The 72089-nt window shown below is 39.5% G+C and overlaps 2 protein-coding genes across 7 annotated transcripts; both read right to left on the reverse strand.

The window, feature by feature from the left end:
- Window positions 1–20822: 20822 nt before the first annotated feature.
- On the reverse strand, window positions 20823–50869 carry INSIG2 (insulin induced gene 2; the record flags this gene model as incomplete). Of its 6 annotated transcripts, XM_082840622.1 has the most annotated exons (6): window positions 33841–34324; window positions 27444–27568; window positions 24146–24312; window positions 23870–23969; window positions 22732–22819; window positions 20823–22121 (listed from the first exon to the last, which is right to left on the reverse strand). In XM_082840622.1, the coding sequence occupies exons 1-5, from the start codon at window positions 34082–34084 to the stop codon at window positions 22778–22780; spliced, it is 678 nt and encodes a 225-aa protein (XP_082696748.1). In that variant the 5' UTR covers window positions 34085–34324. The 6 variants fall into 6 exon arrangements, with proteins under 6 accessions (XP_082696748.1, XP_082696747.1, XP_082696743.1 ...); XM_082840621.1 differs by having other exon boundaries at window positions 20823–22819; XM_082840617.1 differs by lacking the exons at window positions 20823–22121; window positions 22732–22819 and adding an exon at window positions 50837–50869 and having other exon boundaries at window positions 23825–23969; window positions 33841–34233.
- On the reverse strand, window positions 36668–38844 carry LOC309963454 (ras-related C3 botulinum toxin substrate 1). The gene has a single exon (XM_082841841.1). It carries the CDS (start codon window positions 38647–38649, stop codon window positions 38071–38073), a length of 579 nt encoding a protein of 192 aa, XP_082697967.1. The 5' UTR covers window positions 38650–38844; the 3' UTR covers window positions 36668–38070.
- Window positions 50870–72089: the final 21220 nt, after the last annotated feature.

Consider the following 72089-nt stretch of genomic DNA (forward strand, 5'->3'; position numbering starts at 1 on the left):
CATTTAATCTGATGATTATGTATGGTTTTCTAACTACTTCATACATAGATTTTGCTTACCAAACCAAGTTGGAAAATCCAGTTCTCCTGTTATAGTTCCATGGTGGGTAGGACAAGGCCTTTTCATGACTTGGAGAGATTTTAGATGGTGATGTTACTAATAATAACATTTGAGCACTGAGTATGGGCCAAAGTCTCTTCTAGATACTTTGTATGTCTTAGGTTATTTACTCCTCACATTAACTCATAATATCCCATTTTACAAATTAGAAAACAACAACAACAAGACAAGTGTAGGTATAGTAACTTGTCCAAGTTCAAACTACTAGTGAGTAGCAGAGCCAGGACCCTAACCTTAGTCACTATGCTCTGTTGCCTCTTTTAGAGACCAGCTCTTCCAGGGCCTTCATTTTATAGGTGAAAGACTAGACCTAAAGTTGTTGAGTCAGCCAGTAAGCTCCTAGTGGAGCTAAAACTAGACCCCTAATATTTGGACCTTCATCCAGAACCTTCCCACTATACTGCATTGCCTCTCACTATGCATAGAAGTAATGTTTTGCAATAGAAAGAAGTTGTAATTTGCTGGATGACATAGGCTAATCATTTATGGCAACCCCTGCCTGTCTCACCTCACAGGGCCATAGGGTAACACCATAGTAGATGGAAAGATGTTTTAGTCTATGGGCTACCTAAATACTTTCCAGTTCCTGAACAGATTGGTCAGTTATGGAATAAATTCACTTTTAATATGATTAAGATACACAAAGTTACAAAAAACTAAAATTCTATGAGAGAGAAATTCTTCTAGATGGGAATGTATTTTCAATAGGCATCTCCTGTATTCTCCAATTCCCATGCACATGACCTTCATTCTTTGTTTATTTATTGTGGGTGTCAGGCTTAAAAACAGGCACTTCATCTGGACAAGTTGGAACAAAAGATAGCTAATCGAAAAGAATATTAATCAATCCTCAGGGGAGAGGGTAATCATTAAAAACAGCACATAAAGGGGTAAGTTTCTTGTATTTCTTGTATCCAAGTCCAGCTCTCATAGCCTTTCTCTCTTGCCAAAAGTGATCTAACATCTCCCTACATAGCTTGGCTTCAGATGGCAGGATTTTTTCTTTTCCATTCCATACTTATTCCAAAAATTATGAAAAGAGAATGGAGTTTATGACATTTGGGAAGAAACGGTCCACTGTATATACTTTACTAAGAAAGAACATAATGGTTTTGGCAAGATAAGAGAATTTCATTCTGAAATTGTAACAATATCTTGCCCCAGTGGAATTATTTGGCTTACCAAAAATCAGAGTTGTTAAGCTAGCCAGGACAGGGCCCTAAGCCAAATGACTAGAGGTGATATCGTGTATAACTCCACACACAGAGGCTTTCAAAAGCTCAGGTTAAGGAACCTGCTTCTGTGGCTGGGGCTGGTGGTGTTCCAGTTGGATTCATTCGTAATCAGGCAGCAAGATAGGGTCAAATACAAGCCCTGGAAGCCTGTCCGCTAGTAGTACCAAATCTCTATGAAGTATGAGAATGGAAACTAAGCACTTTCTTAAATCACGACATCATGAAAAGATCTGTCCAAAGCTGGCCCCTCTGGGCACTGCAGCAGAAACTGAATAAAATGTGTTCCCATCGTCTTAAAGAGCAAATCCATCTTCCAAACCTTCTAACCTAGCTTTTGGTGAATGTCAAATGAAGGTGAGAGCGCTTAAAGATTTGGGTGGATTTCTTAGAGAGGTTCTAGACTCTCCTAGTTTTCATTTCAAACAAGAACTGAAATGATTTAGTTGTGGCCTAGCTCAGATTTGAGGGAATTGCTTCAATGATATCTCCAGCCCCATTGACCAAAATGTTCTTATTTATAAAAGATTTTATTTAAAAGAAAGTATGGCCACCTCATGCTTAACCACATAGATTGTCAGGAGCCCCTTCCATGACACCAGGTGAGGTAGGTGAGCAGGGAACTTGCACATGTGGTTAAAATTTAAGTTATAAATGAAAATGTATCTGGCAAAAGTGGGAAAAGAGTTAAAAAAAAAGTTGTTTTTCATGAAACTGAGTGTTGGTATTTTCAGAGAACGAGGTAACCTCTGAAACTCGTTTCATGGCCACTTCCAAGATCATTTAATTCAAGCCACGCATCTAATTGCTCCAAATAATCTTTGGATGATCTGTTTGGTGGGCAGGCTTCTCTTCCCATTGAGGGACACACATTATCTATAGGGTGTGTATAACTTACATATGAACCAGAATATTAATCAGTAAAGGGAACACCAGCACATTATTTTAGTCATGGTTGGACAGGTACAAAGAACAGAAAACCACTCAATTTAAATCCTTTCTTAAAGAGTTAATTTGAAGGAAAGTATAGGTTTCATGGGAAGTAGAAAGACATGAGATGGTTTTTCTCTCTCCCTTCTTTATCTCCATCACCTACTGTCTGTTTCCGTCTACAGTTAGCAACTTTGTCTTGCATTAGCAACTTCCAGTTCATTATGACTTTTGGGCTCTGATACACGACACTTGTCTTTTTAGTTACCCTTTTTTTTTGTCATCATATTGATACAGGCTGGGACCTGGGACCTGGGATCCTTTGCTGCAGTGCTGCAATGCTTGCACCTGGAAACATGTCTACTCAGGCAACAACAAAAACAAACAAACAACAAAACTATAAAGGACTAAAAATAACTGTGCATGCGTAGTAGGGGCAAATTCTGGACAAGACACAAAAAGACCAAAAAAGTCCAACTGCCACTTCTAAAGAGCCAGGAGCAAAAACCAGGGTGTTGGGAGAAAAAGCAGGGTACTGCGCATGCCCCCTGCACTCACCACCACCAAAGGGGTGGACAGACCACCTAAGCCACCCCTCCACCTGACTTCTGGACACACCCCTACCTTCACCCCATATAAGGAACCAGCTCACTGCCCCTCAGGGAACCCCAATAAAGCCTTGCCTCAATTTCTTTTCTGGCCTCTTATTAATTTCTATGGATTGACAAAGGCCAAGAACCCTTGGCGATATGAATATCGCTTTGTGTCTGTGCAGAACCAATCCATGGGGATTGGTGTGGCAAGGGACACCTGACCTGACCAGAGCCAGTAAGCTTCTATGAGACTTTAGCAGAGGTTCCTGAGAGACAAGACATGCAAGGGGAAGGACTTGAGGTTGGAGCTGCCAACACCATCCAGCCTCGTAAAGCCCCAGCCTATGGCCAACACAGCAGATACAGAGAAGGATGGAAAGAAGTTGAGCCCTGATGGCAGTTTTTGAAACCTAAATTCTGGCTACACATGAAGCCAGTCCTGCCTGTTACTTTTAATAACTTGCTTTCTTGCTTACATCATTTTGAACCAGGTATTCTGCCATGCATATCCCCAAAGGTCCCAACTGCTGTAGCCATCAGCCCCAGATTCCACTGAGCCAACCCCATTCCTGACCTGACCTTATGGCTCTAGTTTCCTGATTGGACTCACTAGGAAGGGCGGGGGCATGCTCAGGAAGGAGTGGAGTTTACTGTGGTGTGTGGGACAACCCTTTTCAGAGCTAATGGTGAGACAAAGGGAGAGGATTATGAACCTCTTGCATTTAGATTTATTAATTAAGGGCCTTGATCTCATAATTAACCTAATCTTATTTTTCTTCCCTATCTTCATTAAAGTCATGAATGTCAAAACATAAGGGATAGATGGAAAAAATACCAGACTCAGAGGCACTCCCATGTTGCCTTCGATTTAACAGCATTCCAGAGACCTTCAAGATGGTGGAGGAGTAAGACGTGGAGATCACCTTCCTCCCCATAAATACATCAGAAATACATCTACATGTGGAAGAAAACAACTCCTAAAAACACCTACTGAACGCTGGCAGAAAGCCTCTGACCTCCCAAAAGGCAAGAAACTCAACACATACCAGCGTAGGGCAAAAGAAAAACAGAGACAAAAGAATAGGGATGGGACCTGCACCCCTGGGAGGGAGCTGTGAAAGAGGAAAGGTTTCCACACACTAGGAAGCCCCTTCGTGGGCGGAGACTGCGGGTGGCGGAGGGGGAAGCTTCAGAGCCGCGGAGGAGAGCACAACAACAGGGGTGCGGAGGGCAAAGCGGAGAGATTCTGCACAGAGGATCAGTGCCGACCGGAACTCACCAGCTCCAGCAGCTTGTCTGCTCACCCACCGGGGCGGGCGGGGCTGGGAGCTGAGGCTTGGGCTTCGGAGGTCAGATCCCAGGGAGAGGACTGGGGTTGGCGGTGTGAACACAGACTGAAGGGGGCTAGTGCGCCACAGCTATCCGGGAAGGAGTCCAGGGAAAAGCCTGGACCTGCCTAAGAGGTAAGAGGCCATTGTTTCAGGGTGCACGAGGAAAGGGTATTCAGAGCACCGCCTAAACGAGCTCCAGAGACGGGCGCGAGCCGAGGCTATCAGCGCGGACCCCAGAGACGGGCATGAGACGCTAAGGCTGCTGCTGCTGCCACCAAGAAGCCTGTGTGCCAGCACAGGTCACTGTCCACACCTCCCATCCCAGGAGCCTGTGCAGCCCATCACTGCCAGGGCCCTATGATACAGGGACAACTTCCACGGGAGAACACACAGTGCACCTCAGGCTGGTGCAACGTCATGCCGGCCTGCCGCCACAGACTCGCACCGCATTCCATGCCCCTCCCTCCCCCCACCACCACCCCGGCCTGAGTGAGCCAGAGCCCCCTAATCAGCTGCTCCTTTAACCCCGTCCTTTCTGAGCGAAGAACAGACGCCCTCAGGTGACCTACATGCAGAGAGGCAGGGCCAAATCCAAAGCTGAACCCCAGGATCTGCAAACAAAGAAGAGAAAGGGAAATCTCTCTCAGCAGCCTCAGGAGGAGCAGATTAAAGCTCCACAATCAACTTGATGTACCTGGATATGTGGAATGCCTGAATAGACAATGAATCATCCCAAAATTGAGGCAGTGGACTTTGGGAACAACTGTAGACTTGGGGTTTGCTTTCCACATTTAATTTATTCCTAGCTGTATGTTTACCTTAGTTTAGTATTTAGAGTTTATTTTCATGAGTAGATTTGTTTTTTAGTTTGGTTTCTCCTTTCTTTCTTTTTTTATTACTTTTTAATTTTTTATTTGTAATCATTATTTTCTATTTCTTATTTTAATAACTTGTTTCTTTTCCTTTCTTTCTTTCTTTCTTTTTTAGTCCCTTATCTTCTGAGCTGTGTGGCTGACAGGGTCTGGTGCTCCAGCTGGGTGTCAGGCCTGTACCTCTGAGGTGGGAGAGCCAACTTCAGGACATTGGTCCACAAGAGACCTCCCAACTCCATGTAATATCAAATGGCAAAAGCTCTCCCAGAGATCTCCATCTCAATGCTAAAACCCAGATCCACTCAACGACCAGAAAGCTATAGTGCTGGACACCCTATGCCAAGCAACTAGCAAGACAGGAACAAAACACCACCTATTAGCACAGAGGCAGCCTAAAATCATAAGTCCACAGACACCCCAAAACACACCACTGGATGCAGTCCTGCCCACAAGAAAGACAAAATCCAGCCTCATCCACCAGAACACAGGAACCAGTCCTCTCCATCAGGAAGCCTAAACAACCCACTGAACAAACCTTAGCCACTGGGGGCTGTCACCAAAAACAATGGGAACTATGAACCTGCATCCTGCAAAAAGGAATCCCCAAACACAGTAGGTTAAACAAAATGAGAAGACAGAGAAACACACAGCAGATGAAGGAGCAAGGGAAAAACCCACCAGGCCAAACAAATGAAAAGGAAATAGGCAGTCTACCTGAAAAAGAATACAGAATAATGATAGTAAAGATGATCCAAAATCTTGGAAATAGAATACAAGAAACGTTTAACAAGGCCCTGAAGAACTAAAGAGCAACTAAATAAACAATGTTGAACAACACAATAAATGAAATTTAAAATTCTCTAGAGGGAATCAATAGCAGAATAACTGAGGCTGAAGAACGGATAAGTGACCTGGAAAATAAAAGAGTGGAAATAACTACTGCAGAGGAGAATAAAGAAAAAAGAATGAAAAGAATTGAGGACAGTGTTAGAGACCAGTGGGACAACATTAAATGCAACAACATTCGAATTATAAGGGTCCCAGAAGAAGAAGAGAAAAATAAAGGGACTGAGAAAATATTTGAAGAGATTATAGTAGAAAACTTCCCTAATATGGGAAAGGAAATAGTCAGTCAAGTCCAGGAAGCACAGAGTCCCATACAGGATAAATCCAAGGGGAAACACACCAAGATACATATTAATCAAGCTATCAAAAATTAAATACAAAGAAAAAATATTGAAAGCAGCAAGGGAAAAACAACAAATAACATACAAGGGAATCCCCATAAATTTAACAGCTGATCTTTCAGCAGAAACTCTGCAAGCCAGAAGGGAGTGGCAGGACATATTTAAAGTGATCCAAGGAAAAAACCTACAACAAAGATTGCTCTACCCAACAAGGATCTCATTCAGATTTGACAGAGAAATTAAAACTTTTACAGACAAGCAAAAGCTAAGAGAATTCAGCAACACCAAACCAGCTTTACAACAAATGGTAAAGGAACTCCTCTAGGCAGGAAACACAAGAGAAGGAAAAGACCTACAATAACAAACCCAAAACAATTAAGAAAATGGTAATAGAAGCATACATATCGATAATTACCTTAAATGTAAATGGATTAAATGCTCCAACCAAAAGACATAGACTGGCTGAATGGATACAAAAACAAGACCCATATATATGCTGTCTACAAGAGACCCACTTCAGACCTAGGGACACATACAGACTGAAAGTCAGCAGATGGAAAAGGATATTCATTGCAAATGGAAATCAGAAGAAAGCTGCAGTAGCAATTCTCATATCAGACAAAATAGGTTTTACAATAAAGACTATTACAAGAGACAAAGATGGACACTACATAATGATCAAGGGATTGATCCAAGAAGAAGATATAACACTGGTAATTATTTATGCACCCAACATAGGAGCACCCCAATACATAAGGCAAATGCCAACAGCCATAAAATGTGCTAACACATATATATGGAATTTAAGAAAAAAAAAATGTCATGAAGAACCTAGGGTAAGACAGGAATAAAGACACAGACCTACTAGAGAATGGACTTGAGGATATGGGGAGGGGGAAGGGTAGCTGTGACAAAGTGAGAGAGAGGCATGGACATATATACACTACCAAACGTAAGGTAGATAGCTAGTGGGAAGCAGCCGCATAGCACAGGGAGATCTGCTCGGTGCTTTGTGACCGCCTGGAGAGGTGGGATAGGGAGGGTGGGAGGGAGGGAGATGCAAGAGGGAAGAGATATGGGAACATATGTATATGTATAACTGATTCACTTTGTTATAAACCAGAAACTAACACACCATTGTAAAGCAATTATACTCCAATAAAGATGTAAAAAAAATAATAATAAAAAAAAAAGGGGGAAATTGACAGTAACAAAATCAGAGTAGGGGACTTTAACGCCCACTTTCACCAAGGGACAGATCATCCAAAATGAAAATAAATAAGGAAACACAAGCTTCAAATTACACATTAAACAAGATGGACTTAATTGATATTTATAGGACATTCCATCCAAAAACTACAGAATACAATTTCTTCTCAAGTGCTCATGGAACATTCTCCAGGATAGTTCTATCTTGGGTCACAAATCAAACCTTGGTAAATTTAAGAATATTGAAATCATATCAAATATCTTTTCTGACCACAACACTATGAGACTAGATATCAATTACAGGAAGAAATCTGTAAAAAATAAAACACATGGAGGCTAAACAATACACTATTTAATAACCAGGAGATCACTGAAGAAATCAAAGAGGAAATTAAAAAATACCTAGAAACAAATGACAATGAAAACATGACGACCCAAAACCTATGGGAAACAGCAAAAGAGGGAAGTTTATAGCAATACAATCCTAACTCAAGAAACACCTCAAATAAACAACCTAACCTTACATCTAAAGCAATTAGAGAAAGAAGAACAAAAACACCCCCAAAGTTAGCAGAAGGAAAGAAATCATAAAGATCAGATAAGAAATAAATGAAAAAGAAATGAAGGAAACAATGGCAAAGATCAATAAAACTAAAAGCTGGTTCTTTGAGAAGGTAAAAAAGATTAATAAACCATTAGCCAGACTCATCAAGAAAAAAAGGGAGAAGACTCAAATCAATAGAATTAGAAATGAAAAAGGAGAAGTAACAATTGACACTGCAGAAATACAAAGGAGCCTGAGAGATTACTACAAGCAACTATATGCCAATAAAATGGACAAACTGGAAGAAGCGGACAAATTCTTAGAAAGGCACAACCTTCTGAGATTGAACCAGGAAGAAATAGAAATTATGAACAGACCAATCACAAGCACTGAAATTGAGACTGTGATTAAAAACCTTCCAACAAATAAAAGCTCAGGACAGATGGCTTCACAGGCGGATTCTATCAAACATTTAGAGAAGAGCTAACACCTGTCCTTCTCAAACTCTTCCAAAATAAAGCAGAGGGAGGAACACTCCCAAACTCATTCTACTAGGCCACAATCACCCTGATACCAAAACCAGACAAAGATGTCACAAAGAAAGAAAACTACAGGCCAATAACACTGATGAACACAGATGCAAAAATTCTCAACAAAATACTAGCAACAGAATCCAACAGCACATTTAAAGGATCATACACCATGATCAAGTGGAGTTTATCCCAGGAATGCAAGGAGTCTTCAATACACACAAATCAGCCAATGTGATAAACCATATTTACAAATTGAAGGAGAAAAAACATATGATCCTCTCAATAGATGCAGAAAAAGCTTGTGACAAAATTCAACACCGATTTATGATAAAAATCCTCCAGAAAGTAGGCATAAAGGAAACTTAACAGAGTAAAGGCCATATATGACAAACATACAGTGAACATTGTTTCCAATGGTGAAAAACTGAAACCATTTTCTCTAAGATCAGGAACAAGACAAGGTTGTCCACTCTAACCACTATTATTCAATATAGTTTTGAAAGTTTTAGCCACAGCAATCAGAGAAGAAAAAGAAATAATAGGAATCCAAATCAGAAAAGAAGAAGTAAAGCTGCCACTGTTTGCAGCTGACATGATACTATACATAGAGAATCTTAAAGGTGCTACCAGAAAACTACTAGAGCTAATCAAAAAATTTGGTAAAGTAGCAGGATAAAAAATTAATGCACAGAAATCTTTTGCATTCTTATACACTAATGATGAAAAATCTGAAACAGAAATTAAGGAAACACTCCCAATTTAACATTGCAACAAAAAGAATAAAAAAGGAATAAATGTACCTAAGGAGACAAAAGACTTATATGCAGAAAACTATATGACAGTGATGAAAGAAATTAAAGATGATACAAACAGATGGAGAGATATACCATGTTCTTGGATTGGAAGAATTAACATTGTGAAAATGACTCTACTACCCAAAGCAATCTACAGATTCTGTGCAATCCCTATCAAACTACCAATGGCATTTTTCACAGAACTAGAACAAAATATTTCACTATTTGTATGGAAACACAAAAGACCCCAAATAGCCAAAGCAAACTTGAGAAAGAAAAACGGAGCTGGAGGTATCATCAGGCTCCCAGACTTCAGACTATAATATAAAGCTACAGTAAACAAGACAGTATGGTACTGTCACAAAAACAGAAATATAGATCGATGGAACAGGATAGAAAGCCCAGGGATAAACCGACACACATATGGTCACCTTATTTTTTGATAAAGGAGGCAAGAATAAACAATGGAGAAAAGACAGCCTCTTCAAGAAGTGTTGCTAGGAAAACTGGACAGCTACATGTAAAGGAATGAAATTAGAACACTCCCTAACACCATACACAAAAATAAACTTCAAATGCATCAAATACCTAAATGTAAGGCCAGAAACTATCAAACTCTTAGAGGAAAACATAGGCAGAACACTCTATGACATAAATCGCAGCAAGATCCTTTTTGACCCACCTCCCAGAGAAATGGAAATAAAAACAGAAGTAAATAAATGGGATCTAATGAAACTTAAAAGCTCTTTCATAGCAAAGTAAAACAGAAATATGATGAAAAGACAACCCTCAGAATGGGAAAAAATATTTGCAAATGAAGCAACTGACAAAGGATTAATCTCCAAAATGTACAAGCAGCTCATGCAGCTCCATATCAAAAAAAACAAACAACCCAATCCAAAAATGGGCAGAAGACCTAAATAGACATTTCTCCAAAGAAGATATACAGATTGCCAACAAACACTTGAAAGAATCCTCAACATCACTAATCATTAGAAAAATGCAAATCAAAACTACAATTAGGTATCACCTCACACCAGTCAGAATGGCCATCATCAAAAAATCTACAAACAACAAATGCTGGAGAGGGTGTGGAGAAAAGGGAACCCTCTTGCACTGCTGGTGGGAATGTAAATTGACATAGTCACTATGGAGAACAGTATGGAGTTTCCTTAAAAACTAAAAATAGAACTACCATATGACCCAGCAATCCCACTACTGGGCATATACTCTGAGGGAACCATAATTCAAAAAGAGTCATGTACCACAATGTTCATTGCAGTTCTATTTACAATAGCCAGGACATGGAAGCAACCTAAGTGTCCATCGACAGAAGAATGGATAAAGAAGATGTGCCACATATATACAATGGAATATTATTCACCCATAAAAAGAAATGAAATTGAGTTATTTGTAGTGAGGTGGATGGACGTAGAGTCTGTCATACAGAGTGAAGTAAGTCAGAAAGAGAAAAACAAATACCGTATGCTAACACATATACATGGAATCTAAAAAAAAATGGTTCTGAAGAACCTAGGGGTGAGACAGAAATAAAGACACAGATGTAGAGAATGGACGTGAGGACATGGGGAATGGGAAGTGTAAGCTGAGATGAAGTGAGAGAGTGGTATGGACTTATAAATACTACCAAATGTAAAATAGATAGGTAGTGGGAAGCAGCTGCATAGCACAGGGAGGTCAGCTCTGTGCTTTGTGACCACCTAGAGGGGTGGGATAGGGAGGGAGGGAGGGAGACACAAGAGGGAGGAGATATGGGGATATATGTATATGTATAGCTGATTCACTTTGTTATAAAGCAGAAACTAACACACCAGTGTAAAGCAATTATTCTCCAATAAAGATGTTTTAAAAAATAGAATAAAATAAAATTCAGCATTCCTTTTTTTAAAAAAAATATATGGGATAATCTACAGAAATCACTTCCAACTTCTTAAGTGATGCTTGTATTTTTTTTTTTCATATGCAAGTCTAATGGAAATTTTTAAAATGTCCGTTTCCTTGTTATTCTCCTATGGACATGCCAACAATATTTTAAATTTTTTCATTATTCCAACTTTAATTTTAAAATCAAAGACACTGGAGTGACTTAGAAGTTCCAATTTAAGCCATAGATGAAAATGTATCTGGTAAGACATGCTTTATATCCTATTTCTTCATTATGAGAATATTTTAACCCAATTTTTGATTTAAAAATACCTCTAATAAGTCATGATGCATATAATCTTTCCCCATACCTCTTCTTTCAAGATATCCAATTTATTTCATCACAAAATAATAAATCTCAGGCTCAGAACCCATTTCTTAGCCAAGAATGGTTCCACTGAAATTGTTCATTGCTCTGACTGAAATTTAAAGTTGTTTAGGAAGGGTAAGGGCATGACTTTCCCATATACATTTTAGTCCTACATCTAACATTTCATAGAAATAAATCAGGTTCCACATATTCCTGTGCTGACATCACAGGCAATAAAGATCTGCATCTTTCAGCCTGGGAAGAAGGAGGGCTTGGGATCTCCCCCAGCTTAGCATCTACTTGCGTAATGTTGGCAGGTTATGTGTGATCTTTGTAAGTAAGCCTTTGTTTCTTCATATTATATTATAGATAATAATATTTGCATCGTAGTTTTAATGGGGTAATTAAATGAGGTGGTATATGTAAAGCATATAATAGATCCTCAATGTTATTATGTACCAGCTCTTACTTAAGGTAACAAATAATTGTCCTTCAAATAGAAACATTCATAATTCATGAGTGTCCCCTTTCTACCAGTTGTCAGCATTGTCATAAATCTTGCAGAGTTATAAAATTAAATCTACATTTTTCATGAATTGAAATGTTAATGCCCTGTTAAAGCTACTGAAATGTCTCATTCTGCCACTAATTGGCTCTGTGACCAGGGACAAGAACTTAACCAATGTGAGTTTTGCCTTTGCGTTTGTAAAATGACAAGATTGCACTGCCTGAGATGAATTTTAGAGTCTCTTCCAGCTCTGCCATTCTTTTCTGTGAATCTTATAACTCAGTTAAGTTGCTGTGTGATATATATGAATCGTCATGAGACAATCACATCTCGATTATAACTGAATTCATATTCCTCTCAAAGAAAAAAAAATGCTGCCATCTAAAACTAGTCTCCCAAACAAATATCAGGATAAAAGGAAAGAGACAGAGAGAGAGATGACAGTTACAATAATTCATATGCTCAGATTTTGTAATTTTGGAAATCTCTAAAAGTATTTCTCAATATTTGAAGATGAATTTTGTGACACAGGTGTAGCAAAAGAAAAGCATGTAGCAGGACATGGTGGACGCTTATCCATTAGATTTACAATCTACTGTTCCACATGCAAAGCTCTAAACCCAAGATGTCTTAGTTACTGGAAATCCTAATGACTGCTGTACTTCTTTTTTTCTGAAACTGCAAAACAGACTTGTCTAATTAACCATTCCTTTGGTATTTATTTTGAAACCAACTGTGCATTTCTTGGCCCCTTCACATACAAGCGATGCCAACTCCTACACAATTCCATAGAATTCTTGCACAGTTCTTACTTGCTCTGCCCAATTTTTTTTCTTAATCTCCTATTACCTCATAAATGGTGAACATTTCAGAAATTACGATCCCATTAGAAGGAGATCTCTACACATTGCTCTATAAGACACTGGAGGAAAAATTCAAAAGATGCTGCTGCACAAAAGTGGGAAAAAGTTCCGTAAATTAAATTTCAAATGGACAGAAGAAAGTTAAGTGCTGTGTATGAAGAGCCCAGATTCTCTTTGACAGATGGCACACAGTGCTTGCTGCTCGGAGCTTACTCCACTGCCAATACAGAAACAATAAACCTGCTTACTGATTTTAAAGAGACCTGTAATTAAGTTTGACATTCGAACAGATAAAGGTTTACCAAGGCAGCGCAGCCAGGATTTAAGGGGTCTTAAAATGGGATCCTATTTAATTGATGTAAATGTCATTCCCAGGATGGCAAAACTTCAGGAACTCCAACTTGTATGTGTGTGTAGGTGTTCATGGCTGTGAGTACACGCACGTGTGCACAATGAGTTCTAAAGTTTTAAGTGGTGTGTACCCATCTGAAATTTTCTTGAGCTTAGAAAAGCAAAGGTTGCAACCCCTTACATTCAGTTGCCCTGGGCAAACAAGAAAAATATCTGTCAAGACCCAGGTCTCACTGTTAAGGCTGGAGTTGAGAAATGCCCTCCAAATGCCTTCAAGTCAACATTAGCTATGACAGAAGCAAGACTATTATTTAACGGTAGCAGCAAATGTCAAAAACAAACTGTGCCTGGCGTTTTGACAAGACACTTTTGAAAGAGAACCACTTCTTCAGCACGTGTGTAACCATGGGGGAGAACGCGACAATTAATACCCTGAGGTCTGGTAATAGGATTTCCAGGGTGCTTGGTCGTTCCTTTCTGATACACATGAAAGGCGTAGGCAAGTGGCGGACATGGGCAAAAATAACCCAAAGAGATGAAGCCTGGAGAAAAGGGCTGATAGGTTAGAAATCAGGTGCCGTGTGGCTAATTAAAATGTAACTCCTTCTATGGGAAAGTGCACTCTCACAGTGGTGACACTATAAAGTATGAGGACAGAGCCATCATCCCTAGGTAAAAATAAGATGCTGACAAAACCTATCTACTATTTCCCATACCCTTCCTTCCCTCTGGTGTCCTCATGCCATCCTGCAGCATCTCACCTGAGCTTCGCTCCCTGGATGACATCCCAGCCTAACCTGGCCAAACCTCCAGCTGAACAATTACTCAGTATAACAACGACCAGCCAGTGTTCTGTCCTGCTTCCTTAGGAACCTGCTCGCTGTTGACTAACCTGGTGAGGAAAGCTGTGGACGGTGGTCTTTGGCAGAGTAGATTCTGCTCCCTTCCATTTTGATAAAAAAATTAGGGAAGTTATCCTGATGCAGAGGGGATGCCAATGTGCTGGAACAGTACAGTACCCATACTTTGAAATGAATAGACAGGAGGGAAAGAAGAACTAATATTTCACTGGACGCCTGTTTACATATTACTGCATTTAATGGTAATGGCCCTCCAAGAAAGGTGGGAGTGTATCTCCATTTTGTAGATGAAAAACTGAAGTTTCAAGAGCTTGGGGGACTTGCCCACGGTTCCAGTCTGTAAATAACCCCTTGGGTGACACAAATCAAGCCTGAGTTTATTCAATTCCCAAGGCTCTTTCCTGACTCTGCTCAACCTCAGGATTGTGCCTTGATCAGCCACAGGATGTTCTTTTTCAGTAAAAGTCTGATGACGATGGGAATGCTCTGGGCTGTGCTAGACGGGGTAGCCTCAACACGCAGGGCTCCCACAAGTAACCCCGCGGGCAGCTGGGGGCCCTGTCTAAGCAGAACACATCCTGCTGGTAGGCTCTTTCGGAACCACTTATACCCCCAGAGTGAAGTGAAGCCACGTTTTAAGTCTGTCCTCCCACCATTTCCTCAACCTGCATGCAATCTTCACCACCTCCAGACCGGACTTTGGAGTCTTCAGAGAACATCCGCCTGTCTGTCCATGTGGTGTTCCTGTCCATCCTATGCCCAAGAGAACTGTCCTCCCCTCCTCGAGCTGGCCTGACCCGTCAGTACCTGTGCCCCTGCCTTCCAGATGCCTTTCCCGGGCCACCGTGTTAACATCCTCTTCCTACTCTAATGGAACTTACCGTCTATACAGCTCGCGTGCATGGATCCCACCAGGCCAGTACTTACGTATTGTGGGCACATCAAAAGCTAGACCAGCCAGCACAATAATTCACACAGACTTCTCTCAGACTTAACTTCTTAATAGGTCAGAAGTCAAAACCTGTTAAAAATTTTATCTCCTTTCTATGCTGTCAGATTTCCACATGGGACTGTGTCTGTGGAGGCTGAGGTAGGATGTCTGCTATCAAGAGAGCCTTCAGGTTCAAGTCCAGGCATTCCCTGAGGGCTAAAGTCGTCAGACTCTCTAAGTATGCTTATGTTAACTTCCTAGAGAAGCCGGATCCCAGAGTGAAGCAACACGTGAAACACACCTCTATGAAGTCAAGGTCGCATTCGTGTCAGAGATGCCTCTGTGCCAAGTCACTTAGTGATGGCCTTGGAAATCTGCTGGAAATGTACATGCAAAATAGTTTGCAGGGACTTTCAGGGACAGTACCATGTGGTGGTGAGAATCCTTGACTGTTGGAGCAAAGTTAGACCGGAGTTTGAAATGCTGCTCCGCCATTCAGAAAAACGTGGATGTTGGCAGCTGTAAAACGATCCTTATCTGTGTGGTAGGGACATTTGTAGGAAGCACTAAGGAAACACTTGATTCACTCCCTCCCCCTCACCCCCTCCCTTTCAGATGATAGGAAAAGACAAAAGTGGACTCCCTTCCTTCTTCCCCACCCTTCCAGGACTTGGATACAAAGTTTGTATTTTATGTATTTTAAAGGCTATAATTTTACCACCAAAAGAATTTTCATTTCCTTATAACTCTGTTCACTATGAATCACTTGTGAAGAAAAATACTCTAGTGGGAAGAGAGTGCTACAAAATGCTTTAAACCAACTGAGGTGGACATTACCAATGATCACCTATATTTGGTTCTCCTGTCAGGGGAGGGATTGCACATCCCAGCCCCCTTGCAGGTAGTTGGGGTCACAGGACCAGAACTAATCCTAACAAAGATTTAAGAATCACTAATTTACTTTTTGTGGGGAAAAAATAAAGTTGAATCTGACTCAACTTTATTATGAATTTTACATATATTCTAGAAGACTTGCTTCAACATATCCTGACCCGCCTTCTCTCTTGGACAGGCATGATATCAACCCACACTAGGTCTGAGGCATAGAAAATTCCGCAAAGATTTGTCTTTACAAACATCTTTAAACTTCATGTTCAGTTTGTCAGTGTGCAGGCTTCCCAAGTCCAGTGTGTGGAGACCAAGCACAGCAGCCTTCCTCCAGCTGATCCTAAGATGATGGGGCAGCAGTCTGTCCTCCTGTAATGTCCTGCTGCAAAATTTCAAGCTTTTGTGAAGGCAGAAGGAACTGTTTCAAAACAGAACTGTCACCGTCATAACTTGGTTGAGCAGACATTCCCAGAAGATCTAGGAGTGCCATGTGATGACTATAAAGGAAATAGAAATGACTTTCATTCAATGGCAGAAATTCCCAGGGAATGCATTTTAGAAACTTTTCTTCCAAAACAATCAGATTCAGCAGTTGGGTTCTTTCTTTCGTCTACTCAATTGCTCATCACAATGAATTGGTCCACGATCACATTCCGTACAAGTTACTCAAAACATGTTTCTAAGAGAGACAAAGTCTCACGAACTGAACAAACCCGTGGAAACACAGTAGTACTGAGTGAATTTATTAGTTTCAGAACAGTAATAAAAAAAAAGATTATTTTAAATGGAAATACGTTTCCTCAGTGCTCATTACTTTTAAAGCCCACCTTTGGGGAAGCCACAGAACTATTAGCAGTTACAAATCCTGCCATGACCAAGCAGAATAAAACACAGTTGTGCCAGCACAGAATTCTGATTTAGAATCAAAACCGTCCCTTGCTCATGAAAATCCTTACAGACACCTCAGCCAGAGCAACGGTGAAAGGGAAAAATTGCCCACATATGGCAATCAGTGTTGACACGAGGCTCATCAATAGCCCAGTCTTTCACAGGCACATCATTATCTATCTGATCTGCCAAATCTGATCCTTAACAACATTTTCTTCAGAACAGTTGACATACCCTGGAAAAGTCTGTCTTGTAAATCACAGAGAAGGATGACAGGTTTCACAGATTTCATCAGTGATAAAAAGAAGGGAGGCATAAAGGAACAGATACAAGGATATTTACACTTCCTGGCACAATGATCTCAATGAACTAAATGTATTTCGAAGGCAAAAAAAAATCTCCATATCCCAATTTTTATTGAGACCAAGCAGGAAACCACTGACTTAACCTATTTTCAGCTCCCAACTAAATTGAATTTTTGAAATGTGAAGACAAATGATCAGGCAAATGGCAAGATTTTACAGTATGAAAAATTGTGGGGAAGATTGAATCAGGGAGGCAGACTAGTCAAGCTGTAGCTTTTCCCTCCTATCCCACATCCATAGAAACAACAAAAGATTTTTAAAAGGTAAAGGAATCTACAAGTATACTGCCAGATAAGGAGAAGTCTCCTCCATGTCTTTACCACTACAAGGAAGCCCTGAAAGCAAGAAAACAATTGACAGCAGATAGGTGGAAAGAAACCACAGCTCACTCAAGGAAAGGATTTGCTAAAAGTGAAACTAGGGACATTCAAAGCTCATAGGTGGCTAATGCTTGGAGCCAGAAATACCAAGGGCAACAGACCTCATGCGTTAGAGCAGGCTCCTGCAGAAGCAGCCATCTAGCCAACCCCTCCATACTTCTACTCGCTGCTTTGGACCGGGCAGAGACAGACAGCACAGTATCTGCCCCCAGATGCAAGCAGTGTGAGCACGAAGTTCAGAGAGGCCTGGGAGTGTGCCCAAGGCAGACCAAGGAGTGCTCACATCCAGAGACAGGCTGGCGCAGGCTCATCCTGCCCTTCCCTGCCATGGATCTTTAGAAGAGTTTAGAACTTTAGAAGATTAATTAATATCCTCAGGAAATACAAGAATGACCACACACTGCCACACATACACACACACAAAAAGAGGGATCCTGGAAATTGAAATTGTCATCACTGAAATTAAAAGTTCAACGGATGGGATGAATGCTGAATGGGTACAGCTGAAGAGCAACTGGTTTAGCTGGAAGATCCAGTTAAGTAGTTCTTCTAGAATGTAGCACAACAGAGGAAAGCTAAGGGATATATAGAAAACAGGAACAAAAGGTCAAAGAGCTCCCAAATAGAGGAATTTCAGAAGAACAGAGAAGGTGAACAAAGGAATAATAACAGCAAACACAGAAAAAAAAAAATCGCCCAGGATTAAAGAGATGATGTCTCTGATTGAACAGGACTAGTAGAAGACACACTCCTAAACAGGAGGGAAGGGACTCTAATTAGAATTCCAATACAATCAAGGCATCTGGATAAGTGTTTCACTCTAATGGTCATGAGCCCACAGAGGAGACCTTCCTTTCCACCCAGCCTCTGCGACCATTCTAGTACCGTCCATACTGGTACTAACAGCTGGTCACCCAAGCCTCAGATCTCCAGCCACTTCTGTAAACCATGGAAACACAGGTGTTCAGATCATACCCTGGACCTCGAGACCTGGAAGTGAGCCATTAAATCCCTCTCTGACTACAAACCCCAAGCCGATCACCCTTCCCATCAAACAGGGTTTTGGCCTCCTTAGACATGCTGTCCTTTCACCTCACACCGTTCTCCCATGCAGTCAGGTTAGCACTGCTGATTCAACTTCCTTCCCCAATTTGCCTGGATCCCACGATAAATCTCTTGACCTTGCATTAGGAGCCTCCTTTAATTTTCCACAAAGGCTTGTGCCATGTCTACCAGCGAACTCCCCACTAGACTCAATCTGCTCCATCACAAGTGGCCTAGGCCCTGGGCTACGGAGCCCATTTAAACATGGCACCGCCACGTTAACTGACTCCACTGCAAATATCTGGTCTCCAGCCTCACCTGGGTCCTGGATGGTCTCAAAACTCTCTGAAGATTCTTTATTCACTTCTAGTCAGTTCCTGGGTCCGTTCTTCAAAGATACGGCCCCAATCTCCACTATTCTTTCAAAGTTCTCTAGCTGTCCCCAGCTCCCCTTACTAGTAATAAATGACAGTACATGATCAGGCTTTTCTCAGATATATGTTGTATGCAATGATATACTTTAAATGTTAAGATAAAATAGGTTAGAGAAAAAATGTTTCAACATAAAACAATCAGATATCATCACCTGTACTTCTAAAGTCAATTATTCCCTCCAACTGTACTTCATTCTACCAGTTACCCTCTGTCTGAAACCCCCTATTTTGGCTTCCACATCACTCTCTTGTTTTTCCTCCTACTTCTGACTATACCCCCTTTATCTCCTTCACCAGCTTCTCTGCCAACAGGCCAGTGTGCCTCAGATCTCTTCCTTTTCACTATACCATGCTCCCTAGGTGACCTCATCCACTCCCACAGCTGTATTTATTAGTGTCATATGCTGATGACTCCCTCATTACACCCAATAACCCAGGCTCAAATATCCCACTGCTTATACTCATCTTTACCAGAGGCCTCCTACATCCCTCAGCCTCAACATATCAAATCAAACTTCCATTCACCTACTTCTCTGCATTCCTTTTTCGGTTTACAGAAATACCATCCACTTAGTTTTCCAAGGGAGAAAAATTAAGTCACCTTTCACATTTCCTCTTCCTCGACCTTTATACCCAAGTCACCAAGTGCAGATGATTTAATCGAAAATGTTATCTCAGTGTGTCCCTCACTCTTCATTTCCAAGTCATTACATCTCTCTCACCTGGACCCTCCACCTTATATTACATGTATCTACACCTGTGAGAGTCAACCTGGGCTGCACATTAGAATCACCTGGGGAACTTATGAAACTCCTAATGCTCAGAGCACACCTCAGGTCAATTATATTAGAGTCTCTGCGAGTGGGATCTAGGCATCAGCATATTTTTACAAGACTCCACAGGACTCCAATATGCAGCCAGATTTTAAAATTTTCCAGACATGAGCCCACAGACTGAAAGTGCATACTGAATACTAAGCAAGAAAAATAAAAACAAATTTTAAAACCAAACAAGTAAAAGTGAAACTAACCTCAAAGATGAAGGGAAAATCATGAAAAAGCTCCTGGAGAGAAAAAAACAGATTATCTACAAAGGAAAGAAAATTCCACTAACAGCAGACTTGTTGTCTGCAACATTAGATGACAGAAGACAACAAGTTAAAAAAATCTTCAAAGTGGTGGGATTAGGGGGAAACTGTGAACCTAGAATTCTATGGCCTGCTAAATTTTTCTTCAAGAATGAAACAGACTTTTTCAGACCCACAAAGCGAAGACTCTACCATTCACAGACCATCACTGGAAGAATTACCTTACAAAGAATATATGTCATTATGCAGGTAAGTGAGCCGAAAGATTAGAGAAGTATTTAATGATATTGACCAAGTCTGGATTCCACCTAGAAAACAGATGTGTGAAGTAGAGGCACCACTGAGAGGTTCCAAAGACCTTAATGAAGGTAAAACAGTTCAGTGCAAACAAATGAAGATTATAACAAAAGTATTACCAGGGTTCTTGCTAGCTAATTTTAATTATTTGCCTGTGCTTTCATAGAATTTAAGTTTCAGTTTTCAACTATTCAATTTTTAAAACTTTAAATAATAAAAGCCAGGAAGCACTGCCAATATAGCAGTATTAAAAGATGTTTACCACTTTCACTGCAAAAAAAAAAAGATGTAATATATTTATACACTTATCAAAATATCAAAACAATTTTATTTTTGTCAGAAATATCTTTTCTTGTTTTCTAGGTGATATACAAATAAATTTAAGAACTCAAAGTGAAAATCATTCAATTCCTGTAACACTAAACTTAGTTTCCTTCATTATTTCTGAATTAATTCAACCACCCATGTTAAGTTTAGTAAATTAATGCTCAGTAATATAATTCTAAGATTAACCACAAGGATGGAAAAAAGACTCTTAACCAAGATGATAATTATATATTTAATACATCTTGCTTTAAACAGCAAATTTCAAAGTTAACACATCATAGACCTTATAACTTATTAAAGAATTATAGTGCTTACAAAGTTGATTCTAAAAATATACCTTATTTGTTCTAAATGAATAACATTATCTGGAAGATAGAATAATAAATTACAGTAGTATGTTTACCACCACTATAGTTAAGATTGTGTACATATATTCAATAGGAAATCCTCTTAGGATTTTCACACTTTCAGCCTTAAAACATAAGAGCAGATTAAAGTTTGGCATACAAGATCTCAGTCTGACAGAAATGGTTTTAAAATCAAAACTGGAAAAATATCTAGTTGACATATTAAGAGAGCATGAGCACATGCATGCACACACACACACACACACACACACACACACACTCTCTCTCTCTCTCTCCCTCACTCAGTCCTACACACATACGCATACACACCCCTCCAGAGTAAGCAGATTTCACCCTTGTGTATCAGACAATTGCCATCAATTTCAAAAATAAAAACTGGGGGAAAAGGTTAACTAAGACTATGTTTAAATCATACTCAAAAGGCTCCAGTTGTTGGAAAAATATGCACAAAACTGTTACCAGGATCCTTACCATGCACAGTATGCCATCCCAATACATTCTAAAACAACACATTCTTGAACTGTTCATTAATGGGCGCATGGATACATAAGAAATTATGTGCCCATCCACTCCTCGGATGCAATCCACTGACAATCAATCATATGAAGCAGCCCAGCTCAAAGGGTTCTCTTTACAGAACCCAACAGATTACAGAACCCAAGACAACTAGAAACTTCATTTTGACCTGTTCAGGAATTCTTATGTGTTCCATGTGCAAAAGCAGTATAATACTGTACTGCAAATGACAGTTAATATCACTTAACACTCTGTGGCACTCCAGAAGGTCATTTTGTATTTGTAAAACATATTTACTCTAGTTAAATTTTTCAATGGTCCTTACTTTTAATTGTATGTATTCTTCCAGATTTAGACTCAAAACAATTTGATGCTGATAAACTCTCCTGCTGATCACTTTCACCTCCAGCAAAATCTGTTAAAACAAAAATTACTCTTTGGACTCTCTCCAGTAATGCAGGTATGAAAATGTTCCCTGGAAGTTCTTTTTCATCATATATTAAAACACCCAAAGCTCTCTGAGACAACATTAAAATAGAAACTAACCACACATTAGGGCACCCATAACTCGTACTGCTATATATTAGAAAAATAAAAAGGCACAACAGTAAGCAAAAGAGAATATACCACTTTCCATTTGCTTTTTTTTTTTTTTTTTTGGCTTTCCTCATATTTTATTTCAGTAAGTCTATAAATTGTTCAAAGCATTCTTATACTCTGCATGACGATAACTGAATATTTTGGCACATCAACATTGTGATACAATATATGGTATGTCTAAAAAATTAAAAATTTCATCTATTAATCAACATGTTTTTTAATGTAGTGCATATATATTTTACAGTTATTTAAGTCAAATACATAAAGGTTTGTACTTGATTTACAGATGAAGCAATCACAGATTGCAGTAACATATGTATGTGTGTATATGTGTGTATATGTATACACACACCAATTAAGGGAAAAACTGCATCCTGGCAATTTTATAGTCCGAAGTATTGTTGGTATAGCTATCATTTACATGCCCTTTTCGTCTTGTTTTTCTGTACAAAAGATATGTTTTTGCCTTCTTCATTCTTGATGAGATTTTTCTGCGATAACTTTACATTCATACTGTAAAAATTAAAAGGTTAAAAGGTTAACAGATTAATGTTTATTTTGAATAGCAATTTCCATATAAACTAAAAAGGTCTAAACTTAATAGTTTATTAACATATGCCCACTTTATTCCTCAAAGAATCTGAGAGTTATACAACTATTAGGATTAAATGACAATTATGAAAGGAAAAAAGAAATTCGCATTCTAGAACTGAAAGGGGCATAGCCAAAAGCAGGGAAAAAATGATATTTCTACATTACAAGCAAATGATAACAGTATATGATTTAGATCAATCCTAGAATATGAAAGGAAGCAAAATAAATTTCTTTGTGTGCTCCCTAAGGCATATTAGCAAAGGAAAGGTCATGAACTTAAGGACAGGACTAATATTGTGAATTCAGATAATATTTTTTCAAATAACTTTAAAATTGAAAGGAAAAAATCTACTATATTAGCAAAAGCTTCTGGTTAAAACAATATTTTGAAAGGACAGCTATTAAAATGTCTACCCATAATTCAAAATAAAGTAAACCAATGGATTTAGGATAACTGGGTGGCTAGACTACCAAAAAGACAGCAATGTAAACCACTCAATTCTCTCAGCTGGCTAAAATGGTAAAAGTGACAGCACCTATTCATGAAACTGCTGTGGCATCTGAATGCCAGTCCCTGACCTTTGCCCTCTCTGACTGGGCTTATCAACAATGTCCTTTTCCTTCTTAACTAAAATGATCAAACATCTTGATTTGCTGGAGATAGTCCTAATTTATATTTATTGTAGCAACATAGTTATAAGCAGCGCTTCTTCTCACTTTTAAAACTGTCCCTTTTTCATGGAGTAGAAACGTATAGATTAATAAAATAAATTAATTAATTAATAAAAATTGGAGGATAGATCGTATCACCCTATCCATAACACATTTTAGCTTTTCTATCCAGTGGTTTTTTCCATTTTTAATACACTTGTGATTAAATTCTTCCAAATGACTTATTCTATTGCTGTATGGAGAAAACTTGTCTTACATCTCAATAACAGAAAGGTAAGTAAATGAGCATGAGCTTACCATTGCCAGTTGTCGACCGATGTTTCCCATTGTTATGCCTCCAGCAAAAAATATACATGGTAACCAAGAGCGAACATAGAGAAAATCTGGAGATGTGTATCTAGAATAATAGAAATATTTTTAACAACTCACAAAGGAAGTACAATGACACTTATTAAGATAATTACAATGGAAATAAGTTACAAAATAAGTTACTCTGTAGATTAAACTGGCTAATGCAATTTTAAAATCTCAATTCTGAGATTTTAGGAAACAAGCACCAAAAAGAATACTTACTGATAAACACCATTATAGACTAGCAGTTGAGTGACCAAAGTTGCCAAGAAAGCAATTCCTATTCCAAGGCCAAAACCACTTCTAGATCTATCAAAAGTCCACCACAGTCCAATGGATAGTGCAGCCAGTGTGAGAGACAACTGTATGTTGTTATCAAAATCCACTTTCTGAGATCAGTGTTAAAGAGTCATCTTTAAATTTGTAACCAAATAATATCACCTGTTCATTTTTCTAAAATAAAAGATGTTAATGTTGAGAAGGGAATAGACTGCATAGTCTAGAGTGCATTCAGGTTTTTAATACAGTGTACAAGACTAGGGAGGCTTAAAACTATCTCCGATATGTACTAAAGACGCACAGAGGGCATGATACTTCACTAATAGATCTCACTGACGTGTTAATCTCTCCAAAAAAATGGCACAGTATATACATTGCCGATTATCAGATCAGATCCATTATTTAAGAAATGCTTTCCTTGCAAAAAAATGTAACTAGAAGCCTCGAAACACAAGTATTGCTAAAGGAACACACTTTTGCCAAAAAGGAAACCGATATTACTTCTCAAACAGGCTTAGAATTACTTGAGAATCATACAGGAACTTGCAAATAGAAGAGTTGACAGCTATTTAACAGGGTACCACATTCTCTATGTGATTTACTGACAGACACATTTTATAATAATGCAGTCCAGAAACAAGAGTACCAAGGACACACTATCCCTTTCTATTATGTCAACTGTTCTAGTTTTAATTTGTTGAGGATAAAGCCCTGAAGTGAACATTATCTTGCAACCTGCCAAGCTATTTTGGTGCCTGAGACTTTCTGGTATAGGACAGTTTGCTCAAATGATGTTTTATTTCCGTCACCTACTTAAGCACCTATTCACAAATGTACAGCCCTTTTCTACTTCAGAATCTCCTGGTAAAACGAAGCTTTATAAATTCAATTTTCTCATTTCTTTGCTAGAGGATTACACTAAAGGAATTAATTTCAAGTGTCATTAAAAGAGCATTATCTATGTCCCAAAGGCCACATCTTGGCTCTACATCCAGCTCCCCAGAGGATACTATATATCTTGCCAAACTGGCCACGCTGCAACTACAGAGAAGAGAGGGCAAGTTCCAAAAATACATATAAAACCATTTTCCACTTCCTTTAACAACCTTGCTGTTCACCACCATTCCCCCCTCCTACCCAACCAGCGGGTATCCTGAACGCCCAGACTGCCATTCTTGGTCAGTCCTTGTTTAGGCTTGATTTATCAAGAGACCTATAGTCTATGGCATGCTTTCTGAAAAAGCTTTTATTCTTTAGTGAGTATTATACCTCAAATTCCAAAGAAACACTTGTGCACTCTGATTTCTCTATGCAATAAACATTCTTGTAAAGACTGGAATTTGACATTAACTGGGTTCTATCTTTGCTGACTAAATTAACTTTGCTAAAAGTCAAAGCAAAATAAGGAGGCTTCTAGGGTACAGGTAAAACATCAATCTTAAAAATAGTACAATGTGATTTTCTAAAGTCTAAGTAACCTAATATTAAGTCTGTGTTATATATTTTGTAAACATTTTGGATTCTGCTTAAAGGATGAACAGAATAGCTAAGATGACTATATTTAAGGATTTCATTGAGAGGAAGAAAAGAATGACCAATGTAAAGAATTTAAATTAGATATGTAAGTCTTTTTAATTCCAGAAAAGGTTATCTAAATTACTCAACTTAAAAATACCTGAACTGTCTAGGATAGAAAGGTCTAATCCACCAGACAGAGACGAATTTACACACCTGTGGGGCTCCTTGGTAGGAGAAGGAATGTTCCTAGACTCGAGTCAGGATCTCCAGGGTCTGGCCTCAGCTCTGGAGCAGCCTTGCAGTATGCATGATTTAGCAAAGTACGAAACCTCTCTAGCTTTCATTTCTCTTATTATCTTTATAAAGAAAATGTGGAACTAGGGGATTTCTAAGTTTTCTTCTAGATATAATATTGTACGAGTCTACCTTTTTAAAGTCCTCCTAACCACTAGATTTGTTTGTTATAAAATCCTAATTCTCAAAGATTTCACCAAACTAAACACGTTGGGAAACTCTTTAAGACAAAAGGGTAAAAAACAAAATAATAAGAGCCACTGAGGGACTTCCAAATTCACAGATCTCCAAGAGCCAGCGTGACTAGGAACAGAAAGGTAGACGTGCTTTCAGAATCTAGGACCCTGCTTCTTTCCTTGGTTCCTCTTCTCCAGCTTCTCCAAAACACCTCAATACATCCTGTTAGAGACGCTGGAATCTCCTTGCCCAGTGACCCACACTCTCTCCAGCTGCCAGCCCTGAGCCCAGCGCAGTTACAGGAGGAAACCTTGGTCAGCCTGAGTCACACATCTTCTCTTCCCCAAAGAGAAGGCTCCTGCCACCTCCATCCTCTAAGCCATCTCTTCCAGAAAAGGGAAGACTGAACTAGCATTTCCCAGATCCTCTTCTACAAAGGGAAGTTGGGAGGTCAGCGGGGCAGGGAGGAAGTAGGGAGGATGACAGGATAAAATCCTTATGAGGGCAAAAACTTTTGTTCTGGGGGTGGACATTTTTTTCTGGGGGGTAGAAGCAGAGGAGAGGTGGGACATAGAGGCTACCTTATCCTTCTAGCCAGGACACTATGAAAATACTCATTAATCACTAAATTAAAATATCAAAATCCTCAAAATGATCAAACTTTAAAAATATGTAACTTAGGAAAAAAAGTTCTTTTGGGCCACAGTCTAAGTTGGCTACTTCTGCCTCTACCACTTTTAAGAACATTTATGTGGTTTGTTGGTGTTGATTAAAACCAATAAATAACAGTCTTTAAAATATATATATATACATATATATATATATATTCTTCAAATTAAAAACAAAACAGAACAAAAAACCAACCAGCACCTGAAGCCACCAGATGTCCTTACTGACAAATCTTAAATGAAGAGAGAAAAGAAATTCCTTTGAAAATGTATCTGTTTCAATGCTAGTTACCAAAACTAGATGGAGGTAATCAAGTAACCTAATTTAAGAAAACCATGTAAATTTTTTAAATGTGCAAAGTTCTGAGTGATATCGAAAAATAGGGATTGAAATGAAAGGCTATACCCCACACTGTAATTGCACAGGTACTCCCATGATGCTTCAACAACGCGGCGTGCATTCTTTTTATGACTAAGTGGGCATATCACAATTTGACAACAGTGAAGTTGCGAGGGACTGTTTAACCTTTGGTTTGTCAAAAGCTGCTTTGTTATTACGCATTTCATTACAGCAGGAAGGATACAGCGCTGGCATGATTTATACCAACAAAGACGGCTACACACCGCATTACACTGGACCACTCTCTTTTAAATTTATGTGGTTCTCCTAGATGCCTGTCAATGCAGGGGTATAATAACCCAATCACGGCTGTGGGGAAAAAAGGGAAAAAATTAAGTCATCTCCAATGGTATACAGGCAAAACTTAAGCTAAGAGTCACAACAACCATCATAAGCATTTGAAAGATTCTCTAGAAAAGCTTTTCAACTTACTTAACATTAATCGTTGATATTTTAAACTTACCTTCCAAAAGAAAAAAACAGTGAGGGTAACACCATCGAAGACAGCATTGTAAATGAGTACAACAGTACTCTCAATTATAATAGGCAAAACACTACTTCAGCGTATGATTCAGAATTTAGCAGATTGGACTAGATGATTCATGCTACTTTTCTACTACTAATATCTCTGAGACTTGGAAAGCATCAAAGCAGTTGGCAGTTAAGCAATGTTCTCTCTAAGCTATATAACCATGAAGCATGCTATGAAATGTCACAAATCTAAAGAGAATCTCGAAGTGTAAACACGTACAAGCTCATCATATACGTTGTATTAGATGGCTATAGCTGTCCTGCCACACATACAATTCTTGTCCCCCCAGCTTCTTGTCTCACTCAGTCTCTTGTGTCTAGTGCCTTGTCCGGACAACTCCCTTCCAACCTGGCCCTCTAATGAGACTCTAGGTCAGACTGTCAAAGCAGGGAAACTTGCAACAGAAATCTACTTGTAAGACTCATTCTGCAGAGGACAGATGGAGGAAACATGGTCTACAGAATTATATGTTTTCAGTTAAAATTTAAATCCACTGTTAAAAGATCAGAAAAAACCTTTTTGGTATATTTCTGCATTTTGGAAAGAACATTTTGAATACTAATGGTGCAATTAATCAGTACGAATAACTCAATTTTTAACTTAAATACTTGACAAACCTCAACATTTTATTCATTCACTGGGAGAAGATTTTAAATGCTAAGTTAGTCATTAAAAAAAGAGTATTTCATGAACCAACACATTCTTCAACAAGTTTTAAGGAAAATATACTTCTACAGATTAAATTTAACAGGAAATAGCTGGGCAGCTTTAATTTGCTCATCTTCCTAAAAACAGAATGTTTATGCTGCCATTTGGTAATAAAAACACAACTGTCACATCAGTTCAAAAGTATGTTTAAAATGTCCAGTATTACCTCTGATGTATCATGAAATTATTGCACCCAAACCTACGCCTGAGGGGTTAGAAGCCCCTGCCTGGCCTGGTACTGGCTAGCTCTATCTCACAAACAATGCATTCAATCTTAAAGGAAAAACAGAAATCAATTAATATCAAAAATCAGAGGCTAGCAGACCAATGGAACAGCATGAAAACCAGGCTGCACCGTCACCCTTTCATCTGGAGTGGAGATGTTGCAATGATGCAGACATTTTCTAACCCGCAAAACTCAAAGTGCTCTTCTGATTAGGCTTTTGCTGAGGATAGATGGTTCACAGACCATCAAGACATTAACAACAAACTTCAACAACGCAGAGCTCCAACAGCTACCAGTAAATTTAAAAGTTTCAAATTATATTCCTATTTAAAAGGTTCTGCTCTAAAATCCTGTGAGATTAACTGACAGCGTTTCCAAATTTCTACAAAGTTAAAGTGGCAACAAGCATGCCTAACAGTTGAAATATATCTAAATGAATATTACCTCTTTTTTGTTCTCAAGGGGTCATGAAACTGGCAGCTCATGTGTCATCCCTCACTCTCTCTCTCTCTCTCTCTCTCTTTCTTCCCTTTGCCTGTTGCTGAGGAAATCAACTAAGATCAGATATTCCAAGTCAATTTTCCTCAGCAGCTGATGCCATAGGTAAAGAATTATCACACAGAGAGTACTGACGTGTGTGCAAAGATATAAATAAGTAAAATTGACTGTATTTTTATGCATGTGATGTCAGACTCACACATGAGAGACAACTGAGGAGAGAAAGCAAAAACACAAAAAGAAATTTAAACTGCCACGCTGCCAACCTTGGGATTTGCCAATAAAAATCAAATCCATTGAGTATGCATGGTTCTTGGACGCTCACTGAGAGGGAGAATTCGAGGGAGCTTGTCACTTCGCATTAAACGTCTTCTTTCTTTCCTTTAAATAAAGGCCTGGCAGAGTCTGAGAGCAACATCTACAGCACAGTGAGGCTGCACTGTTCAGAGCTCAGCAGAAGTGTGTCTGGCCTTCTTGTCCTCTTCCTCCACTTTCTTATTTTAACAAGAGAGACTGTTAAAATCATCCCTGTGTAAAATCATATGCAAACACAGTCCTGCTTAATCAGATGGTTCTCTGATGCAAAAACCACATTTCTTGTGATATATTTCAGTTATTTCCCAGTGACTAGTTGAAGGGTACCAAGACCAAAAACAAGAGAAGTTTGTAAAATGTCAATATTAAGTCATCATTTTTCATGGTCATGTTTTTAATGCAGTGCTGCGCTAAGAGAAACAGTTAAATCAAACATTTTTCAAGGAAAAGGGGCTGAAAAAGCACAACCACTGAATGAGATATACTTTCATGGAAAACTACGACAGGATAAGCAATGTGTTCATCCAACAAATACTTAAACCTCCATAATGTGTCGAGTTCTTGGTATTTACTGGGGATTTAAAAAGGGAAAATGAGTAAGACATGACCCCCGTCCCAAAGTGACCACAGAAACAATTAAGTAGAGTAACGTGTTAGGGGCAGCACTGAAGGGCCCGGGGGTCCAGTCTTCTCCTGGTGTGTGCCGAGGGGAAGCAGGGTGCGAGCGTGTCAGGAAAGCTTCATAGAAGAGGTGACCCTTGAGGCAGGAGTGTTCAGCAGGTGAGTGGTCTGGAAAGGACTTTCTAATCAAAGGAAAGCATTTGAGGAAAAGCACAGACAACGGAAAATACCTGGTATCATCTGGAAACTGGAAACTTTAGGCGGAAAGGGAGTTTCGGGTCCAGAAAGAGTCTGAGAAGGATACAAGTTGGCGGGGGCCATATCACAGAGACTTGCCCCACAGTCACTGGGAAAATAACACCATCACACTTGTGCCAGAGAGAGGGCCAATCATTCTTCCAGCAGTGAGTGTACAACACAGGACAGGAGAGAAGGGACTTGGGGTGCAGGGGGGACAAAATCAGAGGCAGAAAAAGAAAAGACTGAAAATTCCAAGCAGAGCGGTTGAGGGCCTAGACCAAGAAAGAGACAAGGGAGAGATGTAAAACTTGGAAACCAGATGTGGGCAGTGAGAGACAAAGGGAGGAGCCTTCTAAGACTCTCCAGGAATTGGGTGACTGACTGCATGACTCAACAGAAAAGATCTGTTTGTTTTCATTTTTAAATTAGATATTAATTTGACTCGTGATTTGTTAGTCAACTTCTCCGGTTATTTTATCCACACAATCTTTTTTCTCTTATTTATTCTTCAGAGAGATTCCTTTGTAGCTCTCAATCACATTCAAGAGGTTCTTAACTCCAATTCCAATGCACTGCACACGTAAAGAAGTTAACCAACTTGAAACACCAAACATTATTAAACTAAAAACAGAGAACCAGGAAAAGGAAAATGGGATCAAAAGGAGTTCATCAGAGTTCTCTGCTAGTTGTCCCTCCAGAAGCACCACTAGCAAATTTTCCATCACTGGGTTTACATGTAGAAAGTGGTGATTCTGGAGACCCTCTAGAAGGTAGCTGCTCAGTCTACGAATATTAATTGGACAGGAAAATCAAAGGACAATTATCAGTTTTTCTGATTTAACATGATAAGAGCTTTGAAAATGCACCACAACACATATACACAAAAACATATACATACCATATACACACGCAAACTGTACACACTGTTTCTTACAGCATTTATTTACTTTTTTTCTTTAATATTTTCCCTAAAATTGGAGAGGGCAGCGATTATGCAAGAGTCCATTTTCCATCTTTGGCAACTTCCACAAACCTGGTATCCTCACCCCCCACCTACTAAACACCATGACCTACCCAACATCAACAGCAGCGTTAACTGGAATCTCAATTCCCCAAGGCCTCTTTCCTTTCATTTGCTGGGCACCTCAAAGAATGCACTGCTTTCAGAAGAAACACTTAAGCAAGAAACGTAAATGCAAATCCTCCACATGGAATGATATGAGGTTAGGTTTGTAAGTGTGACAAGCCTAGCGGCTGGGAGAAGGTAGGAAAGTAGGAACAAAGTGACTAAAATGTAGCATTAACATTACAAGTTTTCCTTCCTAAATGTGAGTTTGTGGCAAAAGCGCCCATATCACAGGCAGAGATGTAACCCCTGTTCCTCTCCATAATAGAGGTAGAATGAAACCTCAGCCAAGTTCTTGTGCCGTAGCCCAGAATGTGTAGCACAGGCCACTGTACTCCATCCAAGCCTGGCACTTAGTCTGGAAGGTTCAAAAGAGATACCCAATAGAGGGAAGGATGAGTGGCTCCCTCTGCCCCCTTCCCCAGCATGTGATGTTTCACCTAGCCATGCCATTCCTTGGCTCTGGAACCCTGGACTCATTGATATCCTCTCCTTATCTGTTTCCTCAACCCCCCAAAATAGGCACAATGCAAACATCTCACTCCCAACGTTGCCCTACAGATCCCTGGGGTTAAGGGATATGCCCAGAACATCAGTAGACATTCAATAAGCAATCATTTCTCTCCCTTGACCTTCCTTTTGTCTATTCTGAAAAGACATGTTCTTCCAAGTCCTTAAAAGCTTCTATTAGTAGCGAGACAGCAGCTCTACCATAGGAGAAAAGAAACAAAGAAGTAGAAAAAGTCATTGGGAAAACTTTTTTTCTTCTGAACTTAAGTGAAAGAAAGGAAAATACATGAGGACTGGTAGACACAACAGAGAATAATAAAACGTAATTTATGCTCTGTCTGTTTGGACTATGTTGCCTGTTCTCTCAGAGAATAACAACTGATCTGGGGAAACTAAGAATCATCACCTTTACAAGTTCTCTTTTAATGGGAATATTGTAATAGTGAGACATCAATATATAAACCATGCTGAAACCTTACCACAAAAATGCCCTTCAATCCACACAATGGGATTATGTAATTGTCCAATAAGTTTCCCAAGGTCATTTTAAAATGTCTCACACCTAACTCCTCACTGTTGGCCCTCTAGCTCTAGGACGGAAATCAAGGAGGATCTACATTATATTGCAAGGTAGTTATGTATATTAGGTGTGAGACACCAAATGGACATTCGTAAAAGAGCTTTTCTCTCTCAATCAGAATTATCCTCTACCACATGATTATGGCTTCCTTCTATTACTTTATTATATAAAATAGTATCAATCTATTGGTCTCATTAGAAAAAGCTGAAGAGCTATCCATTATGGAAGTGCATCATCAATACAGCATTCTGAAATACTCCACTTTATCCAATACACTGTCCACCAAAAACAAGATCTAAATAGGATAATAATGATTTTAAGCAAAGAGAATCTACCTTACTGATCTCTTTAAGAATCTATTATTCTGAATGTATATCTAAAAACAAGATGCCAAGAAAAAAAGCATATGCAAAAATGTAAAAAATAACAACATGAAGCTTTAAACTTGAATAAAACTATAGTCAACCTTTGAACAACATGAGGGTTAGGTGCACCAACCCTCCATACAATCAAATATCTGAATATAACTTTACAGTCAGCCCTCTGTATTCACAGTTCCGCATCCACAGATTCAACCAACCTCGGACTGTGTAGTACATATTTATTGAAAAACATCCACACATAAATTCCACCTTATGTTGTTCAAGGGTCGACTGTCTCCATCTTTCAAGTTTTTATCTACTTCAAAAACCAGAGGATAACATATATGTCAAAACCTTAAAACCAAACAGTGATGATGATCAACAAAATAACTTAAAATAAGTTTATATGAGATGGATTGACGAAAGAACAAAATTAAGAGGTTAAAAGCCTCATCCCTAAGAGAATCAAGATTGTTTTTAGGATTGAATTTTTAAAAGTTATATGGGTCAGTCAGATAGAAATCAGACACAAAAGAGTACAAACTCTATGATTTTCATTTATATCACATTCTAGAACAGGCAAAAATAATCCAGTGACAGCCTGAGGCTGGGGGTAGGCTGCAAAAGGGCACAGGAGAATTTAGGGGGTAACAGAAATGTTCTATACCTGGATTGTGGTGGTAGTTACATGACTTCTATGTATTTGTCTAAACTCATCAAACTGTTCATTTAAAACAGGCCTATTGCACTCTATTTAAATTACACCTCAATAAAGCTAATTTTTTTAAAGTATTGCCCAGACAATATTGATACTCATTTACCCTAATTCCTTTCTAAGTGTTACAGACATGGCCTTCACGTACCTGAAGCTGTGCCACAGCATGGCGGTACCCACCATGCTGAAGAAAAGATGCTTGCAATCACATCAGGTGGAAAGAGCGTCACATTTCTCTGAATCTGAAGTAAATTTAACACTAATGCAAGAAATACTCCAATAAAAAACAGCACTACTCCTCGAATCATCAAGTTCACAGTTCGGCTAGTGACAGATGAGATATAGGGACCACACTTTTTGGGCCCAGGTGACTGTGTCTCTCCTTCCGCCATGGTTTCATAAGTTCAGTAAGTCAGCAAAAAAATTTTAAAAAGAGGAAGAAGAAATGGCTTCTCAGCTGAAAAGCCAACTGCCTGAACCAAAGCAGATTGGCATTTCAACAATATTGCATCTCGTCCTAAAATAGGACCTACCAGAAATCCTGCAAGAGATAAGAAAAAAGAAATCAATGTGTCTAATAAATGACTATACAATTTTCCTGATTTCAATACTAATTCATTTTAAAGGCCAAATAATGAATTGACAAGCTTATATATTTATTTAAATTATTTACTGAATAAGAAGACATTTAAAAAGCATTTTTATATGAATGATGTAATAAAAAATAAATTGCTATATCTATATTTACTAGGACACAATTAGTGAGCTAAGAGACTAAAAGGTTAGAATAATAGTAAAAACAGCTAGCCCCACATCAGTGAAAAAAGCAGGACGCGTTATCTGAGACACTTCTACTAGAAACTGGAAGATCAAAATCCAGGTTTCTGTTTCTTCTACCCAAATCTCCAAGCCCAAGTAACTGATGGGCTTGGAGATTTAGGTAGAAATTTTTACACTTTACAGAAAATAAATAAATTTCTACTTTACAGAAAATCAACATATTCTGACTGAAAATGTTACATTGCTCTGAATAAAATGTGACTTGCTCGTGAGGACCATCTCCATAGGGGAATAAAATGACCTCTTTTGATGTTTAATGCTGATATATGTGAATTTCTGCACAAAAGTATCTTACAAAAAAACAGATGACCACCCACTCACTCACACATACACCAAGCACAGAAACCAGACCTGACCCGCTGTCACCAGGGCCCGAGTTGTGTCCCACCCCTGCCTTGACCCAGTCTGCCCTTGTTGCAATCATGGGAGCTATTGTGAGAAAGCTGCAGTAGGAAGCAGAAGAAAGCGAGCTAAGAAAATAACGAATAACCTCCTGGCTAGATGCTAAGAAGTTTGATCCACATGGCTAAAACCTAGAACTTTGCAAGTACAGTCACTCTAGGTATTCACTCATCCCTCTAAACCAACGTGAACTTTCCTTTGTATATGTTTAAGACAAGTAACATTTGAGGCTATCTAGGAGCTGTCCTTTTAACTCTCACAATAACCCTAACAGGTAAGTGCAATTATGTCCATTTTACAGGTGAGGTGTAAAAGCAAAGAAAGGTTAAGTCACTCAACCAAGTTTCCAGCCTTAGTAAGAGGGCAAGCTGGGATTCAAATCCATGCAGTCTGTCTGGCTCCAAAGCCCTCATTCATACCATTATGTTCAGCCTCCCAAATTGTTACATGTTGCCCTAAATTCTTTTTCTATGAATACTTTTTTTGAAGTGGGAAAGTATTATACAGACTATTTTCATAACTTACCATTATCCCACCTAACAGTATATCTTGGGATATTTCCTTTGAATCTCTAAGTATTTTATTTAAACCTTTACTATGGCACTTCTTATAGGTACCTTATGATGATATGTATAGTTGCTTTACAGATTATAAAATTTCTATGTAGGTCTTATTCACTATCAAGTTTTTGCTGTGCCTACGTACCCAGACAGGTACGTGCCTAGCTCATAGTAGGAGCTCTACATATTCATATTTGTTTCATTAAATTAGGTTAACTCCTTTTGAATCAAAGTATATTGGGTTAAGCAGGCCTTTTTTTTTTTTAAACATCTTTATTGGTGTATAATTGCTTTACGATGCTGTGTTAATTTCTGCTTTGTAACAAAGTGAATCATCTATACGTATACATATATCCCCATATCTCCTCCCTCCCACCCTCCCTAGCCCACCCCTCTAGGTGGTCACAAAGCACTGAGATGATCTCCCTGTGCTATGCGGCTGCTTCCCACTACCTATTTTACATTTGGTAGTGTACATATGTCCATGTCACTCTCTCACTTCGTCCCAGCTTACCCTTCCTATTCCCCATGTCCTCAAGTCCATTCCCTACATCTGCATCTTTATTCCTGTCCTGCCCATAGGTTCTTCAGAACGTTTATTTATTTATTTTTTTAGATTCCATATATATGGGTTAGCCTATGGTATTTTATTTTTCTCGTTCTGACTTACTTCACTCTGTACGACAGACTCCAGGTCCATCCACCTCACTACAAATAATTCAATTTCGTTTCTTTTTATGGCTGAGTAATATTCCATTGTATATATGTGCCACATCTTCTTTATCCATTCATCTGTCGATGGACACTTAGGTTGCTTCCACGTCCTGCTATTGTAAACAGTACTGCAATGAACATTGTGGTACATGACTCTTTTTGAATTATGGTTTTCTTAGGATATATGCCCAGTAGTGGGATTGCTGGGTCGTATGGTAGATCTATTTTTAGTTTTTTAAGGAACCTCCATACTGTTCTTCATAGTGGCTGTATCAATTTACATTCCCACCAACAGTGCAACAGGGTTCCCTTTTCTCCACAACCTCTCCAGGATTTATTGCTTGTAGATTTTTTTTTTTTTTTCATGATTCAAGGATTTATTAAGTCATACATGCAAAACATACTGCTAATTGCATTAGCAAAAGATCAATGTAAAAACACTCCACAATTCTGCAACTGTCAATTTAAAAAATTTTGTTCTAGTGGTTGAAAGGTCCAAGCTCGTATTCTTGCCAGTGGGTAAGTTGTACAGAACTTCGTTAGCACGAGCACGGGGTTGACGGAACCTCACAGACCCCAAGGAACATCGTTAGGGCAAGGACAGGAAGCGTGTGCACGCTGTGAGGCAAGAGGCGGTCAGTGTTATTAGTCCAGGTGCAGTGCCGGTGATCTGGCAGGGTTTACAGTTTAAGAATATCTAAGTATTTTAAAAACTGTAAAGCTGCAACATAGGATTTTTACACCTAGTTACTAGAAAACCAAGGAAAGCACTTACTAGCTTTGGATAAGGTAACATGAAAACAGGAATGCACTTTTACTAATCTACAAAAAAAATTTTCTAATGCATATTCAGAACGATTTTATAATACAAGGAGGCATATTGCTCATTAAGAAGGGGTTCTATAAGAAAAGCACTTACTAAGTTAGCAACTATGAGAATGATGAGGTCAAAGATGGATTAAATGCCCAATTTCAGGAGGGATGGGCACGTTTAAGGAAAAGCTTAAGAAAACACTTACTGATAATACCGGCCTTTCTTCATCATCTACTGCATTTGACAGAAATTAACCTTTTAAAACGTTTACCCGTGACACTTTTAATAGTTTAATTATTACGTATACAATGTAGTGTAAATTAATCTCCATATTTTGTTAAAATACTGTCTTCATCCTCTGATCACAAGTGTTCCACACGCTCCACCCAGTGCACCCGCGGCCAGAGCAGAATGCTTCATCGGAGGGAACACGGCAGTAAAAGCTCTGTTCAAAATCTCACCAAAGCTAATACACTAATTTGTTCTAAAAATCTCACTACGAAATCAAAAAGATTGATCCGAAGAGCTGAGCTGTTACACTCGTTCATTATGATGTACAGTACAGTGTTAGGTAGTGAACGTGGGCTGGTAAATCAGGATGCGTTAAATGGCAACGTTTCAGGAAGGAGGCTGCACTGCTCTTCGCGTCTGAAACTCATTAGCGAGCGTCTGCATCTCCTGCCTCAGAAGCTAGTCTCTTCCAGACAAAGGTCTTTGAACAGTTTAGTGCTTAGTGTTCTTAGCCCAACAATGCAACTTAGTTCACAAGGTATTTTGGCAACTCTTAATCTGAGCAAGAATAGGGGCTTTGAGAAATAAGGCTTTAAGGAAGCTCGTCATCTTAGGGCTAAACTTTAATAGGATGTGAAAGTTTGAACTCTTACACTTTAAACAAACAAAACCTAGAAATTACTGATTGGTTCAAAACGGTTTTATGGAAAAACTAATCTGTAACAAAAACTTGGCATTGAGTGCGAAGGCTCCACCGTTTGAGCAAAGCGTACAAAGGGTCCTGGGGGACGGGGACAGGCGGGAGGGGCCCGGACATTCACAACAGCAGGCATTTTCTCTTCCTCTTCTTGACGGGGGGCGGGCAGAGAACCGCCCGGATAGCTTCATCAAACACCGTCTTAAGACCTCGCTGCGTGAGCGCCGAGCACTCCAGGTATTTGACGGCACCGATCTCCTTGGCCATGGCCAAGCCCTGCGGGTAGGTGATGGGTGTCAGCTTCTTCTCCTTCAGTTTCTCAATCGTGTCTTTATCATCCCTCAGGTCAAGTTTCGTCCCCACCAGGATGATAGGAGTGTTGGGACAGTGGTGTCGCACTTCAGGGTACCACTTTGCACGAACATTTTCAAATGATGCAGGACTCACAAGAGAAAAGCAAATCAAGAATACATCCGTTTGCGGATAGGATAGGGGACGTAATCGGTCATAATCTTCTTGTCCAGCTGTATCCCACAAGCCCAGATTCACCGGTTTTCCATCCACCATAACATTGGCAGAATAGTTGTCAAAGACAGTGGGGATATACTCTCCAGGAAAGGCATTGGTCGTATAACTGATCAGGAGGCAAGTTTTACCTACAGCTCCGTCTCCCACCACCACACACTTGATGGCCTGCATCTGGGCCGCTCTCTGGGCCGCGGCGGCGGCGGCCGGGCACTGAGGCGAAGAGCGGAGAGCTCGGGGCGCGGCGGGCGGGCGGGCGCGCGGCTGCGGGCGGCGGGGCGCGGGGTGCCGGGGCCGCTGTCCACGCCGCCTTGCCCTCCGCCGATGGGAAGCCGGAGCCCAGCAGCAGCCACCACCCAAAGCTGGGGAAAACTGCCGCTTGTAGATTTTTTGATGATGGCCATTCTGACTGGTGTGAGGTGATACCTCATTTTAGTTTTGATTTGCATTTCTCTAATGATTAATGACGCTGAGCATCCTTTCATGTGTTTGTTGGCGATCTGTATATCTTCTTGGGAGAAATGTATATTTAGGTCTTCTGCCCATTTTTGGATTGGGTTGTTTGTTTTTTTGATATTGAGCTGCATGAGCTGCTTGTAAATTTTGGAGATTAATCCTTTGTCAGTTGCTTCATTTGCAAATACCTTCTCTCATTCTGAGGGTGGTCTTTTCGTTTTGTTTATGCTTTCCTTTGCTGTGCAAAAGTTTTTAAGTTTCATTAGGTCCCATTTGTTTATTTTTGTTTTTATTTTCATTTCTCTAGGACATGGATCAAAAAGATCTTGCTGTGATTTATGTCATAGAGTGTTCTGCCTATGTTTTCCTGTAACAGTATTATAGTGGCTGGCCTTACATTTAGGTCTTTAATCCATCTGGAGTTTAGTTTTGTATATGGTGTTAGGGAGTGTTCTAATTTCATTCTTTTACATGTACCTGTCCGGTTTTCCCAGCACCACTTCTTGAAGAGCCTGTCTTTTCTCCATTGTATATTCTTGCCTCCTTTATCAAAAATAAGGTGACCATATGTGTGTGGGTTTATCTCTGGGCTTCCTACACTGTTTCATTGATCTGTATTTCTATTTTTGTGCCAGTACCATACTGTCTTCATTACTGTAGCTTTGTATTATAGTCTGAAGTCCAGGAGCTTGATTCTTCCAGCTCTGTTTTTCTTTCTCAAGATTGCTTTGGCTACTCGGGGTCTTCTGTGTTTCCATACAAATTGTGAAATTCGTTCCAGTTCTGTGAAAAATGCCATTGGTAGTTTGATAAGGATTGCACTGAATCTGTAGATTGTGTTGGGTAGAATAGTCATTTTCACAGTGTGATTCTTCCAATCCAAGAATATGGTGTATCTCTCCATCTATTTCTATCAACTTTAATTTCTTTCATCAGTGTCTTATAGTTTTCTGCATGCAGGTCTTTGTCTCCTTAGGTAGGTGTATTCCTATGTATTCTATTCTTTTTGTTGCAGTGGTAAATGGAGTGTTTCCTTAATTTCTCTTCAGATTTTTCATCATTAGTGCATAGGAATGCAAGAGATTTCTGTGCATTAATTTTGTAGCCTGCTACTCTACCAAATTCATTGATTAGCTCTACTAGTTTTCTGGTAGCATTTTTAGGATTCTTTATGTATAGTATGATGTTATCTGTGAACAGTGTCAGCTTTACTTCTTCTTTTCCAAGTTGGATTCCTTTTACTTCTTTTTCTTCTCTGATTGCTGTGGCTAAGACTTCCAAAACTATGTTGAATAAGAGTGGTGAGAGTGGACAACCTTCTCTTTTTCCTGATCTTAGAGGAAATGGTTTCAGTTTTTCACCATAGAGAACGATGTTGGCTGTGGATTTGTCATATATGACCTTTATTATGTTGAGGTAAGTTCCCTCTATGCCTACTTTCTGGAGGGTTTTATCATAAATGGGTGTTGAATTTTGTCCAAAGGTTTTTCTGCCTCTATTGAGAGGATCGTATGGTTTTTCTCCTTCAATTTGTTAATATGGTTTATCACATTGATAGTTTGCATATAGTGAAGAACCCTTGCATTCCTGGGGTAAACCCCACTTGATCATGCTGTATGATCCTTTTCATGTGCTACTGGATTCTGTTTGCTAGCATCTTGTTGAGAATTTTTGGATCTATGTTCATCAGTGACATTGGCCTGTAGTTTTCTTTCTTGTGACATCTTTGATTTTGGTATCAGGGTGATGATGGCCTCATAGAATGAGCTTGAGAGTGTTCCTCCCTCTGCTATATTTTGGAAGAGTTTGAGGACAGGTGTTAGCTCTTCTCTAAATGTTTGATAGAATTCACCTGTGAAGCCATCTGGTCCTGGGCTTTTGTTTGTTGGGAGATTTTTAATCACAGTCTTAATTTCAGTGCTTGTGATTGATCTGTGTATATTTCCTATTTCTTCCTGGTTCAGTCTGGGAAGGTTGTGCTTTTCTTAGAATTTGTCCATTTCTTCCAGGCTGTCCATTTTATTAGCATACAGTTGCTTGTAGTAATCTCTCATGATCCTTTGTATTTCTGCAGTGTCAGCTGTTACCTCACCTTTTTCATTTCTACTTCTATTCATTTGAGTCTTCTCCCTTTTTTTCTTGATGAGTCTGGCTAATGGTCTGTCAATTTTGTTTATCTTCTCAAAGAACCAGTTTTTAGTTTTACTGATCTTTGCTATTGTTTCCTTCATTTCTTTTTCACTTATTTCTGATCTGGTCTTTATGATTTCTTTCCTTCTGCTAACTTTTGGGGTTTTTTGTTCTTCTTTCTCTAATTGCTTTAGGTGTAAGGTTAGGTTGTGTATTTGAGATGTTTCTTGTTTCTAGAGGTAGGATTGTATTGCTATAAATTTCCCTCTTAGAACTGCTTTTGCTGCTTCCCATAGGTTTTAGCTCATCATGTTTTCATTGTCATTTGTTTCTAGGTATTTTTTAATTTCCTTTTTGATTTCTTCAGTGATGTCTTGATTATTTAGTAGTGTATTGTTTAGCCTCCATGTGTTGGTATTTTTTACAGAATTTTTCCTGCAATTGATACCTAGTCTCATAGCATTGTGGTCGGAAAAGATACTTGATGTGATTTCAATTTTCTTAAATTCACCAAGGCTTGATTTGTGACCCAAGATATGATCTGTCCTGGAGAATGTTCCATGAGCACTTGAGAAGAAAGTGTATTCTGTTGTTTTTGGATGGAATGTCTTATAAATATCAATTAAGTCCATCTTGTTTAATATATCATTTAAAGCTTGTGTTTTCTTATTGATTTTCATTTTGGGTGATCTGTCCACTGGTGAAATTGGGGTGTTAAAGTCCCCTACTATGATTGTGTTACTGTCAATTTCCCCTTTTTATGTCTGTTAGCATTTGCCTTGTGTATTGAGGTGCTCCTATGTTGGATGCATAAATATTTACAATTGTTATATCTTCTTCTTGTATTGATGCCTTGATCATTATGTACTGTCCTTCTGTGTCTCTTGTAATAGTCTTTGTTTTAAAGTCTATTTTGTCTCATATGAGAATTGCTAATGCAGCTTTCTTTTGATTTCCATTTGCATGGAATATCTTTTTCCATCCTTTCACTTTCAGTCTGTATGTGTCCCTAGGTCTGAAGTGGGTCTCTTGTAGACAACATATATACAGGTCTTGTTTTTGGATCCATTCAGTTAGTCTATGTCTTTTGGTTGGAGCATTTAATCCATTTATATTTAAGGTGGTTATCAATATGTATTTTCCTTTACCATATTCTTAATTGTTTGAGTTTGTTATTGTAGGTCTTTTCCTTCCCTTGTGTTTCCTGCCTAGAGAAGTTCCTTTAGCATTTGTCGTAAAGCTGGTTTGGTGGTGCTGAATTTTCTTAGCTTTTGCTTGCCTGTAAAGATTTTAATTTCTCTGTCGAATCTGAATGAGATCTCTCTGGGTAGACTAATCTTGGTTGTAGGGTTTTCCCTTTCATCACTTTAAATATGTGCTGCCACTCCCTTGTGGCTTGCAGAGTTTCTGCTGAAAGATCAGTTGTTAACCTTATGGGGATTCCCTTGTATGTTACTTGTTGCTTTTCCCTTGCTGCTTTTAATATTTTTTCTTTGTATTTAATTGTTGATAGCTTGATTAATATGTGTCTTGGTGTGTTTCCCCTTGGATTTATCCTGTATGGGACTCTCTGAGCTTCCTGGACTTGACTATTTCTTTCCCATATTAGGGAAGTTTTCAACTATAATCTCTTCAAATATTTTCTCAGTCCCTTTCTTTTTCTCTTCTTCTTCTGGGACCCCTATAACTCGAATGTTGGTGCATTTAATGTTGTCCCAGAGGTCTCTGAGACTGTCCTCCATTCTTTTCATTCTTTTTTCTTTATTCTGCTCTGTGGTAGTTATTTCCACTACTTTATCTTCCAGGTCACTTATCCGTTCTTCAGCCTCAGTTATTCTGCTACTGATTCCTTCTAGAGAATTTTAAATTTCATTTATTGTGTTGCTCATCAGTGTTTGTTTGCTCTTTAGTTCTTCTAGGTCCTTGTTAAAAGTTTCCTGTATTTTCTCCATTCTATTTCCAAGATTTTGGATCATCTTCACTATCATTACTCTGAATTCTTTTTCTGGTAGACTGCCTATTTCCTCTTCATTTTTTTGGTCTGGTGGGTTTTTACCTTGCTCCTTCATCTGCTGCATGTTTCTCTGTCTTCTCATTTTGCTTAACTTACTGTGTTTGGGGTCTCCTTTTCATAGGCTGCAGATTCGTAGTTCCTGTTGTTTTGACGTCTGCCCCCAGTGGCTAAGGTTGGTTCAGTGGGTTGTGTAGGCTTCCTGGTGGAGGGGACTGGTGCCTGTATTCTGGTGGATAAGGTTGGATCTTGTCTTTCTGGTGGGCAGAACCGCGAGGGACCCCTATAATTCGAATGTTGGTGCGTTTAGTGTCCCAGAGGTCTCTGAGACTGTCTTCAATTCTTTTCATTCTTTTTTCTTTATTCTGCTCTGCAGTAGTTATTTGCACTATTTTATCTTCCAGGTCACTTCTCTGTTCTTCTACCTCAGTTATTCTGCTATTGTTTCCATCTTGAGAATATTTAATTTCATTTATTGTGTTGTTCATCATTGTTCTTTAGTTCTTCTAGGTCCTTGTTAAATGTTTCTTGTATCTTCTCCATTCTATTTCCAAGATTTTGGATCATCTTTACTATCATTACTATGAATTCCTTTTCAGTTAGACTTCCTATTTCCTCTTCATTTGTTTGGTCTGGTGGGTTTTTACCTTGCTCCTTCATCTGCTGCGTATTCCTCTGTATTCTCATTTTGCTTAACTTAGTGTGTTTGGGGTCTCCTTTTCATAGGCTGCAGATTCATAGTTCCTGTTGTTTTTGGTGTCTGCCCGCAGTGGGTAAGGTTAGTTCAGTGGGTTGTGTAGGCTTCCAGGTGGAGGGGATTGGTATCTGTGCCCTGGTGGATGAGGCGATCTGGATCTTGTCTTTCTGGTGGGCAGGACCGCATCCAGTAGTGTGTTTTGGGGTGTCTGTGACCTTACAATGATTTTAGGCAGCCTCTCTGCTAATGGGTGGGGTTGTGTTCCTGTCTTGCTAGTTGCTTGGCATAGGGTGTCCAGCACTATAGCTTGTTAGTCGTTGAGTGGAGCTGGGTCTTAGGATTGAGATGGAGATCTCTGGGAGAGCTTTCTCTGTTTGATATTACGTAGAGCCACGAGGTCTCTGATAGACCAATGTCCTGAACTCGGCTCTCCCACCTCAGAGGCACAGGCCTGACACCTGGCCGGAGCACCAAGACCCTGTCAGCCACATGGCTCAGAAGAAAAGGGAGAAAAATAAAAAGAAAGAAAAAAAATACTAAAATAAAATAAAATAAAGTTATAAAAATAAAACTATTTTTTAAATTATTAAAAATAAAAAAAATTTAAAAGTAAGAAAAAAAAAAGAAAGGAAGAAGAGAGCAACCAAACCAAAAAGATCCACCAATGATAACAAGCGCTCAAAACTATCCAAAAAAAAAAGCAGACAGACAGAACCCTAGGACAAATGGTAAAAGCAAAGCTATACAGACAAAATCACACAAAGAAGCATACACATACACACTCACAAAAAGAGAAACAGGAAAAAAATATACATATATCTCTATGTAAAAAAGAAAAATGAAACAGAGCAACCAAATCAATAAACAAATCTACCAATAACCATAAACTCTAAATACTAAACAAGATAAACATAAAACCAGAAACAAATTAGATGCAGAAAACAAACCCCCAAGCCTACAGCTGATCCCAAAATCCACCACCTCAATTTTGGGATGATTCGTTGTCTATTCAGGTACTCCACAGATGCAGGGTACATCAAGTTGATTGTGGAGATTAAATCCACTGCTCCTGAGGTTGCACAGAGAAATTTCCCTTTCTCTTCTTTGTTCGCACAGCTCCCAGGGGCTCAGCTTTGGATTTGGCCCCTCCTCTGCATGTAGGTCTCCTGAGGGCGTCTGTTCTTTGCTCAGAAAGGACGGGGTTAAAATAGCAGCTGATTAGGGGGCTCTGGCTCACTCAGGCCGGTGGGGCAGAGAGGCATATGGAATGTGGGCCAAGCCTGCGGCGGCAGAGGCCAGCATGACATTGCAACAGCCTGACCTGTGCTGTGTGTTCTCCCGGGGAAGCTGTCCCTGGATCATGGGACCCTGGCAGTGGCAGGCTGCACAGGCTCCCAGGAGGGGAGGTGTGGATAGTGACCTGTGCTTGCACACAGTCTTCTTGGTGGCGGCAGCAGCAGCCTTAGCGTTTCATGCCCGTCTCTGGGGTCCGTGCTGACAGCCACGGCTCGCGCCCATCTCTGTAGCTCATTTAGGCAGTGCTCTGAATCCCCTCTCCTCGCGCACCCTGAAACAACGGTCTCTTGCCTCTTAGGCAGGTCCAGACCTTTTCCCAGATTCCCTCCTGGCTAGCTGTGCACACTAGCCCCCTTCAGACTGTGTTCACGCAACCAACCCCAGTCCTCTCCCTGGGATCTGACCTCCGAAACCCGAAACCGGAGCCTCAGCTCCCAGCCCCCGCCCGCCCCGGTGGTTGAGCAGACAAGCCTCTCGGGCTGGTGAGTGCTGGTCGGCACCGATCCTCTGTGCGGGAATCTCTCCACTTTGCCCTCCACACCCCTGTTGCTGCGCTCTCCTCGGTGGCTCCAAAGCTCTCCCCCCTCGCCCACCGCCCATCTCCGCCAGTGAAGGGGCTTCCTAGTGTGTGGAAACATTTCCTCCTTCACAGCTCCCTCCCAGAGGTGCAGGTCCTGTCCCTATTCTTTTGTCTCTATATTTTCTTTTTTCTTTTGCCCTACCCAGGTCCATGGGGAGTTTCTTGCCTTTTGGGAAGTCTGAGGTCTTCTGCCAGCGTTCAGTAGGTGTTCTGTAGGAGTTGTTCCACATGTAGATGTATTTCTGATGTATCTGTGGGGAGGAGGGTGATCTCCACGTCTTACTCCTCCACCATCTTGAAGGTCTCTCCTAAGCAGGCCTTTTGGAAGGTGAACCTAACCTAGCACTTAATCATCTTTAAAATATATGTCCTGCAAGCTTCCAAGTTTCAAACTACCTTATAAATGAATTTTGGGAACAAAACCCATGTGTAAGCTGGAGGGAGGGGTGGGGGTGTTGAGTTTAGAAATAATCAGTATGAAAATGAGAACATCTGTAAGCACTAGTAACTTTCACAGCCTATCAGTTCCACGTTATAAACAGAAACAATAGACTTTTTTTTACTGTGCCTCTACCACACTCAAAGCTCTGTGCCCAACACCCAAGGGGGGAATTTTATCCTCAAGCTCACAAACCTACTTACTGTACAACATCACTGAGCTCTATAGCTTAGCAGCCTTGAGAAAACAGTACATATTATAGCTGATTCATAGGAAAATATATTCTAAACACCTACTGAAAATCCTAGAAAACACCTCCCCTTGACCTGGTCTTGCAGACTATTCCTTGCTGTGGTATCCAGCATGTCAGCATGTCATGTGTTCTGCAGTGTTCAGTATCTACAGAATTCATCATCATCATTATCATCACGATACAGCACCCATTTATGGAGGGCCTACTCCATGCCAGGCATATAGTAACTCTAATCTTCAAAATAATGCTAAAGGTAGGTATTATCATCCACATTTTACAAATGAAGATATAAAGTCAAAGAGACTTAACAACTTGCTTATGGTCACATGACATGCAGTATTAGAACTGGAATTGTACCTTACATCTGACTGATGCCAAAACCCATCCTCTTTCCTCTAAAACTTGAGTCCCATTCCAGCCCAACTCCTTAGACTTCTTTTTTGGCATCCCCTATAGAAGGGGATTTGGTTACTGAAAAGATGGACAGACACTGGAAAACAATCTTAACTGTAAATATTCTCAAGGTACTAATGTAAATTAATGTCCAACCAGAAAGACCATAAGAATAAATGTACAAACAAATAAATTTTCTTTAAAAGTACTAGATCCAGGGGTAAAAATATGTATTAAAGAAAAAAATCATATGGCCAACTTACATACAGTATTAGACCAAGAGTTGACTCCTCATTTCCCAAACTTCAGCAGACACAACAATACCCCCCGCTTTCTGCTACTAAAACAGATACTAGAGGACAAAGAGTAAATACACATGTTAAGTAACCCAAATTGCTCTAGTATATCTAGTAAATTGTTTCTGTCTGTGAATTTTTCCAAAAGGGAATTTTATGTTGAATAATATTTTTAAAAGAACAAAACAGCTTCAGTTTTAAAAAGCTATTCTGGTGTGGTAGGTCCCATCTCACATCACTCACCAGTGTTTGTCAAAGAGCACTGGCATTTTGGGCAGGGCAATTTCTTGTTGTTTGGAACTGCCCTAAGCATTGAAAAACATTTAGCAGCCCTGGCTCGTGCCCACTAAATGCCAGTGCACACCCCCTCCCCACTCTGAGATAACCAAACATGGCCTTACATGTTTCCAAATTCCCACAGAGAGGCAATGTTCTCCCACTGAGAGACACTGATTGCTAGACTCTTTCCGCATTCTATCTCCAGGCTGCTAGAAACTTTCTACAATGTTTATTTATGTAATTCTGCCACAGCTGTTTACTCAACCTTTCTGAAAGTGCTTGTTTATAGTTTCTTCACCCCAAAAGTTGTCTTTAAAAATAACACAACAATTGTTTCATGTTTACCTGAATAAGATTTTTTAAGCTATTTTTTAAGTCCAAAAAGCTCATTTTGTGACTACATAATAATACAATACTATATAATTACTGGAGACAAAAATAAAAGTTAAAATGCTTTAGAATCACAGTATCCTAAAATGTAAGAAATGGAAGGGAATGGGAGTTCATCTCTTCCAGGGGCTATGTGAGTCTGATGTAAAACAAAACCAAAAAAGTTGTGGATATGTGCATTTTTCCGGTTAGGGAGTTGGACATTTTTATATCAAGTACTCAAAAAGTTCATGATCCAAAAGAAGTTAAGAACCAGTGATCTGTTTCCTGGCAAAGCAAATGAGACCCAAAGTGGTTAAGTGAAGTGACAAGATCAAGAATGTATACTACTGGGTCCTGCTACGACAAACATGTAAAGTGAACTCCTAGAAATGGCCAGACTCATCAAAGGGGTAAAAAATTCCACAAGACCATTCACCGCCTACTATGCAACAACTAAGTTCCTAAATAAAGCATGTTGTTTATAATAGCCACACATTAGGGGAGTAGGTTATTTTAAAGTGAAAGTTCTTGGAATAAGTATCCCTAATTTGTTTGTTTTCAAGTTTGGTTTTCTGATTATGTATTGATAATATCTTCCTAGAGCGTATCTATACCTTTAAATGTTACTGTTACAACAACAATAAATTCGATTCTCAAAATTTTTTTAAAAACCTATATTTGAAAAATTTAGATTACCCAAGAAATAATTTTCTGATCAGGGAAGAAGTCTCTGGTATAAAGATACCATTTAAAAGACAATATCTCAATAGATCCTCAACAATAATCCTAGTAAGTAGGCAGGTGTTTTTAATCCTTAATCTTTTTATTTTACAAAAATAAAATAGGTTAAGTAACTTTCTGAGATTATAAAACTGTTGCCGGGTAGTACCAGGACTAGCTCCAAGCACTCTGACTCCATGTCCAGAGTGTTTCCCATTTCACAACTGCCTTTTCTACAAACACCATACAGAAACAATTTAAATGTCACAAAAGAAACAGTTTTTAAAGCCATGTTGATAAACTACTGTTAATACCAAAATAACACTTTTTTTTTCAAAAACTGACAAAGAAGAAACTTCCACAGAACATGAAAAATTCTACTTTGAGCCCTGACCTACAATTTCTATAAAGTACGTTACTGAACAAAAAGAAAAATAGTTCAAATAGTTTGGATAGATAATAACAAATCATCAAAACTGGAAAAACGTTATTCCCAGTCTATGGCTTCCTGTCAATGGATTATTATTACCTTCAGGTAAATAAAATAAGTGATTCTCAGCTTTGCGGATGAAAATCAAAGTTTACATTTGCCACTGAAACAACTTCCAGGCAACAGGCATTTGAAAACAAGCATACAAACAAAATCTCCCTAAGAACTGATTAAGTACCAATTGTATTTTAACAATTGCAACACCCCCAAAACCATACAAGATCATTTCTCTTTAAAGGAAGAGCAGTCACAGAAGTATGTTTACTCCCTCAGATTACCTGTCTCTTCAGGTGCTTAGATCAGAAAGGCTACTAAATAATAAAATTAAATTACTACCTCACATCTTTTTTATCCTATGCTCTTGTAATTAGAATGGCATTCTCAAAATAGAATAAGCATTACAGTTAGGAAAAACACACTTAAGTCAATGAAACTCTCCTTAAATAAAAGCACACAAATGTGAATCATAGGCTATGGACGCTAAAAACTTTTAGGAAGAAAAACATGTTTGCCTTGAAGACCCTGCAACTCATCTTTCCTGTCAACATTAAAACCCAAACACAGAAACCATTAAGCAAGCAACATTTGCATCCCATTATTGCTTTTAAATGACAAATCTCAGTCCCTAAAAAGGTTACTCCATCGTTTGAGAATAATTTTCTGATAACAATGAAAACAAGCTCTGTCATTAAATTTCTAAATTGCATTTTATCCTTTCCTTTTCAGTCCACCACACGTAAAAGCAACAGTTGTCAGTTTAAAAAGAATCAACCTCTTTACCAAATAAATGTACATGATTCACAGCTTCGTCACTTTATATCAGGTATGTACTGAGAACTATAACAAAACACACTACTCAACGTAATGTCCAGAGAAAGAATAAAAGGAGGAAACAGGAAGAGTACGGGGCTATTCTCTGGGGAGCCCCTATTAGTGGGGGCATCCCTTCATTCATTTTTCACTCAGTGGTTCCCTATCAGGGCCAAACCCCAAAGTTGGAAGATACAACCTAGCCTCTGCCAGACTGCCTTCATTCCTCCTGCACCCAAGACAGGAGCTTGTCTCTCCCCCCCCCGCCCCCCCCCACAATCCTCAGCTCCATTGCAATAGTGATCCCGGCCAGTCTCGGTGCCCCAGCTGTCAAGACTATTCATTCCTTCTTGAAGCATTTTCTCAATAATCCTACAAAATAGTCAGCTCTCCCTGGTATATTTCCCTAGACTATCTAGCTAACGCCATACTTCACTAACTTTCTGCCAATGCTAACTGGACATGGTTCACTAGCACTTAAGTTTTATCCACACTGCTTTCCTCTACCAGATTGCCAATCCCCACTGACCAACCCTAAAATCCAAGAAACTATCACCAACCGACTTCTAGGTCCTGAAAAGAGTAATCTTTGTCTTTACCATACACCTACTCCAGAGGTTTCCAATTCCAATCCAAAATGCCGAAGTCCCACTCCTCAACCCAATATCAACATACCTTTTGGCGGATTCTAAGCATTCTACAATACCTACCTTTTCGGATCCTTTCCCCTCCCAAGCCTGAGTCTGGTCTCCCTGCCTACGAGCCTGCCGAGTCCTGACAGCTCTATGCTTGACAGCCCGCCGACCTCCACCCCATCAGATCTCCGGGGTCGCCCTTCCCGCCGTCCTCCAGCCTTCTTTCTGCTCGGACACTCTTCCACTGACCGGGGAGCCTCGGCCTCTCCTAGACCCTCTCCCCGACCCAGGTGTCCCCTTCCGGATCTCGCCGACCCTTCTCCAGGTTAAGCAGAGCCCCTCGCCCTTCAGGCCCCATCTGTGGTCCTGGCTCCTCGTACTTGCCAGCAGGGTTCCCAGGCTGCAAAAACGCAAGCGGTTCCTCTTCCCGAGGGCCACCACCTTCCTCAGGTCCCTTCCCTCAGCACCAAGTCCACCGCGCTTCCCCGGGGAATCCCAACTCACCCCCGCCTCCGCCATCTTCTGGGACCGGCCCCCACGCCCCTCCGCCGCTTCCTCCTCCCCTCCCACAACTCCTCCCGAGCTCCACTGCGCCTGTGCGGCCGACGCGGCTACGCTCGGACGATCGGGGCAGAACAACTTCCGGTTCCCACCGGCGCCAGGTAGTGGGCCCGCGAGCCGGGGCAAAAGAACTTCCGGTCTCCGAAAGGGTAGCGGCCGGCTGTAGGCGTGGACTGTCGAGTGGTGAAAGGCTGGTAGATCCGCTGTTGTTTGCTGACCGGGCAGTCGTCGTTTTTACTGGTACATTTATTAATGAAAATTGAAGGAGAAATTAAATTTGCAGCAAAATGCATCAAAGCAAGTATTTGTATGGCCTTTCTTGTTTTCTCTAATGTTTCCTAAAGGTCTTAAATTTGTCTCCTGTAGATTTTCACAGTACCAGTAAAAAAAGGGATGTGGGTGGATTATACTGAATGGAGGAGGAATTTTAAAAAGAAAGGAGAAGAGCACCCAGAAAAGAACCCAGAAAAGAGACAATAACTTCAAAATGTCCTGACATCATTGATCTCTTTAAAGCAACATGAGTCCTGTTCATCCAGGTCTTGCCTCCTCTAACCCAGCTTTTTCAAACACTTCAAAATTGCCTTCAATGAAATCCTTATGGAAAATTTTAGCCTGGAAAGACCTTTGTTTTAGTTTAAGTATTTACTGATTGCAAGAAGGGACAAGACCTAAAAAGCAAGAACTGTGTGGCCCCCAGTTCCTAAGGTTCTTCCATCCAACGCAGTCATTCCTACTTCAGTATGAGGCAGAATACAAAGTCCTCAGGAGAAATACAGAGAGCCACTGTCTTCTGCTTAAGTTTGGGAACAGTTTTCATGCATAATAAGGAGGCAGATATGATGAAGCTGTGCATTCTCTGGGAGCTCAGAGTTGGAAAAACATGAAATAGATGGTGGAGCCTGGAGCGTAGACAGATGTATTGAGACATGAGATCTGAATGTCACACTCATGAATTTGGACTAGATATTTGTTATTATCATGGAAACATGAAAATCACAAATTACTTGATGCCAGAGTATAAATTGATGAAGAACGCTGAGAAATCAGAATAACTTTGGGTTACTTTGAAGCTGGTGTAATATGGCTGAGAGAACATTGGTGAAGGATTGAAACCTGGCGCTGTGACAGCAAGTGCATAATCATGTCCAATAAATTGATTTCTCTAGGCTTTTTTGTTCCCATTTGTAAAATGAAGGATTGGTCTAGATTATTTCTAAGGTTCTCTTCATAGGCAAAAGTATCAATGATTTGCTAATTCTGTGACTTCAGATAAGTTTTTTCCATTAACCTTACATATTGTTTGGTTTCCCAACTGAGTGGGACAAAAGGTAAACTAGAAAACAAAAACCTTTTTACTTAGCTAACACAAACACCCACAAAAGTTTATTTGCCTTGTTGAAGTGAGATATTGTTAGACTAGCATTAATGATTGTCCAAGGGTTGATGACTAAGCCTCTAAGAACGTTGAACTTGGAAGCCTTTCCTGAATTAAAAGCATCTGGAGTTTTCCTAGTCAGTACCTAGAACCCAAAACACTAGAGACTCTAGTACTAGTTTTGGTGGTGTTTTGATGTAGGAATACATATAGTTGTGGGACACAGAAAGTCAAGGATTTTTGCCTTTTTGAGATTACAGGATGGATCATTTGTTAATCCATTCATCCCTCAACAACTATCACCTGAACGTCATGCACATCCCAGGCACTTGGCACTGGACCTCAGGAGGAAAAAACCTTTTCTGCCTTGTGAAGTTTGCAGTACAGTTGGGGAAACACACAGTAAATAGTTAAATTAGTGTATAATTTCAAATTGAGACAAGTGCTACAAAGATGATGAACATCTCCATACTGTGAAAGGGGACTGGGTATGACTTCAGGTGTGACTTGAAGATAGAGATCTTCTAAGAGCAGGGTGAAGAGCAAGTGTGAAGGCACTAAAGCTGCAAAATCTTGGTACATTCCAGAAACTGAAAGGAAGGCAAAGCAGCTAGTGGGTAGCCATTGAGAAGGAGGTTACATATTGAGGTTGTGTGTTAATTTCATGACTTACTATGTGCCAGGCACTATGCTAAATTCCATTTCATTTCACATGCTCAAAACCCCTTCAAAACAGTTACTATATAGTAGATGAGAAATTAAGGCTAAGAGCAGCGATTCTCACCGTGGCTGCATTTTAAGATCACCTGTGGATCTATTACAATTTCTAGTGCCTGAGCATCACCCTCCATATATTCTGATTTGATTGGACTGAAGAGGGGGCCTGGGCCCTTTTAATAAATCCCTTGTGTAATCCTAAAATGAAGCCAGAGTTGAGAATCACCGTCTTAAAGTTAATTTGCCCAGGGTCACTTGGCAACTAAGTGGCAGAGAAGAGAAATTAAACCTAGATCTGTCTGATTCTACAACCTGTGCTTTTAGCTACTCACTAGTGCCTTGTCAACATTCAACGACATGTAGCACCAGTTGCGTGCTAAAAACTTTGTAAAACACTGAGAAATAAAAATGAACAAGACAGAGCCCTTGCCTTCACTGAATTCACAGCCTTTTAAGGCAGAAGTCTCAGTAAATGAAGCTAGGCCAGCTCATGTAGGCAGAAGCAAGTCAACTGAGGACTGTCATTGAGATCAGATATGTTCTTCCTATTTTAAGCTAGATTGGCACTGAAGGTAACTGGTGCATCAGGGGATCTACGTAGGCAGCTATTGCAATCATCATCTGAGAGATGGTACAAGCCTGAACTAAGGCAATGGTGAGGTTCAAAGAGAATTAGCAGGACTTGCCGACCACTGACATGAGGGTGAGGAAAAGAAAGAAGTGGAAGATGACTTCAGAGTTTTGAGTCTGATGGACAGAGTGGAAGTGAACACCACTGATCTAGAACAAGAACACAGGAATTGAATCTGGGGTTGAACGAGTTTGAAATACTTGTTGAGCATTTAGGTAAAAATGTCGAATAGAGTACTGGAAATGTGCATCTGGAATTCAAGTGAGCAAACGGATAGAAATAGAGATCTGGAATCCTTGACCTCCAGGTGGTAGTTGAAGGCATGCCTTGCATAGTGTGTATGCTGTGTATGGAAGTTTTTTAAAAAGACAATAGAGATCAAGAGGAAAAAAATCCACAAAACCTGACCTTGCTGTATTTGAATAGTTCAATAAAGCTATTTTTATCTGCAGTGATATTAAACACAGTCAACTCATGATTATCTATGATGAGATTTTAATACTTTCCAGACCTTCCCTGGGCACACAGCAAATTTAACAGATGATGCATAACCGTGGAATGCAAACCAATTTAAATATTGGCTAAATATTTAAGAATGCTATATGATGCATTCAGAACTGTAACAGAAATATCCTACAACAGTGTTTTCACACATAAATAATTTGTATGTAACCCTAGTTTTGACTTCAATCATTTTGATAATATTACTCAGACCTACAAAAATTGTAATGTTCTAAACATAAAACTAGGTAGAAGATCCTTAGGCTTAACTCCTACTTCTATAAACCAAAACATTTGCAAAATAAATATGAACAAAAGCATAAAATAAGTAAGCTTCAAATTATAGTAATGTGAAAGGTGTTTTTTGAAACTGAAGCATTTCAATAAAGACTGAAGTAGTTGCTACAGAATGAATTATTTTGAGATAAAACATGCTCTTATTACTGTTCATCACGTGATGGCCCAATTCTTTCACTACTTCTCTTTATTCAACCTTTATTTGTACAGTCTACCCTACCATTATTTGGCCTTCATTTAGAGAAAATGATCATTTAAATCCATCTCTGTTGTTTTTTAATCAATGTAAGACAATTAGAACCCAATCTTAAGAGAAATCATGGAGCAATGCCCTGCTAGAACGTGTTTATCAACATGATTCACAACATGCTTGTATTAATATTTGAAGGTTATCATGTAATTAAAATCACATCATTTAAAGATTCTCCAGTAAATTTATGGACCACTGAGAATGTACTCTTGTCCTCTAACGATCTGCAAACGCTACTTTGAAAAAAAGCTATCATAGGTTATCCAGAGTTTTTGCTTATTTATGCCTTGTAAAATTCCTTAGCATAACTCTCCATTTCCCAAAATGTATTCCTTAGAATTAATATTAACAGGAATTTGTGGAGAAAAATAGGATTCTGTGCTCATATTTAGTAAGCATTGGATTAGAAAAAATTAAACAGATATTGTCAATATGGGAATTTTGAGACCCTGTAATATTCCAGGACACAATTTGTTCCATGAAACATTTGTTTTTTCCCCCCTTTGGAGCATCTCACAGAGCTAGTGGTTGGCTATGTTTACATCCTGTCAAACATCCCTCTCTAATATGTTTAGGGGAAGTTGAAGTAATGAAGTTGCATTTGACAGTGAAAGCTGTTTATAAAATCCTCTGTCATCAATCAATCCATAATCATCTACATAGAAAGCAGGCTCTTAGGGCATATGGCACACTTGTCAGTGCCTAGGGTGGTGCCTCGTTTGTATTGTAATACAAGTTCAGTAGATATTTGTTGGGTTAATTAAAAGTTTGTTGTGTGTGTGTTATTTGTTTTATGTCAATAGTGGTTGCTACTATTTTGGTTTCATGAACTACGTACCATCTGGAGAGAAGACTGTGATCAGAAAACTATTTTTATATAGCCTTCTTATATAACAAGTGTTTATCCTGAAGGAGCAGAAAGACATTTGTCTTAGAATCTGTACTAATACAGCAGGCACTAGACACATGCATCTATTTAAATTAATCAAAATAAAATAAAAATTCAGGTCCTCAGTTACACTAGCCACATCTCAAGAGTGCAATAACCCACGTGATGGACAGAGCATATTATAGGACACTTCTATCATCACATGAAGTTTTACTGGGAAGCACTGATTAGATGATTTATGTAAATTTAAGTGCCTCAAAATACTGACAAGGTAAGAAAAAAAAAATCAAGAAATAGAGGCAAAATCATTATCCACCAATTTGTCCATCTAAAATTTATCGGTTCTTTTAGCATGTTGGAGACAGAATTATGTAATGCAGAGGAGCCCAGTGGTTTTAGTTTTACTTTAGGAAAAAGTTTGAGTTATGGCATTCTAAGCTTTCAGACTTGGCACCAGCCTCTTCCAGAGGGACGTGCCAATTTCAGAAGGCAGTTTGGTTTCTCAGCAAGAATCATGAGTAGGTGACCTGTAGAAAGTCTATATAGCACATTAACGTGGGCCAGGTTATAAAGAAAAAGCCTCCCGCTGGAAACAGTGTTTGTTGGAATGTATTTTAAGTAGGACCTTGAAAGCGTCAAACATCCGAAAAGACAAAGAGGGATTAACAGGCTAAAATCTAAGGGGAAATGGGACCCCAGGAAAGTAAGCAGAGCAAGGAAGCCACTCTTGCCCTGAAATTATTTGCTGATTGGGAAAACTGAAATCTGTTTTGTCAGACTTTTCAGACAAGAGACAATGTGACATCTTGGCTGCGAACTTTTGGCATCAGAGACCTCAAATTGAAAAGGCAGGACCCCAAAGAACAGCACCTTTGACCATGTGAAGTAATCCCACACCCCACCCACAGGCGGAAATGAGCAGTGGGAAATTCAAAGGTACGAAATAAGTACCTGTGGAAATGTAGCCAGAAGCTGGCGTTCAGGCAAATTTGCATTCCAAATTCACTCCACCCCAGTAAATACAAAAACTTCCTGTCTTTAGTTTTGTTTAAAGTGGTCTTAGAACGATAAGGGTCCAAAATGCCTGTGAACTGAACCCTTCTAAATGTTCTTCCAGTCTTTTCCAAATACCAAGCCCACATTTAATACATCTAGAAGTTTCTTTAGTAACACTCACCTTAACCAAGTATCCAGAGCTTTCAACTTATTTGTCATAGGAAACAAAAACCACCCTTTTCATATTTTCATTTCATCAAATTACAAATTTTGTATTACTTTATGTAATTTCAACAACACAACTGATAACAATCACAATGAACTCTTGGTGGACACACAGCCTAATTGCTGGGGCCACAAGACCTTGCGGCAGCGGCAGCTGGCCGCGGGAATGCAGGAGGCTCTGCCAGGGAAAGCGGGCTTTTCCTCTACTCTGAGTGCAGGCTCTTCTTTTTTTTTTTATTTTATTGAAGTACAGTTGATTGACAGTACTGTGTTAGTTTCTTCTGGACAGCAAAGTGACTCAGTTACATACGTATATCTATTCTTTTTCATATTCTTTTCCATTATGTTTTATCCCAGGATATTGCACAGAGTTCCCTGTGCTCTACCGGAGGACCTTGTTGTGTATCCATCCTCTATATACTAGTGTGCACCTGCTCATCCCACCCTCCCACTCCTTCCCTCCCCTACCCTCCTCCCCACACCCCAGCCAAAGTCTGTTCTCTTTGTGAGACTGTTTCAGGATCTTCTTACATCCTTTGTCAGCGCTGGGAGGAGACCGGGAGGCTCACAGAGGGAAAGGACTTGCCCAGGGTTTATTATTAGTTGGGTCAGAAGAGCAATCAGATCTTTGATTCCTAATCCTGTGCTCTTTTTTTATTTTTAAATAGAATTCATCTTGATCTCAGGACCATGCTTTACATCTTTTAGATCATGTAAAAGACATTTTTTCTACTCTATTAGCTTAACAGACTCTGAGACAGTAATAGATAATTCTTGGTGTATTTGTAGGTAAAGCTTTTATACATTTGCTTAATAATATGCCCAGAATACTCAATATAAGTTATTTATCATTTCATAACTCTGTACACTGAGATCACCCACTATTCGATAATAGTCACAAATGTGAGGTGATTTCATAACAGGATGCTTATCTTCTTGCATGTAAACTCATTAAATGTCTACTGCAATTACTGACCTTAGCTTAACTGTAATTTTTTTTAAATTGGTGGCTAGCTCTATACCACATTCAAACAAACTGGAAGAAAAGAGGAATGACAGAGGTGCTTATAAATCAATCTAGTCACAAGCCGGCAAACTAACCTGAATTCTCATGCTTGCACTGCTTCAATCCGTGATGATTAGTGATGTGATGATCAATGCTGGCTACAGAAAAAAAAAAAAAATGTGGTCAAAGAGGGGGGCAGGACGGGGAACAGTACAGGTTGAACCTCCAATATTCTGAAAGAAGAGGGCAATGAGAAGGGTATTCACCATTTAGTACTGACCTTGGTGTAACCCTTTCAGGGCGTTTTTTGGGTCTGCTAGGAAGCAGTGATGACTGAAGTCAATAAATTGACTTTAGTCAATGTATATAAAGTCAAATGGTCCCTGTAAGGCTTGGTATGTATCATCAGGCAACAAATACACTAAACAAAGCCCAAACAAGGTCACCATGGGTGAGCAAGCAAATGCAAAATACAGCTCTGAGACAAAGTCACTGAGGTATAAAACATCAGGGTGAGAAGACAACTGGAAAGATTATAGACTATAAACTATTTGTCAGAGAGGCAATGATAGAGACCAAGAAAAAAGAGGCGACACTAGCTCTTAATTATTACAAGGGCCCATACAATTTGAGGTCAAAACACATAACAAGGTGCTTTCTAAGGGATTTCTCTCCTGCTAGTTCACCACACTGTCGTTTCAGCTCTGCAACACTCCTTCATTCAAACTGAATCACACACGAGGGGCTTATACAGCTTTCACTCTCCCGAAGGCAATATGTGTATTCTAAGCTCTTATTGAACTTAAGCTAGACTCACAGTTGTCTAAAAGTGTATATTGCTTTTATAAGGGGCTGAAAAATGTAGCAGAGAATTTCCTCTGACTTGCCAGTTATATATATATATATATATATATATATATATATATATATATATAAGCAGAGGATTTTCACTGATAACAGATGGAGGACACAAATGATTAAATAGTTGAAAATTTCCCAAAAGATATATGTATAAGGTAGGTGATGTAATAGACATAAAACACACCTATAGAAATTCAAGGGCTTGAATTTAGATTTCTTTTGGGATTTAGATTTCCCCAAAACAGGAACTATCAAAATAATTTTCCATAGAAATAAATTATTTGAAACGATTTTAAATTCAAAGGGGAAAGGGAGGAGAGGGATAAATTAGGACTATGGGATTAACAGATACAAAGTACTATACATAAAATAGATAAGCAACAAGGATTTACTGTATAGCACAGGGAACTATATTTACCATCTTGTAATAATCTATAATTGAAAATAATCTGAAAAATATATATATATATAACTGAATCACTTTCTGTACACCTGAAACTAACACAATGTGATAAATCAACTATACTTTGATAAATTGTTTTAATTTTAAAAATTAGGGCTTCCCTGGTGGCACAGTGGTTGAGGGTCCACCTGCCGACGCAGGGGACACGGGTTCGTGCCCCGGTCCGGGACGATCCCACATGCCGCGGAGCGGCTGGGCCCGTGAGCCATGGCCGCTGAGCCTGCGTGTCTGGAGCCTGTGCTCCGCAACGGGAGAGGGCGCAACAGTGAGAGGCCCGCGTACCGCAAAAAAATAAAAAAGTAAAAAAATAAAATTAAATTTAGTTCCTTTGGAATTTGAGAAGCACTGCTTTTTTCTTAAGGCTAGGAATTAATGCTTTAATAATGATGACAGAAAATTAAAAGAACTTAAGACTTTTCAGAAACAGATCTTAGATTCATAAAATTAATTTTAGTATGACAGAACCATCAGTAGAAAAGACATTCCAAACTGAGAAATAGTATATGTTCCTCAGTGATGGCCTGGAGAGTCCTGGTGATGCTTAATGTTCTCAGAGGGTTTATTGGACACCTTAGCTCCAGTAGATCTCATAGCTCCTCTGTGATTTTAAAGATTGGTCCTCTGCTAGAGCTCAGTTTTCTTTGAGGAAGCCTGCCCTAGTGGAAAAGCGTGAGCACTCTTTAGAAGGAGGCATGTCTACATTCTGGTCTCTGCTCTCTATCACCAGCTGGGTACTCTTTGGCCAGTTGCTTGACTTCTCTGAGCCTCCATTTCCTCAACATTAAAGCACTGGCTTGGCCCAAAAGTTCGTTCGGATTTTTCCATAAGATGGTACGGAAAACCCGAACAAACTTTTTGGCCAAAGCAATACTTCCTGTTGTCAGGAATATATCTGATAAAGTCATAAAAGATCCTAGTTTTGTGGGTATTATAATTAATGACTTTGATATACATCTTGACAAAATGGCCTTATTTCTATTGAATGGCTCCAGGACTGGGACTTTCTCTCCTCTTCATCTTTGCACGCACAGCTCCAGGTCTGAGAGAGTTCCTCCTGGGGTACAACTGGACTCGGCTTCTTTATGGCTCCCACCTCTTGATTCCATTCCACGCGACAGCTTTTAAATTGTTCAATTCTCCTCCCATTCCACGCTCCCCACAGTTTCTCGTCCTGGCTAAATATACTGTTTCTTTACTCATTTTCCATAGCACAGTTTCTCTGCCCCCTTCTATAACTGTTGCTTTCTTCTGGACATACTTCAGTCTGTCAATTTACCTACCATAGGGCTACTTCCAGAACAAACACCAGAGTTGCATCCTTCTTTTAACACAATGTGCTATCACAGTAGCATTTTTTGGCAGCTACATCCCACTATTAAGTTGTATGGAGTTGTTAAATTTAAGCAGCTCTTACATCCTTTCCATGTGCACAAACCACATTTTCTTTATCTTTTTCTTTTATAGTTGTGAGTAGAATTGGGGCTGTTTTGGATGTTTCCACCTTGTCCATTGAAGGTGAGGGGTGGACGCCTAAACAAAAGGGTTTATAATTCAAAAGGGTTGAATTTCCTCTTCTTAAACCATGTTCATAGTTACTACCTATAAAGATCTCTGGGGTACAAATTCCACCATTTAACATAATGCCTTTCAGCTTTGTGTTACCTACAGCCTGTATCTGCATGCCATCATGCTATCATAATCTTATTCCAAGTCCTTAGTAAACAATTTGTGTAGTACAGCGCCAAGGCCAGAGGCCTGTGGTGGGCTCTAGAGAGAGCCCTGCCTTTTAGTTGACATAAATCCATTCATCAGAAAGAACTCTGCCTACTGTACACCCAACTCACATTCAGAGTGCTATCGTTAGAGGTTGGTAAGTTCATGTAGAAATTCAAGCTAAGCACTTCATCCTCACTAATTTATGCTGTTTTCTTTGCCAAAGGCTTACACATCATCTCCTTAATAATTGGTCTCAGATGTCAAGCCCATCTCCGGAGTTCACAGGATTCACCTCTGTTTTGAGAAGAAGACATTGTGCATTTTCAGTCTTCCCTAATTCTCAGGATTCTTCAAAACTTATTGACAGGAATTCCTCTGTTTTATCCCAAAGTTCTTTCAGTGTCTAAGAAATGCACCTCATCATGAATGTCATGAAATGTCTATGCATTTTGAACAGCCAGCACCTAGAGATTCTTACACATTCCTTCTGTATCTGACAGTTTTTCAGCTGGAGAAAATGTAGGAATTAAAGCAGATAGGCAGTTCTGCTTTCTTCCTTTTCTCTTTTAACACTGTAAATGTCTGGGTCTACCAGGCTCCTTAAATCATGGGCACCTTTCTGGGCCATCTGTGACTCACCACCTCAGTCCTGAACCACATACATTTGTATTGTTCATAACTTCACCCTGAGTGCTTGCACTCGACAGTCTGACCTGTTTTCAGCCTGACTCTGTGACTTATTTGTACTTTTCACTTCTACTTGCCTTCTGAGACCCGATAGTTCTCATACTTTGACTTTTCTCTTTGCTCCTAACCCTTTGGTCTCCCAAGGGGAAATCCTTCTCTTCAGCCAATGGGTTATTTCCTTAGGGTGATACGTTTGGATCTGACATCCTCACCAGGTGTTCCGGCTATTCACTGCTGTGTATCCAACCAGGTAGCAGCTGCATCACCTTTAAGTCACAGGGTATAACTTCTGCCATACTCAGTTGGTCAACTGCTCACTAGGGTTGGCCCAGATTCAGAGAGAGGAGACATAGATTCCACCTCTCAATGAGAGCAGTGTCAGAAGATTTGCAGACAAGATTTTAAAACATCATACCAGATTAGCAGAGCCCAGCGAACAGAGACCAAGCATCATGAGCAAAGGCATCTGTCACTTGCTTTTCGTCCTCCACGTAAGTGGACAAGTCCTTTTTGATGACTTCATATGTTTTACATGGCTCCCTTCATTCTGGACATTAACATGTAACTTTCTTACAGACTTACATGGCTGTTTAGCCTTTGAACATGACTGCTAGTCTATTTTCTGTTTGGATTCATCAGAGGGGACCCTCTGAACCCAAATCAGTTTATTAGGAGCACTTCCATTGCTCCTACCCCACTCTATTGCCCAAACTTAAACTTTGAAAATGTTTAATTTCTTTTCTTAGCGTCCCTATAAATGGAATACTACCAATCCTTTCCTTCTTCTGTGTGTAATCTACTTCCACATACACACATACACACTAGGTATTTGCCTCTTGTCATCCCTCTTAGGGTGCAGAAGGTATAACAGCATGGTCAGACAGACGTGGCTTAAATTCTCGCTCTCCCTTACTAGCTCTCCAGGTAATCTGAAGAATGTGATTTTACTTCTTAGTAAAATTTAGTAAATTTTATGTGATACATGGGGATGACAGTGGGATTAGATGAAAGAATATGTGGGAAGAATTTAGTACAGGTTAGGCACTCATTAAATGGTAGCTCTTAATATTATTCAGCTCTTATCCTTTTAACTGAAAACTGCAATAATTACCTCTATCCTGTACTCCAGTTCTGCATAAAACAGCACCTGTATATCTGTACCAAACACCCTGGCAGGTGACTTTATAACACCATGTGTTCTCTATGAGTTGTTTTCCTGGTTTCGTCAGCAATTTTCATAAGATCCTCCACTACGGTCACAGTCACCCATTTTTTTCTCTTCTTTTGTAAACCTTCTAGCCCCTGGTTCAGCTCTGAGCTGCACAGTCCAGAAGTGCATCTTAGATTATATAAACTCCGCTATGTTGAACAATTGAATGTAGGAGCCAAGACTGTTGCCCCAAATTTCTCTCCGCAAATAACTCTTAGACACGTCCCTACAGGGAACCTAATGTAGAGGAATGCTGCTTGTCCAGAATGATTGCAGTGCTTGTAGGTGTATAATTAGTCACTAGTCAGTGTGTAAATATTGTCTAAGTTGCTTTATTTGTGAATGTGAAAAGCTCTGCAGAAATACAAAGTATTATAGGAACCAGGGCTGGACACAGGAGATAAGGTACTGTGGTGGGAGAACAAGTGAGTGAGGTATCAGTGTGTGTTGTGTATCCCTCTGAGGGGACAAAGCTTCTGGGTTCTCCCCGACGTCACTTTCTAAGAACACTGACTCCCCTGGGTGAATAATTTAAAGGACAAATTACCACTCTTCTGGGTACCAAAGCTAGCCATAAGCTGAAATTAAATTAAATCATAAAGCCCTACAAGAAACTGAGGGAAGAGTCAGAAATATAAAACCAAGGGAATCCAGAGCTAGCATGAAATATTAGAGTCTGTGCGATGTCCTTGCCTTCCTGTGCTGATGAAGGGAAAAACTGAAAACCACCCTGGTACAGACTTAAAGGACCACCATCAAATATCCATTGTTAAGTACTTGGCAGTGGCTATTGCAATGATTTCAGTTCCAGTGGGGTATTGGAGGAAGGTAGAAGACAGAGCACTAGATCAACTTCAAGTCCCTGCACTTCAGCTAAATAGCTGGGTGACCTTGAGCTAGTCACTACCTCATCTGGGCCTCAGTTTTCCTTCTTCTTTGAATTGAGAAACATGAACTCAGAGTTTGTGTTTCTAAGGTCTTTTTCCCCCATAAATGCTCAAAGATCACAGTGAGCTGATAAAAACATGTATAAAATTTGCTACCTATTAAACATATAATAAAATATAAATATTAAAATATATAGCAAAACATCTATTAGAATATAGAAAGTTCATTAGCTTTTTTTTTTATAGCTCCAGCCCTAGGATCACCATTAAAAATGTCCTTATATGTGCTCCTTAGCAAGGGGTCAGGAGACACAGGGACAGCTGTGGAAATGGAAAACCACCAAACTTTGTACTAAAACACTGTGTCCCCACGTGTGTTTCCTCCAGAGGGGAATGAGTGTTTATGCGGTGGCTTAGAGGGGTGGTCCCACCCCTGTATGTTGGAGTCAAGGGACATTTTAAATACCCAAGAGTGGCTTCTGAGGAAGGAATTCTGCATGCCTGTACTAAAGTAGAAATCCAAGGATCAGGCATTCTCCATCAACGGAATGAGGAAGAGTTGTGAAATAGTGCTTTTATTTAATCAGTACAAAGCAGGGACTTTGGTAAACAGGCTGGCAGCGCTTCTGCTGCCAATGTGGCATGGAGCTCTAAAATAAAGTAAAAGTCAACAAAGCAGCTGGTGTTTTCTAGGTTGCTATGTCATTGAAAGGCCTGGGACACGTCCTAGGTCCAGCATAACAAGCTTAACTCTATCAGCATCATGGCTAAGGCTGCACGTCATTTACTGCCATGACAACATCCCAGGAACAGGGAAATAAAATCCTAAGACACAATGGTCCTTACCCCTGCTGGAAAGCTGTCCTCAACCTCTTGGCTTACATGGGGGAGGGCTATAGGAAAGGCCACATGTCAGGAAATGCTCACCTAACTGGTGGTGCCCAGATCTTTGGATTTCACGGGTCAGTAAAATTTCAAAGGGAAAGAGAGAGACCATCACATGGAGGCCAAATTTGACGCCATTATTTCACAAAATAAAAACATCTACAATCACTATCATTTTACAAAAGGGTATGTTAACACTAAAATGAAGGAAGGACACTGTCTCAAAATAAGAGTCCTCTAAATTGCTTACATTTAGTTTTCAGACATACTCACTGCATTGCCCTTGACTTTTTTTAGTAGTCATGATCAGTGAAAACTTCTTGGACCAGAATGATCCTTAGACCTGCATTTAGAAGTCCTGCTCTTTGTAAGATACTCTTAGAACTAGAAAGCCTCTTTCTCCAACAATTCCAGGCTTAAATGTCAAGTCCAAACTTGCAGCCCTATTTCCACTTTGAAGCTTCTCCTGATTACCTATAACCATTATGATCTTTCTACTCTCTGAATTCTTTTAGCACTTATAATTTTAATATATAATTTAGCAACTTTACTTTGTGGGAAAAGTTTTGGAAATTTAGAATGTTTCATAGATAACGTTTTTTTAGTTAGCATTTGTAGTTTTATTTTTAACTAAAAAATTTTTAATTTTTATTACTGAGAGAACCACAAGTTAGACATCGTTGAAGAAGATCTCAGCTCAGGAAAGAAAAAAAAATACAGAAATCTAGAACAAAGATAAAGCATCCATTATTCTAAATGCATCTGAAGTTGGATACGGTCTTTTAAGGTTGACAGAATAGAATCCAATATATTTGGATCAGGAGACTGAGGTGTTGAACAGACTGTAGTAGTACATTAAGAAAAGGTCGCTAGACCTTTGATTTTAACATTATCCCTTCTTTCTTCAAGCTCAGTAAGCGTCAGGACAATCGCTCCACTACTTCTTGTTCTAAATGGTCCCATATTCTCATTTACGTAGAAAAACAGAACTCTATACACAGAACATTATCTTAGAGGTCATTTAATCTATACCCTTGTTTAACTGATGGGATGTCTAAGACCCAGCTAAGTGAAAAACTTGCCCCAAATCCCGAGGAGATCAGTATTAGAGTTAGAATTTCTACTGTGTTGTATGGTCTTGTAGGTACTTTATATAAAATAATCTTATATCCCCATATCTCCAGATATGCAGTATACACTATACATCAGTGAAGTCCCTAAGAGATTATAAAAGGAAGACAAGGTTTTCCCAGTCCCATAGGCTCTCTTTTCTGCTTTCTTTTCACTCTTGACTATTTCTTCTTCCCTTCTTTGGTACCCATTACTCCTACCCTCTGCATTCACCACCGTACCCACCCTTCAAAATCATTAAAACCTAAGTTCTCAAGAAAGGTTATGGTAAATGTATCCGCACAAGGTAAATTCCTAATAATCTTTATGGAGTGACTGTCATGTGCCAAACATTGTGCTGGGCATGGCTTCATGTGTTACTTCTCCTGGGGGAACTTGCAATTTTACAAGGTAATGAACTAAGACAACAAATTAAGTCAGGTTCCCTGTTTCCTTGAAACCACCATGTATAGGCAATAGTCTACTTCCAAAGTCAGCCAAGCTCTTTACAGTTGGAATTCTGCCTTTCTTTTGTCCCCTCAAGGCAATTATCACAGTCCTAGATATTAATAATATTTATAATCTATGTCGATGACATAAGAGACCCTTCTTCATTTTCATTTTTTTGGTGCTGGTCTTTTCTTCCTTAAGTAAAATCCAAGCCTTAACCTTTCCACTTAAATACATCTTTGAGATATTTTAAACATTTTTGGATGTGATTATCAAAACTACTCACATCCAAACCTGGAAATGAGGATTACCACTTCTGGAAAATTACACCATATGATCTCTGCCAATTTTCTAAACTTCTCTGGCCTCAAGTTTTCACATTTGTGAAATGGAAAAATTGCCTTTAATAGAGACTGAGGTATTGGAGGGTTGGGACCACACCTTTTAATCTTCCGTATGTTACCATACAGAGCTTTGTCTCAGGCTCTGCCCACACAGATGCTCAGGAAATGATTGCTAACTAAAGATTTTTATGAGCACTGATAGACACATAAATGCAAAACACGATTTTTCCCTTGCCCCAAGTTACCCGGGAGCATCATTCTCATTCAGAGATGGCCACATTTCAGAAAGTGGGTCTCATAAAACATACAATTTAATGAAGCCATCTGGGAAGATGATCATCGTATAAATGCAAGGTATTGATATTATCAGGCTACTTGGGGAAATACCATGTAAATGAAAGTACAGCCCCTCTCCATAATTCAAATCAAGTATTGATGTACAATGTCTTTGGATAATGGACTTTGAAGATTGATATTTCTCACAAATCTGAAGTTACTTTTCTTCCCTCCTTTGCAATTTTTACAATAAGATTTTATTTTATTTTTCAGAAAACATCTTTTTTGTTTAACAGGAATCTATCAGTGTCACCTGGGAGTCTTGCAAGAGAAATTTTACATCTGACTTTATCGGGGTTTTTTTTTTAGCTTTTCTTTTGAAGCAAGAAACGACGCAAACAACACAGGCGTTTCTTTCCTGCTCCAATAATTATGCAGAATGTTGTTCAGTAGTTCAGCATCTGAACTTGAGCTTTTCTTTTGAAGCAAGAAACGACGCAAACAACACAGGCGTTTCTTTCCTGCTCCAATAATTATGCAGAATGTTGTTCAGTAATTCAGCATCCCAACTGACTCAACTGAGAGACAATTGCTAAAACAATACCAAGCTCACTCATGCCAGTAATCACAAAATGAACATTCAACCAGCTTCGGCACTCAGTCTTTTATATGGTCAGGGAAAGGGATAGAACATTTCCTCCACACGTAAGACTCTGCCTTACTGTGTCTGCTGAAGAAATTACCTCTTGCATTGAAGCAGAAGCTGCCCCCATTCTGTAAACCAAAGTTCCTCTGGGCTTCTCACACTCTCTGCAGGAAGAATCGGATGCAGTGTTTGTGCCTGATTTCCAGAAAACCTGAGTCCATTTAGCCCTAGCTAGCCTCAGCCTCCCCACTCAAAACACAGTCACCAAATAACAGTTAAATACAGTCGATCACAACATGGGTCCCAGATGTTGGTAGGATTCATGGACGTGGTCTAGGTGTGTCTGCGGTGGGTTTGCTGGTCCCAGGGGCCACACAGTGTCCTTCTCAAGCATGTGCAGGGGTGGAGCATGGAGGCAGAGAGGTTGTTCTACATGCTTTGCCTAGCTGATGACTGGGGTGGGATAGATACCTTTATCTGGGGTGGTGCTATACCCTTTATCTTTAATCCTTTTCATATTCACTGAAGAAACTCTTTCTCCCATTGCTCATCTTCTTGCATCTCTAAATCATAGCCTAAAAGTAAATGTGCCCAGAGCTGAGGCTCAAGACATGGCCTATATCCCAGGGACAAATTTGCATACTCAGAAGCAGGGCAAGGAGGATGTGCTGGCCTTTTTTCTCCTCGGACTCTGCCATGCACTGTCACTGCCCATCCCTGATGGAAAAAGAATATTCTGAGTTTCAGCTTAATGAGGCTGATGGGAAGTCTAGCATCTTGGAAGCCACATAAGCAAGCTCATTTAGTGAGTGCTATGGGCCAGACAGGCTACAAACATGAGGGTATAAGAATGAAGAAAACCCAGTTTGTGTCCGCAGAGAATTCTCAGCCTGGTAAGGACCTCATAGTAAGTTTGACTATATAGATCTGTTGATATTCTCAGCATTGTTCTAAATTTTAAGAGCCTCCCAAAGATTTTTTTTTTTTTTTGCAGTGTGCAGGCCTCTCACTGCTGTGGCCTCTCCCGTTGCAGAGCACAGGCTCTGGACATGCAGGCTCAGCGGCCATGGCTCATGGGCCTAGCCGCTCCGCGGCATGTGGGATCTTCCCGGACCGTGGCACGAACCCGCGTCCCCTGCATTGGCAGGCGGATTCTCAACCACTGCGCCAGCAGGGAAGCCCCCAAAGTATTTTTCAGGTTGCAAAACATGAAACTAAATTGCAAAGGTAATGACAAAAATAGTCTGAACATCCCAAGGGATTGGAACTCTAACTGCAGAGATAACAAGTAGAGAAACCATCCCATCCAAATAGCTGACGGTAATGAATCAGCAGCTAGTATGTTGAGAGAAGCAGCAGATTTGCTGCAAAACAAAATAGGTATACTGGGGAAAGTATTTCAATTTCTCATAAAACATTAGGCAATTACGGGAATATTTATTTTAAAAAGGTACCTTTATATAGAGACATTAGTCTTTCAGATAACCACATATCTTCTTAGCTGACTTCTATGCATCAGAGATAGGCAACCACAATATGAGAAGACAAAGAAGTGTGACACAATCTTTTCTTTGAGTCACAATATTGGTGGGAAGATGAGGTTTTGCACATTGAAAAATTAAAGGGATATTGTTTCACATTGTAAAAGATTTTTAAAACCCTTTGCCTAATATCTGAAAATTCTATGGACAAAAAAACAGTTGTGTGACTATAACCAAGAGGTAAAAAATAGGGTTTAGAGGCTTTTTGTAGTCAATACGATGGGGTGGGCTTGGAGATGACAAAGGACTTGAGGTTAGGAACATGGGAAGAGCTGATAAAGTGTTTTTCTGTGCAAACAAAAAGCAGTATCCTTTCTAATGATTTTCCCCCAAGGGATTTTCTGTAAGCATCAAAAGTATTAGACCAATAGGGTTTCATAGTCTGTCATTAAAGGGTTTGGGAATTTTTGAGTCAAATATAGATATGTCCTAAGAAATTAGAAATTGTTTTTCTGATTATTTTTTCTTCACAGCAAAGCATTCAGACTGTATAGAAAAAGGTAGAGAGAAAAGCAAAAATCATCCATAATCCTACTACACAGAGATCATCAATATTAACATTTTGGGGGATACTCTTCTACACATGTTTCTACATATGTATACACACATGTTAGCATATACTTTTTATAATAATGAAATCATATTAGGCATGCTGCAATTTAATGGGTTTTTTTAACTTAATAATATATCATTTTGTAGTTCAATAAATATAGGTTTAAATTATTATATTGAGTTGAGTAGTGTCCCCCCCAGATTAACGTCCACCCAGAACCTCAGAAAGTGACCTTATTGGGAAGTGGTGTCTTTGCAAATTTAATTAGTTAAGGGTCTAGAGATGAAATCATCCTGGATTTAGGATGAGCCCTAAATCCAATGACTGGCATCTTTCTAAGTAAAAGGAAAGGGAGATTTGGACACAGAGAGACAGAGGGAGAGGGCCATATGAAGATGAGATAAAGATTGGATGGATGCAGCTACCAGCCAAGCAACACCTGGGGTCACCAGAAGCTGGAAGAGGCAAAGAAGGATTCTCCCCTAGAGCCTTCAGAGGGAGTCTGACCCTGACGATACCTTGATTTTGGACTTCTGACCTCCAGAACAGTAAGACAATAAAATCCTATTGTTTAAGTCACCAAGTAAGTGGTAATTTGTTATGGTGGCTCCAAGAAACCAGTACTGTACAGTTAGTATTTTTATTGGCTGCATAGTATTTACTGTATTCCATTCCTCATGGATTACCACAGGAATGGAACACAATGATGGACGTTGTTGATGGCTGTTAAGGTTGCTTTCAGTGTTTCACTATTGCAAATAATATTGCAATGAATATTCTTGTTGAGGCAACTTTATGCCTTTTTATGGGGAGGGAACACAGCCTAATGGTTAACAGCATGGGTTCCAAAGCCAAAGGTACTGCTTTGGTTAGAATTTTGGCTTTGTCACCCACTAGCTATTACTCTAATTAGTTACTTAACTGGAGGCTTGCTGTTGTGGGGAAAATATGTTTTTACAGTGTCTGACATATAGTAAGTACTAAATAAATATTTTCTATTTATGATAAATGACTAGAGATGGATAATTCTTTCCAGGTCAAAGAAGAGATGCATTTTCAAAACTCAAATGCAAGTATAAAAATCTGAATAATAAGCATCAGATTTCTCTTTTACTCTCTCTTTTACTCTCTTTTACTCTCTCTTTACACATTTTCGTAGTAAAATTATAAGTGTAAAAGGCTATAAATACTTAATTTCTATCATCTCCAACAAAACAAAGAAAGCACGTTAGTAATTTCTTTTTATTGACCCTGAAAAGGCAATTGTTAATTGTTCAGCATGTTGGCATTTAAGTCAGACTACATATAATTTCAACCATGGGTCTGCCACTTTCTAATACGGAGGAAAATTACTAAACTTCTATGTTCCTCACTTTTTCAATCACAAACTGGGACAGTTTTCCCAGTCTTACTAGGACAATTCTAGAAGTTAACCGAGGTACTTTTTGCAAAGTGCCTAATTCAGAACCTGGAACTTGGTAGAGGCATAAAATAGTGTGTTACTATTACTAAAAAAAAAATAATAATGTCTAGACAATGAGGAATAGTCTATTGAACAAAAAAGACAAAACCTAAGATATTTTCAACCACTTCATAGATGAATAACAAATACAGGTGGTCTGCAAGCTTTTGGATCCTGCACTCCATCAGTAAAAAATTTGCTCCATGCACCTCCAATATATGTTTATTTATAAATTATAAACATATATAATGACATTCATATGCACTTCATAAAACTCAAAAATACAAGTTTCAAAGGGATGAGATAAAAATTTTAAAGTTGTGGCATTTCTTTTCCACACTTTAGTGGATCATCTGCAATGTCCCTCACCCTGGGTTCACATGCTTCACTTTGAAGATCACTGATGGTACAATATTCTCAACTATAAGGTAGTATGAGGATGGGATGGGCTTAAGCATTTGCTGATCATCTAACTGCACATGGAACTAACCAGCAACAGATATCTGGAGGATGTGAATACCTGTCTGCCTGACTAACACCCTACTTGCTTATTTTTCAAGATTTGGTTCTAAGACCACCCTTTGCATGAAACTTCTGGGATTTCCAGGTAGAACTGACAACTGCTTCGCTTGAATTCCCCTCTGCCTATACAGATATCGAGCATATGCATCTAAACACTTGACTGTATTTATTAGCTTCTGTGTGTCTCTCCCCATATTGATTATCAGCCCCTCAGTGGTGGGATCATGCCAAATTCTTCATTGATTTCCTAGTACTTGTTGTATAGTAGATCCTAAATAAATACATACCGAGTGAATGAGCTGACAAAACTAGATTGCAATACAGTGCCTAAAATTAAGCCATTTTGTAAGCACATAGAAGAAAAAAAAAAAAGAAAATGCTTTGAAATGAAATGCCAACTAGAGCTTCTTCAACATAGGGTTAAATTTAATTAGATTGTAATGTCTGACTTGTTTGCAGCAAATTGGACAGAATTTCCCAGCGAATCCTCCAGATACTTCAACAAAATTCTTGGTTGCCTCACTCCTCTGCACAGCCCCTCCTCTGCTCTACAGAGGAGGGGAGTTAGGTCTGGTTAGGGATGTTTATGTACTTGCTAATCATACGTTTGTTTTCCCTCTAAGCTCAGCTCTGCCTGCCATGAATCGTTCCAGATGACAATCATTTTCATGCTTTCAAACAAAGGCTCCAGAA

Source organism: Leucopleurus acutus (genome assembly GCF_964270905.1).
Source record: "Leucopleurus acutus genome assembly, chromosome: 6".
NCBI lineage: Eukaryota > Metazoa > Chordata > Mammalia > Artiodactyla > Delphinidae > Leucopleurus > Leucopleurus acutus.

Excerpts from the sequence above, each read along its gene's own strand:
- LOC309963454 (XM_082841841.1), bottom strand. The coding sequence starts at position 38,649 with ATGCAGGCCATCAAGTGTGTGGTGGTGGGAGACGGAGCTGTAGGTAAA.